Below are 72,089 nucleotides of genomic sequence, written 5' to 3'. Positions count from 1 at the left end.
CCCTAGCACCTCCCCAGGTGATACTAAACAGTAGACAAGGCCCAGAAAGACTCAAAAGTAGATCTAGTCATTACTTAAGGTTGATGATTTAGACATTTATATATTGCAACTTTTAAAAGAATATGAGCTGGGATATATAAGTTAGGGCACAAATAAAACACCTGACATAAAAACAAAGCAAAAATAGTTCTCAAGTGGCTTTCAACTTAGAATCATGTTGGAAGCCTTCTGAAATACATTACCTTTAAATCTGGGCTGGCTCCATGGAAGACGTCAAGTATTTTTGAAACAGAAGAAGAACCTATTGTGTACTAAGGGTTGATAATTACTGAAGCAATAGGAGATATTAAAAGAGAGCAGCAAGTACCTGAAATATATTGCTTGCCTCATTTGGGCATCTGATTGAGCTCAGAATCCCTGGCAGGCAATGCAAAGGGGAGACATGTGAGGTAGTTTTCATTTTCCAAATAAAGCACACAAAAAGTACTCTTCAGAGATGACATATTTTTGGAATGAGATTTGAAATGGAAATTTCCTGGGATGACCCTCACGTAAGGTCTAGAATGCTGACTGATGGTGTCAGTGAAAGGCTTACAAAAGACACTGGCACACTGCTAGAGTGAACGCTTCTTGCAGAGACATGTTGTGAATACAGATGTTACATACTTAAAGTGGGTCAGTGAAGCAGCTGCTGGCTAAAGAACCAAGTCCTGGGAGAAGACCTTTTATTCTTAATGCACTTCAGGTATAAATTAATTACTCCTTACAGTTAGTTTTCACATCTAGTTTGTGGCTCACAGAGCAGTTAGTTGCTCTCTGTATTCCTGAGCCCTGGTTTGCACAGGTATCTTTCTTTTCTACGAAGAGATACTTATTAAGATCTACTTCAACTTTGGCTTAGTTTCTTAGTTATTTGAAGTTTATTTATTGCCTGGAGAAGGCTGATGAAAGTGGGGTGAGAAACTTTAAAGGAACAGGCTACATCAGAGACATAAGAGAAGTGAGGACTTGACTCCTGCTTTAGGGCATGAAGAGAACAGAGCTAAGTTGTCATCAGGAAGTGTGACACTAAACCTTCCTGGGGCATGTGTCTTGGAGCATGGGGTCTGTTGTAACCAATATAGACTATATGCTCTGTAGGGATCAAAAAGAGAATTTATTTATGAAATAACTTCCATCCAGAGCTTGATAAAATGAAAGTAGTAAAAGAATTGAACAGACGATTTTATTTAGGCATTAATTAGTTCCTTCAGTTTTATCCCTAAATAGCCTTCTTGGTAACATTCTGCTATTGTCTTCTGCTGAAGGGTCTCTGTTAATTGGTTCAAGATCCTCTTAAGTTTCTAGGTGCCTTGCCATTCTGGGATTCATGATAAGAAACTGTTAGATCCTTTTCTTAATGAAGAATAAGAAAAACAAATAAATAATTTCCACCACCAAGAGGGGTCATATTGTGAATCCTCAATTTTGTAGATCACAATGTATGACTGGCAAATTGTTTTTTTTTTTTTTTTCTTTTTTTCAAGACAGGGTTTCTCTGTGTAGCTTTGCGCCTTTCCTGGAACTCACTTGGTAGACCAGGCTGGCCTCGAACTCACAGAGATCCACCTGCCTCTGCCTCCCGAGTGCTGGGATTAAAGGCGTGCGCCACCACCGCCCGGCTGGCAAATTGTTTTATATCCTTGTACCTCATGCAGTTCATCTATAAAATGAGGATGCTATTGATACTAACTGGTGATGTTTTAAGAATGAGGTATTGCTTGCCAAAGGTTTTCCATAACTCTTGATACACAGTAATAACTTGGTAAAAACAACCCAGCACTGTAATCCCAGCTATTCAGGAGACTGAGGTAGGAAGATTGAAAGGTCAAGTGTAGCTGGAGTTTTCCCCAGTTCTGCCTGGGGCCCATAGCCATTCAGACCCAAATAAACACACAAAGGCTTATATTAATTAAAACTGTATGGCCTAATGGCTCGGGCTTCTTGTTATCTAGATCTTACATCTTAAATTAACCCATTTCTATAAATCTATACCTTGCCACATGGCTCATGGCTTACCAGTATTTTTGCATCTTGCTTCCTCCATGTCTGACTGGTGACTCCTGACTCTGCCTTCCTATACCCAGAATTCTCCTCTCTCTTTGTCCTGCCTATACTTCCTGTCTGGCTACTGGCCAATCAGCACTTTCTTTATTAACCAATCAGAGCAACACATTCACAGCATACAGAGCGATATCCACAGCAGTCATGGCCTACCTAGGCAACTTAGTAAGACCTTGTTTTAAAAGAAAAAGCACAAAATAGGGTTTAGGGTTTAGATCGGTGTTAGAATGCTTGTTGAAACCCTACGTTCAATCCACAGTGCCAAAAAAATAAAAAGAAAATAAAAGAAAGGAAGACAAGAAAGAAAGATAGGAAGAGAGAGAGAGAGAGAGAGAGAGAGAGAGAGAGAGAGAGAGAATGATTTTGTGTGAGTAGCATAGATGTTTCCTCCTCCTCTTTCTTCAACTTTACCTTAATCTTTGAAGTGATACACAAATGTTTCTTAGGCAGGCAAAATAAAAAATGAACCTGAATCCCTATATTAGCAATGGTATTATTATTACTAAGAGTTTGAAAGGTTAAGGTGGGGAAAGAAGCATTTTTCATCAAGAAAAATACAGATGTATTATTCAATATATTTCACATATCACATAGATTTTTTTAGTTAAACTATGAGACATCAAAGAAATGTTGCTTGCAAAGTTCCCTAAATTTGCACAACTTTATGTTATGTGTCCAAACCTTGAAGGTCATATATCCTTTCTCATCTGCTGTCAGTGGAATTTTTCTGGAAAATTTGGGAAGAGCCATAATACAGCAAGACACTAGGATCAATTATGTCTTAAGTAGATCCATTCTCTAGAAGAGGCTTACACCATTGTAATTTTCACTGTGATATCAGTTGGCAATGGTGGCACTAACAAGGTACTTGAGATGACTTAGGAAATAGCTGAATAGCCAGGACACATACAAAACCTTGCATGTTGACACAAAACGCTGTAAGGAGACAGCTGCTGATACTCTGTGTTCCTCAGAACATCTGGAAGAAACCACCAAGTCTGGTATTAATGTCAAGGCCAGCAGCTGCTGCTCTGAGCTGGCACAGAAGTAGCAAATAGAATGAGTCCTGCAATGTGGTCCTTCGAGGATTCTCAATGACTGTTTCTCTGAATGAATCACTTGGTAGAAAGGCTGTGTGTGGGTATACGTGGTGTGAGGATGTGTGAGTGAGTGGGCTGAGGAAAAGTTAAAATTAGTTTGGGATTTGTGGGAAGTGAGGTTTTGAGGAGAGGGACTAAGGGTGGCTCTGCTGCATGCCACCAGTGCTAGATGCCTGGAAGTGTAGAGTGGAAGCTTGAGCCAAATTAAAGAGACCTAGTGGTAAATAAACAGGGAATGGTGTGGATGTCTAAGGTGAGAGGCTCATAAAAAGCAGCCTAGACTTGGTAGTTGATGCTAGAATCAGCTCTCTGTTTTCTCTCAACTCTGAGATAGTTGGAAATGTTATCACCAGCTTAATGGAACTAAATTATTTCTGATTTTGTAGAGCAGGAACTCTATATTAAAGGACAGCAATACTGAATGGATGCCAAATTCAGTCCTTTAGTTGTGATCCATAGAACTTCTCTTGTGCTTGGGTAAAAGTGGAGCCAACAGTTGAAACTGGAATTTTAATGTAAGGTTTATCCCTCTCAAGCACTTGTACTGATGATGCATGAGTACATGAGGATAGCCTTTTAAAACACTGAAGCAACAGGGGCCTATACATGGCATTCGCGTCCCTCCTTGGAGCCTCCTGAATCTAACCAGGTTGTTTTTCAGTTGCTTAAGGTCTTCGTTATAGGAATATCTGTTAAATGTTCAAGGATAAATATTCAACTTTCATTTTCACTTCTATTCCAGTTAGAGTTTGCTACTGAAGAAAGCAAAATATGCTTTAAAAAAAATAAAACTAAGGTTTTACTAACTTCCTAAAACAGAATCAAAAGGAAATTAAAGTCCACAGCATACCACAGAAACAAATTTTGATTTTTTCATTGAGCTCTTCTAGTTTAGCTCAAAAGAATCCAAGCAATATCCTGTTATAACTGAGGATTCCAATGAATGTCTGAAGTGAATCAGGGGTGATTTGGGCTCACGCACACTTAAGAAGACAAGACAAAATATAAACAGCTACACCCTAAGGCTTAATGTATGGGTCTTTAAATATAAAATGCCCAATTCTTATACTTCTATTAAAATCATCATACACTGACACTTGATAGGAAATGGGGCAAACATCATTTTACAGAGAAGTGGTTGCTGGGAGGGAACTTCTATTTTCTATGTTCTACAGATGCTTACTGGGTCTCTGACAGCAGCAGCCTGCCAAAAGTCTATCCTCCATCTCCTTTCCTACATTTTCTAATCAAACAGAGCCTTGCTTTCTTTATTTGAATTAATGCCATTCTGTCAAGGCTAAGGTGTACAAAGTAATAGAATCTGAATTCTCAAGCCAATGACATTGATATTTTTTACTCCCTATGACAAGTCAACAAATCTCCAGTAACACTTGTTAGAGAACAGAATTAAAATATAAATTCTAGCCGGGTGGTGGTGGCGCACGCCTTTAATCCCAGCACTCGGGAGGCAGAGCCAGGCGGATCTCTGTGAGTTCGAGGCCAGCCTGGGCTACCAAGTGAGTTCCAGGACAGGCGCAAAGCTACACAGAGAAACCCTGTCTCGAAAAACCAAAAAAAAAAAAAAAATAAATAAATTCTAGCTCATGCAAAATCTTCAGTTAATATAAATACATTTTAAAATGTTACCTCTTTTCAACATGTAATTATTTAAAATACCCATATGGGTATACACATCTTTTCTGGAGGCTGGATACACATGGATAACTATGATTACAGCTTTTATTCAGAATGTTGGTAGTTCTCTGTTCTAATATTGTAGAGACTTGACTTCAAGAATTTGCACACAATGCTCTCAGAAGAGCACCTACTCTGTTCTTGTTCTTCGAGTGCTTTAGTGTCTTCTAAATAGTTTTTTTGTAAAATTTTCTCATAGACAAAAGTTTTGTTTCACTGGTGAAATCCAGAGAATTTTGGTTTTTATACAGAAAACATGATGCTAGTCAGTTCCTAGGCTATCATGCATATTCACTGGAAAGGTACAGATCTGAACTTATGTGTGAAAAACAGGTTGTTTATAATTTCTTATATCTAAATTACCAACCTTTTTAGACAACAGTCTTTGTTGTTCATTATGTCAAATTTCAAGTGGAGATGAAGTTGGTGAAGTAGAATTTCATGACTTCTCAAGGGTTCATGCCAGGCATAAGAGAGTTGTCACAAATTTTTGATGATTGATAGCCCAGGAATAGTAAAACTTTAAGGTTTGTGCAAACAAATAAACATGAATAAGAAAAAGGTCTTTCCATATTCACCATCCCAAAAGCAGATTTTAGGATAACCAGGCAATGCTGGGTCACATTCTTTCAGAACGTCATTTCTCTGTCACAGGGAAATTCCATAAGCCCATCTATGGTCACAATCTTCCTATGTGACAGTGTTGCCCTTTAATATGGAAATTCTCAAGGCAATAACTATTCAAAAATATAATATTGCCACAACCTTTTTCCACATCTGTCTTCCCAACATAAAAATATCTCTAGCACTTGGCAAACTAGTAAAGGGACTGGGGTGCTTAAAGTTTCCATAGACCATGTTCTCTCAGATACTATTTGATAACTTAATTGAGTGAATTCTCAGAAGTCCATATAAATGCAAATGATTGTGGTTGTGCAGATGAATTTTTTTCTGATGGGGAAAACAGAGATTTACAGAGGTAAGCCCAATGTTCATTTGGATGAGCTTCAGTATCTAACACTCACTAAGTCTCATCCGTATCCCCTACTGTTACTTGACTTTAGAAAGCTAGACTGAAGCAGTTGAGACCATCCAAGTCAACTATTAGAGGTGGAAGGCAAGACACACTTCTGAGAGGTACCTTATGACCCCCATGACCAGCTGTTGACTTCTCCTGTACCAGTGAGCAGGGTAAAGAGCAAACTTCTGAGGGTAGAGAATAAGACTATCTTCCAGACAGACTCTCGGAGTAAACAATGCATTCCTCTTCACTAAAGTACGTCACACTACTAATTTTTGGATGTAAGAGTTTACCAAAGAAAATCTGGAAGCACTAAAGGCTACTCTCTCAATGAGTACCTTGTTGCTATAACAGTCAGCTTTCTGGAAGACAGATGGATGAGGAAGATTTTTAATTATCCAAAGTACCTCTAACTCACCAGTCATGAGAATAAATGCTGATTGTCCCCCCTGAAAGTCTACATCTCAGTTTCAAATTTTATAAGGAGAAAAGTGTTAGTTTTACTTGTATTTGAGAAGAGGTGTGATTGGTTGCTATAATTTCACTGACCTCTCATTTTGAAGTTTCCTAATGAGAGAATATGGGAGTCAGATAGGACTCTGACAGGCAGATAGGAAAGGGAAAAAGCTATAAACAAACAACAAGATGGCATACCTCCTGCTTCTTTTTAAGCCAGACAAGACTAGGTGTGCTTCTTTTCCTTCACACCTACCAAGAGCTCCCTTCTGGCTCACCTGCCCAGATATGTCCTAGGCAAGCTCTGGTCCTGTGTCTAAGCTTGCATGGGCTGTGAGCAAGTCTACTTTTTAAGAGTTGACTAATCCAAAAGGAGGGGAGGGGGACCTTTCCCAGGTACCTAAAATCCTTAAAGCCCCAGACCGCCAGGAAGAAATGGATTTCAGTCTCCATATTCCCTTTTCACTTGTGGAAAGTTTGACTCTGCGTGTTGTGTATGTTGGGAGCTCCTATACTTTCAATAAAACATCTGCGTACAGTGACTGTGATTTACTTCCTTCCTATTAATTCTTTCAGCAGCAGAGACAGCAAATTAACTCAAGACCCCTGGACAGCAGTACTAGGATATAATAAAATCCTAGCAGCAGTGAATATATGTGTGTGTGTGTGTGTGTGTGTGTGTGTGTGTGTGTGTGTGTGTATTAGAATTTTTCTTGTAGTTTTGAGATTATAATATGATGACATTATTTATTCTCTATCCCCCCTACAAAACCTCCCATATACCCCTCCTTGTTCTCTTTGAAGTTCAGGGTCCCCTTTTTCATTAATTGTTGCTATATACATGTGTATGTATGTGTACATAATATACATTCCTAAATATATTATTTGGAAGTTAATTTTTTATGCTCAATAATTTTTAAAATGCATTTCTAATATGGCTTACTTATCTTGTAACAACTAGTACATTTCAACTGAGCTTTGACTTACAAAATTGTTGTTCTATATTTTGTGTGTGCACATAGTGTAAAGTCTAGCAGTATCTTTCTTGACAATATTTACATTTATTTTATTTTATTTTTGAATTGATTCTCTATGAGCTTCACTTGCATCCCAATCCCATCCATCTCCCCATCCCTTCAATATCTGTCCTCTGCCCTTGCAACCTTTCTCAGAAAACAAAACAAAATTTAAAAGAAAAACAAAAAACAAAGGTAAAAACAACCAAACTACACACCTACACACACACACACACACACACACACACACACACACACACAGTCTCAGTGTGGAAGCTATGTGACAAGTACACAGTACACTCTATTCCATACATCTTTACTTGTCAGTGTTCACTACAATGAGTCATTGTTCTGGTTCGAGGCCTCTGGCTTCTGCTACGCTATTGATACTGGGACTTCTCTTGGATATCCTATTGTTGCCTGTGTCGTGGAGATCTTGCAGCTTTGGATCTGCAGGTCTGGCCCCTTCACATCTTCAGCAGTTCATAGATGATGTGGATGTTAGGGTGGGCCAATTCATATCCCTGGTTCTGGGTCTGAGTGGTAACTGGGCTGGTCAGTCTGCCAGCTTTCCCTCACTGACACTAACAGGGTGAGCTCTCCAACATTGCCCTGGTTGGCTCATCCACTGCAGCAGGTAGTAAGAAGCAGGAATAGTTCTTCTACTCTCGCACCCTCAGGGCCAGCTCACCTGCACCCTAGTCAACAAGGTCAGCTCTACAAGGTTGTCTGGGGGGAGGTGCAGGGCCTGTTCTCCCTAGTGCTACAGCTGGTGGGAGGCAGTGCCCCTCTCCTACTCTTATGACCTCAGGGCCAGCTCTCCCACAAGCCACAGGCTTCAAGGGGTTGGGGGTTAGGAGTGGTAGAAGGCGTCTCTTTTTTGCCCACTCCACCATAAGGCAGATGAGGGGTGGGGTCAGATCACCTCCCCTGTCAACAGGGTGTAAACAGACAAATCTCTTCCACCTGACTCTTCTTGAATAACCAGTCAGAGGCTTAATATTAATTACAAACTGGTCTATGGCCCAGGCTACTGCTAGCTAGCTCTTACATCTTAAATTAACCCATTTCTATTAATCTATGTATTACCATGTGTCTTGTGGCTTTACTTGTGTTCTATTACATCTTGCTCAACTTGGCAGCTTGCAGCATCTCCCCCAATCCTGCCTTTCTTCTCCCTGTATCTTTGCTTGGATTTCTTGTCTGACTGTAATCTGTCTTACCATAGGCCACAGCAGCTTCTTTATTAACCAATGGCAGCAACACATACTTACAACCTACAGAAAGACCATCCCATAGCAACAGGGTCAGCTCTATTGTGCTGTCCAGGCAAGGTACAGGGCTGTTCTCCTGAGTGCTGAAGCTGGTAAGGGGCAAGATCAGCTCTCCTACTCTTGTGACCCCAGGACCAACTTTTCTGCTTGTAGTAGGTGGCAAGGGGTAAGGGAGGCATCTCTCGCTCAGCCACACTATCATGTGACAAACAGACAATGGGACCAACTCTCCCACTCTCATGCCTTCAGGGCAGGCTCACCACACCCCCACCAGTGCTGCCCAGGTGAGGCTCAGGGTCTGCTCTCCTGAATGCTGTAGTGGGTGGGGGGAAAGACCAGCTCTCTTTAGTGCAGCAACCAGGGAGGGGTGGAGCCAACCCTGTGCAGCCCTATCCTCACCGTCTTCAGTGGTAATAGAAGCCACGGACATCAGTACAGACCTAGACTGTGGCATGGCCATGGACCCAGACATGGCCCTTGGCAGCAGCCCAGGCCCAGACATCACTATGGCCCTGGGTGGCAACAAGGCCACCCACCTCAGCCTGTTTCTCATTGCTCTGGCCTCTTCAGATCTGCCTCTTTCTTCAGCACATGTGTGGCAAGTCACAAGAATATATTATAGAGATTCAGCTTTGTATTAAAGCTATACTTTGACCAGACAAGGGTCTGTCAAATGGCAAGCCATTTACTATGAATATTTCGTGTTATCCAGCCTTTAATATTTCAGCTGTCTTCTGCTATGAAATTCTTACGTTCCATTCCCAAATATTCCCAGACCATTTGGCAAACAGTTCAGCTCCTCAGACCTGCTGAACTTCTAGGTCACTAACTCCCTCACCCAGCCTAGGAGACAAGCTGGCTGGAGATGCATAGCTTTGTTTCTTGTGCAAATGAAGCTCAGACCATCCTCTTGCCTTGAGGCCTAGTGGCTCTCCAGAGCAATTGACTGAGAACAAAATGTTTTTGCATATCAAGGTGGAAGGTTGAGTGGAAGCTTGTTGAGAACTGCTTGTTGAGGGGAATAAAGAACAGGCATTTTCTGTAGAGACAGAATGGCAGAGGTGATGTAGATGGTAAGGCAGAACTCTTGAGCCAGGAGTAGAGAACAAGTAGAGATGGAGGGAGAAGGAACAGGATAAAGATGAGGCGGGAAACGTAAGAGCTTAGTTGTTAGCAGGACTTTGAGAGGACAGTAAAAGAGAGGACAAAGAAGAACTGAGTGTCAGAACAGAACTGAAGTTATGTAGACAGGATTTCATTTCAGAGAAATAAAGTAGACAGACAAGGAGCTTGGTGCATCTAGATTTATTCCTGCCCTGACTACCTGATGGAGCTGTAGCTGAAATGATAAAATTTTGTTTTAGCGGAATAAAGTTAACAGACATAAGAGCATAGTGTATGTAGATTTTTTTCCCTCAGATATCCTATGCCAAATGTAGCAGTTTCCCCAGACTCTGGGCAATCCATACACATGAACCTTTCTGACTCTCACTCTCTTCCATTTTTCAACTATATGCTTGATTACCATAATGGTGAGCCACAGGCACCAAGTTACTGGTAGTTGATCTCTGCCTGTCCTGCGTGAGAGTCCTGAGGCAGGACTGTAGTTATCTTCCATGCACCCAGGCCTCATGGCACTGGGCCCTCCCTAAATAATTGTTTTTTCATTAATTGTTGCTATATACATATATGTATATTTATACACATATATAGTCCTAAATACAACTTGCTCATTCTGTATAATGTTACTTGTCTGTATATGTTTTTGGTATTGGTTAACCGATTGGTATGCTCTTCCCTGGGGAAGACGATTTCTTTCATTCTCGACATTCCTTAGTTGCCTGTAGTTCTTTTGTGTAGGGTTGATAAAAAGATATGTTGTCTGTCTCAGCATCAAAATCATCTTCAACCAAAAAATTCTGTGACTATTTGTCTTTTGTCTGAGAATGAACAACCAACAAATAACTTTGGAGCAAATACTTGAATACAATAACATGTGGGAAAAATTGGGGACAGACACTTTGGGGCTAGTTAGACTGGCTTCCCAAAGAACTTAGCACAGAAGAGGCTTGAGTAGCTTATTCCAAAGCCCTACTGATGCAAAGATCCATGAAAGCATCTCCTCCTTCCTCAGCCATCACAATCCTCTCTGTGGCTGTACATGACTTAAGGGTCCTTAGGAAGGTGGGACAAAACACACCAGCGCTTGGATAGATGGAAGAGTTCCTTGCATGTGGGTATAAAGGAGAGAAGGCCAAGGTTGCCACAGAGGGTTCTGTAGCAAATGACTCTGAGGTAGGGAAGGAAACAGCAAGCTGAAATGGTAGGAGGCAGTTTATCTGTGCCAAAGGAGTGTGGATTTCCAGGATTCTGGCTTCCCAACTAATTGACTAATTTGAATACTTTGGGCATAGAGCTGGCTCATAATTCTCTGGTGCTTGGCCCTGAGGCCATTAAGGCTGTTGGGGAGGGAGGGCAGGGAAAGGGAAGATATTGGAGTGTGGTTAGAATTGTCCTCTCATCAGGGCCTGGGAACTAGATCATGGTCATATTAAACAAACAACAACAACAACAAAAAGTTGAAACCCATTATCTATCTGGTCCTAGCATTGTGTCTTGGCTTGTAGGGAGGCCATACAGTAAAGGATGTGGGAAGGTATGCTACTATGATTAAAGAAGCAATATACTAGGTCTGATTCCTCCCAGGACCAAATTCCCATCTATAATAAATTCTCTAGCAAGGTACATGTCTTAGTTAGGGTTTCTATTGTGATAAAACACCATGACCAAAAACAACCTGGGGAGGAAAGGGGTTATATTAGTTTACAGTTCCACATCACAGGCCATCACTGAAGAAAGTCTGGATAGGAATTCAAGCAGGGTAGTAATTAATGCAGAAGTCATGGAGGAAATCTGTTAACTGGCTTGCTCTCCATAACTTGCTCAGCCAGCTTTTTTATAACACGTAGGACCACCAACTCAGGGGTTGAAACCAACCACAGTGAGCTGGACCCTCCCACATAAATCACAGTCAGGAAGATGCAGTTCACTGGGAACCTACAGACCACTCCAGCCAGGAATGCAGGTGGCCTAACTGCAGATCTTCATCTATCCCTCCGCTCTTCCAAATCCAACCCTGAGCCTCACCCCCAGCTCTGTAGCCAACCACAGGCTGCAGCATTCCCTCTTATCTTCACCCATCTGCAGTGCATCACACAGATTTTCTCCTCCAAAATTCTTCCCCATGCATCCTGTTTTCTCAGCTCCCAACTCCAACAGCATTCCCCAGAAACTCATCAGCCAAGCATGCCAGAGAGGCAAGTAAGCCAGCAAAGCAGATAGACCAGCTCCAGATCTCCACTTTCCCTGCTACTATAAAGCCAGTTTCTGGGTCTCATCCCCAGCTCTGCAGACTACCTGCTGTGGTCTCTCCTCACTCTCTGCCTCCATTTCCAGGGACTAAGCAAATGTTGGTTGAACACCTTGCTTTCCTCCTGCCTGTGGACCCTTCAGCCCCTCCCTCCTGGCCCATCCCCATTCCTATGTATCAGCTTCCTACAATGGCCACAGCTATCAGGATCCCAGAAGGATTCTTTGCTTTTCTGTAGGCTGCTAAGAGAGCAGGAGATGTGTGCAGAGAGATCTGGGTAGAAGATGAGTAGCTTTGTAGAAGAAAGAGCTTGTATAGCTATATAGAAAAGAGATGTAGGGGAGAGATGTGTGTGTAGAGAAGAGTGAATGAATAAGAGAGTAAGTGAGTAAAGAGTGATGATCCTAGCAGTGTGTGATGGAATGTAGCAGGGTAGAGAGGAGAAATGTGTATAGAAGAGAGATTTGGAGCTATGTAAAAATAGAGATGTAACTGTATTTAGAAATATTTGGCTGTGCAGGAAGAGATGTGGCTGTATGTATGTAAAGAGAGATATAGAGCTGTCTGTAAAGAGATGTAGCTGTGTGGAGACAGAGAGATTTTTCGAGAAAGAGAATTTTTAAGATGAAGTAAAAAAGAAAGTTACCAGAAAGCATGTGTGTTTCCTTATTTACCTGTCAGGTAGGTAGAAACTTATTTCTAAATACCATAAAAATTCCAGTGGGAGAATGCATAGAGGGTGAAATAACAAGAATAAAATAAAGTTCTGGATCCAAGTGATCCACACATGTGGATGCTGTAATTTCCTTTCTACCCGAGGAGCCAGTTCTCAGCCTTAGCTGAGAATTGTAATTGTACTATTTAAGTCTTTATCACCTTGTAAAGTTTGAAATAAATGACTTAGCTCTTGAGTAGTTAATCCACTTGCAGCTTGTAGTCAGTTAATATCTCCCAGCAATTTTTGAAAATCATTAAGAGTTCATAATTGATCTCTCCTGATTTTTACTTTCTGTGGTTGAATTTTTGTAAATCTGTCCTAGGTAATTAATAGAATATCCTCTTTGTATTTTTTTAATTTTATTTATTTTTACTTTATGTTTATTGATGTTTTGCCATGGGCGTCAGGTCCCCTGGAACTGGAATTACAGATAGTTGTGAGCTGACATGTGGGTGCTGGGAACTGAACCCAGGTCCTCTGGAAAAGCAGTCAGTGCTCTTAACCACTGAGTCATCTCTCCAGCCCATCCTCTTTGTATTTTTTCAGGAGCAATTTGTAATCCCTAACAAGGCAAAATTCTCTTTACTTCATCAAACATTTTTTTCTAAGGAACCTGCCTCTGAATCTGCCCGTAAGATATTATCCATATATAGTCCAGCTGGAACAGGAACAGAGTGGGAGAGCAAGAAAAGAGATACCATGATACCATGATAGAATGAGACATGGAGATAGGGAGAAATAGGGTGCTAGGGAATTTTCCAGGAATCTGCAAGGATGATCCCACCTTAGACTACTAGCAATAGTGGAGAGGGTGCCTGAACTGGCCTACTCCAGTAATTAGATCAGTGGATACCCTGTCATCATAGAGCCTTCATCTAGTAACTGATGGAAGCAGATACAAAGATCCACAGTCAAGCAGCAGGCCAAGCTCCAGTAGTTCAGTCGAAGAGAGAGAAGAGGGATTATATGAGCAAGTGGGTGGGGTCAAGATTATCATGGGGAAACCTACAGAGACAACCAAACAAAACCAGTAGGAACTCATGAACTGTGGACCAATAGCTGTGGAGCTTCCATGGGACTGGACTAGGTTCTCTGCATAAGTGAGACAGTTGTGTAGCTTGACCTGCTTAAGGGGCTCCCTGGCAGTGGGATCAGAATCTGTCCCTGGTGCATGTGTGGGCTTTTTGGAGCCTAGTGCCTATGGTGGGACACCTTACACAGCCTTGGTGCAGGGGGAGAGGCTTGGACCTGCCTCAACTGAAGGTACCAGGCTCTGCTGACTCCCCATGGGACGCCTTGCCTCGGAGGAGGTGGGAATACGGGGTGAGTTGGGGGGGAAGGCTGGGGGCAGAAGGAGGGAGGAGAGGGGGATCTGTGGTTGGTATTTAAAATTAATAGAAAATTTCTTAATAATAAAAAAATAAAAGAGATATCATCCATATCATAGATTGAGGACAATATTTACAAATTATTTCTAATGGCTGTAGTACAAAATATTGACACAAATTGGGTCTGTTTAACATTCCTTGTAATAAAACCCTCCACTGGTACCTTCTAACAGGTTGATAATTATTATAAGTGGGCACTGTGAAGGCAAATTTTTCTCCTGTTCTTATAAAGGTATAGTGAAAAAGCAGTCTTTAAATCAGTTACTATAATAGACCATCCTTTGGTAATAAAGAAGGTAAGTATACTCTAGGATGTAAAGAAATTGGCTGAATCACTTTATTTATGGCTCTTAGATCTGTTAATATTCTTCATCTTCCTGATTTCTTTTTAATGATAAATATAGGAGAATTCCAAGGACTGGTCGATTCTTCAATATATTGAGTATTTAGCTGCTCCTGTACCATCTGTTCCAGTACCTGTAATTGTTCTAATGTCAAAGCCCATTGTTCCACCAACACAGGTTTGTCAGTTGACCATTTAAAGATAGGGCTGTTGGTACCTTTGAAAGACCAACAGCTCTTGTGCCCTGCTTGTATACAACCTATACAGTCTGTGACTGTTCTTGATAATACATTTTAATATTTTTCTCAGAAGTATCCTTTTTTGGTTTGTTTTTGAGTTTAGAAGAATGTTAATCTGTGTTTTCCATTTCTTCAACAATGGAAATCACATCCCTGTAAATACATTGCTATGTCATCCACATATGGCTTTAATTTTCCTATCTGTCCTTCTGGCCCTGTACATTCAACCAATCTTGTACTTTGTTTTACCTGAGAAAAAGGTCCAATCCCTAGAAGTTGAATATTTACTTCTTGAAGAGGCCAATCTGGATGCCAACATTTTGGTGAAATTATTGCTACATCTGTGCCTATGTCTAACAAACCTATAATACAATTTATTTCTATTTTTAGTTTTGGTCTCTGATCATTTGTAGCAGACTGCAAAAATACTTATTTTCTGGTCTTTCCTGAAAATTTTGTTGTATCTACTGAAACTGGTCTGTCTGTAATCACATCTATAGTAGTGTGTTTTTAACAACAGGTATTAAGCCTTTTAGTTGCTCTGTGGATGAATTTCTCTGATACTGGCAGGGAATGATTGAACAAAATTTGATATTGGGGCCTGTGAGAGAACCCCTAAGGTATTTCCTGATGGTTAAGTGTTGTCTTTCCTGTACCTTGTTGATCTGCATTCATTACTCCAATGCCAGCCTTTGCCACACCTTCTGCATACTCCAGAAGGCTAGTGCCTTCTGTTTGGATTATCTCTTGAAAAAACATTGTTTTTGGGAATGTCTTGCCTTCAGTCCCTTTTCTAATGACCTTGTTTACCACAATTGTAACATTTGACATTTTGATTTTTCTTAAAATTTCTAGAAACTACTTCTCCTTTCAAAGAGGCATGACAAACATGAGATTCAATATCAGCTGTGTTTCTGATCCTTTCATCTGTTGGTGTTGATCTTGCCTTTAAGGGCCTCATCACTCTTTTGCATCCTGAATTAACTTTTTTCAAAAGCCAAAGATTCAATTAATATTCATCTGACTTCTGGATCTGATACTATTTTATTTGCAGCTAAAAATGAATCTTTGCAAAAAAATCAGTGATGGCTTCTTTTGGGCCTTGTATAATTTTAGCAAATGACTCAAACCTCTTTCCTGATTCTTCAACCTTGTCCCAAGCATTCAAAGCTGCTAAACAACATAGCGCTAAGGTATGATCATTAAATTCAAACTGTCCTTGCAATTCATCATATTGACCTTCACTGAGAAACTTCTCTTGGGAAATATCAATACCTCTAGCCCTATTTCATTGTTCTGTGGCCCTATCTTCCTCTTTCCACTATGTTCTCCATTGTAACTGAGGATCAGCTTCCAATATTGCCATAGCTAACTCTTTCCAGTATTGGTGGATAATTCTATTTTGAGTTGTCCATGAATTTAACATCTGCTTCACATAGGGTGAATTCATACCATATGAATGAAATGACTGGTTCCTTAAATCTCCTCAAACCTAATATTTCTATAGGATTCAATTTAACTTCTGTATAACTTCAGAGGTGCCTATTGTCTGCTAGTTATTCTTTTTTAGTGACTGGATAAACTTAGGTTGGTTTTCTAATAACCTTGGATTGCCCCTTTTCAGTTTCATCATGCAGTGGTGTGATAGGTTCTTGTCTAAATTCCTCTGTCTGTGTCTGAGTATTTTTCTTATTTTCACTAGAAGGTCTTTCTAAGGCGTGTATCTTGTCAATAGAAAGTCTTTCTAAAGCTTATATTTTATCAATCAAATTTTCATATTTGGCACAGTTATCAAACCAATTTTTAAGGATAAAATGTGAATTACCAAACTGATAGCAATTATAACTGTCATTATGTCAATCCCAGCTAAGTTGGTTATCCCTTCATTGATTTTTTTTTCCATTTTTAAGCCATCCATTGTAGCACTATACAGACTCCTAGCTCCCATTTAATGTGGGAAAAATTTTTATTTTTATTTACTTTTTAAAAATATTACTTAACTCTCTAAGAATTTCCCATGTGTTTCACCAAATCTGCTGACTTCTCAGTTTGTCTGCAACAGTGACATCAGCAGTAAGACCATGGTCCCTTCTGCAATTCCTGAGTGCTAGTCCATCCTTTACTGTCCCTGCAAGCAGCATTGTTGGCCGGAGCCAAGCCTTGCAAGAGTGGCAGCTGACCGAGGTGGGGCCTCAGTGGCTTTTCCATGTGGTTGGGACCTACATTGGAATGCCAAATGTTTTTCTTACAGCTTAGCAGCTGTACCTGAATCTACCAATATTTTAACTACTATCTGTGCCCTGCAGCCCCACAGTCAGCACCCCACTGGTCAGCCCAAGGCCTGGTGGGGTTTCTGGTTCTGCTAGCAGTTGCTTGGTCATGGCCACTAAACGTGGGCTTTAACTAAGTCTCTATTGTTCTATTTACCAATAAAGATTCGGGAGTCAGATGTTGGGATGAAAACTTGCTAGATCAGAGAAGCTGAGATGCAACCAGTTGACTTTCCTTTCTGACTGGAGAACCAGCAAGAGAAGCATCTTTCTACTTGTCCCAAACCAAAAAGACTATGACTTTCTAAGTTCCTCCCTATTCCTTCCTGTGTGTCTCTCTATCCATATTCCTGGCTCTTACATTCTCTCTGTGGTTAATTCCTGTCAACTAGTTGCTGGCTCCACCTCTGAACCTGTCAATTTTATTAGCAGTCTCGAAGTTTCACAGTGTGATCAAATATCCCAGAACAGGCAATGGTGGCACAAAATTTGTGGGAGTAACCAACTAATATCTGTTCAACTTAATGCCTACTCCTTAATATGAACCTATATTCAACACTGCTTGTGTGACCAAGAACCTGAGATTAGATAGCCCAGAGAACTAGGGTAAAACTAGATGTTACTGTTCTTTAAAAAATAAAAGCAATACAATGACTTCTAATGACATTCTGGTATACTCATAGGTCAGTGCCTTGCTCAACCATCATTAGAGAAGCTTCTTTCTGCAGCAGATGAGAACAAATACAGAGAACTACAGCCAGACAATATACAGAGAGTTAGAGACCTCGAAACACTCAACTCTAAAAGGGGTGTCTCCATCAAATCCCTTCTCTTAGGGCTCAGATAACCCTGCTGAAGAGGAGGCAGAAAGAGTGTTAGAGTCAGAGGAGATAGAGGACACCAAGGAAAAAAGACCTTCTGTGCACATATGAACCCACAAAGACGGTGGTAGCATGCACAGGGCTTGCACAGGTCTGCACCAAATAGGGTCCTAGGGCTCAAAGAAGAAGTGGACACATGACCCATCCATAATCCAGATGCCATCTCCTACTGATAGCCACTTGTCAAGGAAAAATTAGTTCTTCCGGGGGAGCGTCATTGAGGAAACAAACCACTCTTAAAGGAAGGCACCAGGTCCAACAATAGATGGCCAACACAAAACGAACTCAATGGCATCTTTGGAGGTTCTTTGATAAAGATTTTTTAAGGACATTTTTTTTAACCTTACAGGTCCTTTGTGTAAATGTTATGTCTTCCAGTTTTGTGTTTTTATGGAATTTCTGTGTGTATGAATATGTGTCTCTGTGTCTATATGTGTTTCTTGTGGTTTTTTTTCTTGGGTTTTTTTCTTTCTCTTTGTTTTGTCCTGTTTCAGTTTCTGCGTTTTTACTTGATTTCATTTCATCATTATTCCTGAGTTACCTGTTTGTTCTCCAAGGAGAAACAGAAAGGGTGTGAATCTCAATAGAGGAGAGAAACTGGGAGGAGCAGGGAGAGGGGAAATCCTTATCAGAATAAATTGTATAAAAAAATCTGTTTTCAATAAAGAAGAATATTTATGATGGCAAAGTTAGTGATAGTGTGCTGCAACAATAAAACAAATCCTAACTAGTCAGCACAGGGCACACTAAGGACAGCGTGAAGGGTTACTGTTACCGTGGGCTCTGATTCAAAGAATCTTCTGGTAGGATAACATTTACTTTGTCCAGCCTAAGTTACCTTAAGTTTTAGTAGACTCTGCTGTGGAGCACTGCTACTCTAGTTTCTGTAAGCTATATCTCTTTGTGCAGGATTTACTGGCATCTTGCAAATGTCTATGCCTTGTTTTTGAGAAAGCAACTGTATTTCCATACAGTTTATATAACAAAATTTATCTGATTTCAATGTAAGCTTAATAATTTTTAGTAATTTGACAAATTTTCAACCATTGCTGCAGTCTGTTCTTGGAAAAGTCTCATCACCAGGAAGCCCCTTGTCATCAGTACCCTTTTCCAGACTCCAGTCTTAGATTATCAGTAGTCTTCTTTCTTGTTCAAGCTTATTTAAGGTACTTCATAAGGTGACTATGTAAGTAGTCTTTGTGTCTGAATTTTGTGTCTGGCTTTACTTAGCATAATTTTTTGAGGCCCATTCATGTCATGACATTTATCAGGTATTTGTTCCTTTCTGTTAATGACAGAATTCCACAATATGGGTATCCTACTCTTTGCTTCTCTACCAATTGTGGATATTTAGGTTGTTTCCAGGTTCAGGATATTGTGAGCAAAACTGATATTAACTAAGAAACAAAACAACACCGCTCTCAGCTCAAAGGGAAGACAAGACTTTTTTTTTCTGGAGCCAAGTATGAGTGACTATGACCTGGGAACAAAGGTTAGGGTTACCCCAAATACCAGGTTCCAACATGGCAACAGTTTTATGATGCTTTTATAGTAATAGAATAAAGAATGTCATAAATGAAGGTATTTTTATAATACATTGGTAGGAACATTAAGTAGATATGTTTTAGTAAAGGAAAGAAATCTCTGCTATAGGCCCAGATGTTACTTGGTGACATTCTCAGTCTTTGGGTTGGTGGAAACTAAGGCTGTGTTTGTATGTTTCATACAACCTGATAGTCACAGAATGTCAGGCCAAACACAGAGGTGGCTAATGAATGGTTATTACTAGGATTAATGTCTTTAATCCAGCACTCGGGAGGCAGAGGCAAACAGATCTTAGTGAGTTTGAGGTCAGTTTACATATTGATTTCCAGGCTTCCAGGCTAGCCAGGTCTCTGTCTTGTCAAAATGAAGGGGAGCGGGTGCAATACTGACTGATGATAGTCCAAGATATTTTGTTTCTGGATCTGCGTGGCCCCAGAAGTTCTAATCTGTCAACCTTATAGAATTCCTACTGGAATGGTGGCTCCCAACACTAGGAACTTGAATCCACACTGCCATCAAGATTTGTGTACAGATCTTTTAAGACTGTATGCATTCATTTCTCTTGGGTAAATATAGAACAGAATTACTTACTAATATTTTATATATGCATGCAACCTTTTATGAAAACACTTGTATGTATGTTTTCAGGCCTGTGATGAAAACAGAAGAGGGAAATTATCACTGCCTGGAAAGCCAGTCTCTGTGCAGCACCCAGGGTATGTAAAAAAAAAATCCACAAATGTGGTGAGAGCAAGACCTTTTCTATTTGGGGAAATAAGAAAGAAATACATGCTTTCTGATGGTAACTTCCTTTTTATTTCATTTTGAAAAAAGTCCTTTTCTGAAAAATCTCTGTCTCTATGCAGTTACATATCTGTTTTCACATTGCTACACCTCTCTCTACACAGCTCTCTCTATACAGCTACACATCTTTCCACACAGCTCTCCTACACAGTTACATGTCTTTCCTCTCTACATCTCTTTCTACACAGCAGCTCTCTCTACACAGCTCTCTCCTTCTCCATTTCCATACAACATACATTTTTCTTTCACTCTTTTCTCTCTTCACAACTACATTTTCCACACACTTCTACACAGCTATACATCTCATCTATAGCTCTTCTCTTCATATATTTCTCTTCTACACATCTTTCTTCTCTCTACCCTGTTACATTTCTTCATTCATAACTTGCATTTCTCTTCTACATCGTTCAGTTATTCTCTATTTCACCCACTCATTCCTCCCTCACTCATTATTCACACACTCACTCTTCTTTTACTCATTCATTCACTACTCATTCACTCACTCACTCTTCACTCATTCATTCTCTACTTCATTCATCTCTCCATTCACTTACTCACTGCTCATATGCTCACTCTTCTTTTACATCACTCACTCATTCACTCACTCCTCACTCATTCACTCCTAACTTCACTCACTTACTCCTTCATTCATTCATTCACTACTCACACACTCATTATTCTTTTACACATTCATTCACTCATTCACACACTCTTCTCTCCAAGAACAAACTCTGAACAATAAATAAGTTGCATATTCAGGGTCACAGAGCATTACTTGAGTAAACAATAAGAGCCATGAGAAATCACAAAGCCTCTCTTAGGCTAGAAATGTTGTTCTGATTGGGCATGGTAAGAAACCAAGGCAGTTGCTATCAGTCAAGCTATCAGTCAAGTTCCCTGATACGTAGACTGTGTAGCAAGCACAGCTCTGAGTGGTTCCCCTACAGAGAGTGACATTGAAAAGCAATGAACAGTTAGTTGGCTGAACCTTGAGCCTTGTATCTTAAAACTGAGATTTAGGAGTACGTGCAGAGAGTCAATTGCTGAGAGAATTATGTCTACTAAAGTTGCTTCATGCCTGACCTTGGTTCCATAAACAGATACCCGATAATCTGTCCTTGAGCATTTCATTTGTAGGGACAACTAGTCTGTTTTGAATTAGTTTTGAGGTCTTAAATCAGCTAAATTTATGTAGCTTGTCTTGTCAGCTTGAGCTAAAGAAATAAAACAGGCTACTAAGTGTCTTACAGTCCTCATGGAACAATAGTTCTAGTTACGAAGTATATCCTAGTATATTTCTATTCATCAAAATTATACTGCTGTGGGATGTTTTGTATGTTAAATGTGTTGCTCTGATTGGTTAATAAATAAAACACTGATTGGCCAGTAGCCAGGCAGGAAGTATAGGAGGGACAAGGAGAGAGGAGAGAGGAGAATTCTGGGAAGTGGAAGGCTGAGTCAGAGAGAGCCGCTGCCAGCTGCTGCTATGAAAAGTGAGATGTAAGGTACCTGTAGGCCACGAGCCACGTGGCAACTTATAGACTAATAGATATGGGTTAATTTAAGATATAAGAACTAGATAACAAGAAGCCTGCTGCGGCCATACAGTTTGTAAGCAATATAAGTCTCTGTGTGTTTACTTGGTTGGGTCTGAGTGGCAGCGGGACTGGCAGGTGAGAGAGATTTGTCCTGACTGTGAGCCAGGCAGGACTGGAGAAAACTTCAGCTACATTATACAGCTTATTGAAGAAATCATCTTTCCAACCATCCACAGAATAAATGCGCAAAAAGCAGAAAACACATCACCAATGGACTGTGGAAAGAACCCCACAGCTGTTCTTTTCAGGGAGGAATTGTGGCAGCACATGAGAAAAATTACAGACAGAAGCAGTCAGTTTCCACAGTCAATGACCCCATGGTCTTTGCTTAGTAGGACTCCCCATCAGAGAGCTATCCATCTGGTGGGTCTGTCTGTTGAATATGAGTTGTCATCTGCTGTATTTATGTCATGGCCTGTGGCAGGAAATATTAAATGAGAGGAGGAGAAAGGGACCATCATTAATAGGTCTGGAGATAGTATAGGTATTAGGAGGGATGTGTAATGATAAATATGCATGACAAGATCACCATGGGGCCCATTCTTATATGTTAACCAAAGTGTGGTAACTGGCAACTGTAATCCCAGCACTCAGGCTGAACAGGAGGATCACTGCAAGTTCAAGGCCAACCTGGTGCATACAAGGCTATATAGTGAGATTTTGTATAAAAATAATATAAAATAAAAAAAACAACAGTAAATACACACACACACACACACACAGATATATATATATAAATACATAGTTTGAAATAAAGTAAATCCAGGTTAATTTGAAGTCATTTAGATGAAAATATGTTCTATTTTTTTGAGATAGGGCTTCTCTGTGTAATAGCCCTAGCTGTCCCAGAACTAGCTCTGGCTGTAGCCTGGCTGGCCTCGGACTCACAGAGATCTGCCTACCTCTGCCTCCTGAATTCTGGGATATCCCTCAGTGAGGAAAACATATTCTCATACAACTATAATTCTAAATTTTCCTAGATTTCCTAGAAATGAATGATCTCAGCTCAAGTGAACATGAAAAAGAAAGTACCTGCAACCTATATGTTAGGGACTTTACAGGGTTTCCAAGATATGGATTTATTTCAGAAAACATGCTGCACCCTGCTAGAAAAAGGTTTTCTGATCTAGTGGTGAGTTGAGAACATGTCTTATGAAGCTGGAGGTGCAGTGTTTCTATATGAGTGTCCACCTGTGTGTGCAGATGTGTTTTTGTATGTGTGCATGTGTTGGGGTGGGATATGGGTTAGAAACTTTATTTTATTACTCACCTTTCAATTGTCACAACTTAATGGCATGATTATGTGCAGATCTGAAAGCAAGTCATCTTTAAGCATGAGGTCAGCTTGCCATGTTTGCACATAAGGTAGAAGGTCTGAGTCCGCATCCTCTTACCACTCCATTTTATGCTGCTTAGTTTTTAGCCATCTGTGCATAGGAAGAAGATACACAGCATTCTGGGGTGGCTTTGCCCATTAATAACTTTTTCCTTCTCTGCCCTAGCTTTTCCATCCTTCCCTCTTCACATTTATAAATGTGCTGGGACTGCACTGAATGCTGTTTCCTAATTTTTCAATTAATTGTAACTATGGACATTCTGTTTTCTTTACTTTTTAAATTGTACATTATACAGAAGAGGGCATGTGTCTTTTTACTTAAGGGAAATAATTAGACGTTTATTGCAGAAATATGTTGTATGATATGTTATAAGCAAAACAACAATGTAAATTTGTAGGTAGCCTCTACAAATACAGATCCAAGGATAGAAGATCCTTACGTATTTTTTTCCAAGTCTCACTTGTCGCCCATCCTCAGAGAATGGCAACTGTTCTTATTTGTTTTATAATTTCCTTTAACTTTTATTGATGATGTATGTGTCTCTGTTCATAGAGCTTCACTGTGCCAGATTTTGAACTTTATATCATCAGAATGATACTATTCCACAGTAGTTTACAGCAGGGTTGATCATCCACCCCCAAGAGATATTTGATGATATTTGGGAATGTGTTGGCTCTCGTAACTGCAGAGGATGTTTAATGGAGAGAGGCTGAGTAGTCTGCCAAACATCTTGCATGCACAGGACAGCACTAATGACAATTTGCTCGATCAAAATTTTAATCATGACAAGCTTGATCAACCTATGGAGAGCATTCTATTTTCCATTTTATTGACATATTATATGGTCTAGTAATTTAAAACATTGCTATTGGAGTTTGAATTGTTTTCATTTGGGGACTGAAACAGTGCTCCCTGTGAACATTCTGGTGTTTGCATCATGATCCCATGAGAAACTCTCTGTAAGTGGAAACGTCTGGTTCTAGGATAAGTATCTCTTTCCTATATTAATTCCCAAGTGCCTCTCAATGTGGACGCATGATTGTTTTACTGCAGCACATTAAGAACGCGTTTCCTACCCCATTACTGTCAAGATACTTTTTAATTTATTCATATCACGGATTAGGTTGAAACTGTTATTTTTACAAGGTAAATTTGCTTTTATCCAAGCTGTGAAGCTATGAATATCTATTTTTTTTTTTAAAATCTAGACAAGAAGTTATAGGGAGAATAACAGTTGCCTTTTTAAAACCAATTTTTAAAGATTTATTGTTATTTTTTATTTTAATTTTTTGTACGTACGGGTGCTTTGCTTGAATTATGTCTGTGCACCACATGCATGCCTGTAGCCTGTGGAGGCCAAAGGATGACATCGGATCCCTTGGAACTGGAGATACAAGATGGTTGTGAGTCATAGTGTGGGTGCTGGGAACTGAACCCGGGTCTCTGCAAGAACAACTACTGCTCTTAACTGCTTAACTCTCTCTCCAACTCTTCACAACCATCTAATATCAGTGTTTTCTTGGAACCATTATTCCTTTATCGTCAGATGATGTCATACAATTATAAACTCCTGTGACTGTCGTTAAACATACCAGGCAGTCTTTCTGCTTTTAATTCTTTTCTCTCTTGAGGCTGTCCTCTGTCCACTCTTCTGCTTCTATCGGACTGACCGCTCCTTACACAGTTGAAGTATTTATCACTTCACCTGCTGACATCAGTTGTTGAGTTTCCTTCGTTGGTTCACCTGTTTCCTGGCCGTCTTCCTTGTTTCCTTCCTGAGTCCAACTTAGTGAGCACAGCTGGGTAGAGTCTCTTCACATTCTATTTGTTGTCAGTTCCGGGTGCTGGAGCTCTTTTCCTTTTGTCTTTCATCTCTTCAAGCATGTTTTCAGCTTTTAAGAACAGTATCTGAATCCCCAAGTGTTCTTTGGGTTGTTAAACACCTTGATTTTGCTTTCTTAGTCTTATTACTCTGGGAAAATTAAGTCTGATTGTGTTGACTTTTTTTTTTTTTTCATTTGCTTCCTCGGCCTCCTCACATTTTATTTTCCCATTAGTGATCAGTTATGTCTTTCACTACAAAGATTCCCCAAACACCTGTAGACTTCTGACACTCATTCATACTTTAAAACGTGGCACCAAGAGTCAGCTTAAAGATTCTATGTCTGTGCACAAAATGGAGAAGACACATAACCCCTTTCAGTGAGAACCTTCTTCCTCCCCATGTTTGTGTCTGAAGGATCCTCCATCTGCAGATTAGTTATCTTCTTCAAGTAGAGACTTCATCCTCCTGCTCAACGATGTACATGGCTCCGAGTTACTATTAAAATTGGTGAGGGCTGGAAATCTCACTATTGATGGAGTGAAGTTGTCCTTAACCCTCAATTCCAGGAAAAGAACAAATCCCTCCTTCTGTTGTCCCTGCTGTGACCATGCCTACAATTCTATATATAATTTGGCACAGTCTTTAAAAAAAAGTAAGCCACCTGTCTGTTAGAAGACTAGGTAGCACTCACCAGCTACACACAGCTGTTTGGGATGCTAGGATCCGGTCCTTTGGACTTACAATTATCTGGTTTTTTTTTTTTTTTTTTTTTTTTTTTTTGGTTTTTCGAGACAGGGTTTCTCTGTGTAGCTTTGCGCCTTTCCTGGAACTCGCTTTGGAGACCAGGCTGGCCTCGAACTCACAGAGATCCGGAGTCCTGGGATTAAGGGCGTGCGCCACCACCGCCCGGCCACAATTATCTGTTTTGTATTTAGGTCATTTTATTTGACATTTTTAGTTTTAACATTTGGATGTTAACTGTATTATATAGCAGGAGATCAAATGTGGAATTTTTCACTTTCAAAAGGTCTGTGGTTTTGGAGTATTTCAGACTTCAGATTTTCTGATGAGGGGTGCTTAGCCTATAATAATTTTATTCTACCATGCACATAGTCAACACTAAAAGGCTGCTTGTGAAATGCATTGAGTAATCCCCAAGTCTCATGTCATCCTTAATGTAGCACAATAAGACTTAAAGATGGGAAGCCTCCAAAAGAAGCTATTCAGACAAAGAAAGGTAGAGATCCCAGTGATTGTCAAGAAGATAATCAGTTGTGAAGGAGGGCTATATATATACAATGAAACATAGCAAAAGTCAGAATCGAGGCATTTTAATTTAGCTTTCATTCCTTGATAATTATATATTTAGCATAAATAATGTTTATTTACAGCATCCTTATTCTTTTAACCATTTAAGAAGTATGAATTGATGAATGTCCACATAGTAAAAGATGAGCTGCTCTTGGAAATGAATTGAATGTTTATTGGTTTGTTCACACAATACAAAGTCACCAATTACACCAGCCGACACTTTAGGTGACCATAGAAAAACAAAACACAATTATTTTACATAGCTATACTACTATTGTATGTTAGATACAACAAACCCAAGTTTCGATGAAAACAGTGTTCCTTGGCCTGTTGTACATTGTCGAGATAAGAAATGTTTGAACACAGGCCAACACTGGTAAGTGAGGAGAAAATAGGTTAAAATCACTTATCAATCTTTTGACCTAAAACATCCTTATTAACACTATTTTTATGCATTGCTAGATTAGGCAGCTTGAATATTAGAAAATATGCTTTAAAGTTAGACGATGGCATGTTTTCTTGATTTTTAATTATGCTGAGATTACGCATGCTTCTTATCACCCTTTATCTGTATGCTAAAATTTTGAATAAAAAAAGCCACTGAATGCAATTGTATTGCAAATACTGTATGAATAGTTTACTTATGCCATTTCATAATTTGGCAAGATGATTTTTGCTCACGAGTCTGACATTTAGAGGGAAAATCATTTGGGTTAAACTAGAAGGACATTAAGATGCAAGAACTTAGTACACAGCAATGAAATCCATCTAAAACATAATGGGAATTAAAAACACGTTCGTTCACACTGGGAAAGGGCTGGAGACCCATAACTAATTTAAAATTGAAAATCTGGGGTGTCTTTTATGATGAAAAGTATTTGTAAAAAATGATGAGATGGAACCGTAAACCAGAACTCTGGGTGACTCCTAAGTACAGTCCTTGTGGCATGCCAGCTCATTATTGTCCTTTCTTTTTTACCTCATTGTCGTATTTGGGTTTATTGTATTGCCACAGTGGATTTTGGCAGAAAACTGCATTCTTAGCTCATTTTCAACATGTGGCCTGGGTTACCAAAAGGAAAAAAAAAAAGGAAATTCTGTTATATTTTAAGACAAAGTTAAAGCTCTCGGGCCTGACTTGTTCCCCAGTCACTCTGAGAACGCTGCACTGTGTTTTGCTGGAGCCAACCCAGGACCTTTCGCTCTGATATGACGCGGCAGTGACGAACGCAGGGCTAAGAATGGGACTCTTCCCCCACAGGCTTCCTCTTACCCCACCTCATTTCCTCTCTCTTGGTTTTCTCTTGGGCATTCTTCACACGCTGCTCATCCGGAGTGAACCTAGGGCATGTCGTGGAAGCAGATTAAGAACGCACACAGTATGGAGCTTTTTGCAGTCTCCCAAAGCAGTTTGGCCTCTAAGTTTTAGAAAAAGCACCATGTCCAGATCACCTTTCTACCGACTTTTTCCAGAAATAACATAAAAAATTAGCAATATAACTCCAACATAGCTGGCTACAGTGACTAATTTCTATGACTCTAAAAGATGGTGTTTTAACTATCATATCGTGCTGTGACCATTTTAACCGTAGCACGGCTGAAAGGATGCGCCTTGCTTCTTTGCCATGTGGACACTGCACCGGGCAATTCACATTCTGTCTTTTACCTGGTTACTGGCATCTCTTCGTCATAAAGCTATGAATGCTGGGACCTGCCCTTTGTTAAATCATCTACATGTAGTGCTTGTAACTAAGTATTTACAGATGATGAAACTAATCAAATGAAAAGATATTTGAAAGAACCATGAAAAATCATAGGTAGTGTTCTGTTCTGTGTTTTTCTTTAGTGTGTGTGAATGGGAAGTTCAGAAGTCTCAGTGAGAGCAGCTCACACATCCCCATTTTTTTCCTCTGTGACATTTGCTTATTTGAATGTAATGAGCATAATGATTTCCAAACATTTCCCCATCTCTCTTTCTTATACCCGCTTCTGATCATCTTGGTGTTTGTAATGACCCAAAGAGTAGACCAACCACATTGCTTTCACACTTCACATACAGTTACAATTTAAATGGCATGACATTATGCATAAAAAGTTTATTAGTGGATTTATTTTAAGTTTCAAATCGAGTACTTGAAACTTCATTTTAAACTTTTTTTTTCCAATGTCACACTTTCCCTGACTCAGATTCATATGACTGGTTGATAAACTCCTTAAGAGAAGTTCTGAGTTAACTCGTTTTTAAATGTAAGTGGCATATGAATATACTGGGAGCTTTTAAGAGCTGTGCTGAAGTGCTGACTAAAAATTTAAGTGCTTTCCCACGGAGGCTTCATCCATTTTCATTGCTTTCTTAGGTTGTAAACAGCTCATGAATATCAGGTGTTAAAAGTCACAACTGTTGAAAATAATCCCTCTTACATCTGTGCATGCCTTTCTGCAAACACTGCTTTCCACTGGATTTGGCGAAGGTTTCATTTTGTTCCAATGATATCTGTCCAAAATGAGGATGATGAGATTAAGCAAATATTCTTTCCTTCAAGACGAGCTGTATTTATTGCTGGAACGGAAGTTGTCATATCCGTGATCATTAGCTTTGAACTTCAAGCAGGACTGCTTTTCCTCCAAGGACTGTTTTTCCTCAAACGTTTGGCACCAGCAGCACAAGCAGGACTGTACGAAACAGAACAACCGTTACATGTTTACTCAGTCAGGAGGCCACCACTCTTCCCGCTCTTGGGGCTCTGACTCTTCCTTGCAAGGGTAGGGTTCTTGGCCCTGCCTTTCCACATCCGCTCATTTTCCCCCTCAAAAATGATGTAATTAAGGTCAGCAAGATGATTCTTTGGGTAAAAGCCCGATGACCTGAGCTTGAGTGCCAGAATGAATGGTGGAAAGAGAACAGACACCTTTGTCTATGTAACACACACGCACACACACACTCACTGCAGACCTTGTGCACCATAGTGTGCACACACCTATGTTCATACACACATTACACTCACACGGCAATAATAAATACAATTTTAAAAACTGAAAAGATGACTGCATTGGTGGCATGTGCTGATTTTTTGCAATTAAAAAGTACGAAAAAGGAAAAAAAAAAAAAGCTTATGTGATTAACATTATCCAAGAAACGTCCACTCAATTTTTTAGTGTGTGTGTGTGTGTGTGTGTGTGTGTGTGTGTGTGTGTGTGTATGTACATACAAATGCATACATAAGAAGCCAAAGGAGGATGTCTCTGTTGTTTTCTCTATTGCACTCGCCCCTGTGCCCTTCAGACATGACCTCTCACTGAATCCCAAGCTCAAGGTCTCTGCCCAGCCGACTGCTCAGGTTGTCTCTAGGCTCTGTCCCCACCCTGTAAAGCCGGTATTACAGGCATAGGCAGTCAAGCCCGGCTTTTTCCATGGTAGGTTTGAACTCAGATCTTCCAGCCTACATAGCGATTGATCTTCCCACTGAATCATCTCTTTAGCCTCCAAAGCCACTCTTAATTTTTGATACTTTTTCTTATTTACTTAAAAAAAAAACTGTGACAACTGTGAAAGCCAAGCATTTCCCTCTGAGAACAGAAATATTACAACTGTGCACCTGCTTGTGTTTTTATGTCTGTGTAACGTGTGCACACGCTCCATGACCTGCTTTTTCTCACTTGACCCTGACATACACCTCTCCACACGTCAGCAAGTTTAATATTGCCTTGCTATTTTAACATACATGCTATTCTCACAGGCCCTTTCAATATTATTATGCAATAAGTATGTCATGAGGCAAACATCTTGATTTTGTTTTTCCACTTTTCACTAGAGTTTTAAATCCTTTAAAACTTTGTTCACTCTGTTTATTTTATGATAGACTATGAGTCTAAGGAAATAGCAGGCTTTCTGTTCTGTACAGAAGGGCCTTGATTTTGATATAAGTTCTCTTCTACCCCTAATGTCAAAGTCATGAATGGACAAAGACATTTTTAGCTTTTTTAGTGTTTACAATGAAATGAATTTTGGTTTTCAAATAATGAGATACCAGGGACTATTGTATCTCATGAGAGGAAGCATGTTTTATTTGGTGTTGGAGTATTGAGAGAATGAATGATGGATAAGTGCTACAGTGCCAACGTCTGAGTAAGGTACTTTGCATGTAGCGACATATTGCCACTATGCATAGAAGGTATAAAAGATGAAGTAGAAATGGTTTAAACTTTTTATATTTGCTATTCATGTGTGTGTGTGTGTGGGGGGGGGCTGTGATGTATGTGCCAGAGAAGGCCATTGAGTGTTCTAATCTGGCCCCTTCCACCATATTCCCTCAAGACATGGTCTCCTACTGAACCTGGAGCTAGGCTAGTGCCTATCAAGCCACAGGCAGCAATCCTCTTGCCTCTCTCATCTCTGCGCTACAACTACAGGCATGTGAGCAGCTTTGTCTGATCTCTCTCTCTCTCTCTCTCTCTCTCTCTCTCTCTCTCTCTCTCTCTCTCTCTCAGTGTTTTGAGATAGGATCTTATTATGTAAAGGAGACTGACCTCAAACTCACAGAGATCCGCCTGCCTCTGCCTCCCAAGTGCTAGGATTAAAGATGTGTGCCACTGTGCCCAGCACAGCACGCCTGACATTTTACATCGGTTCTGGGGACTTCAACTTAGACATTCCTGCAGAGCAAACACTTTTACCTGCTGAGGCATCTCCTAGCCCTTGACTTTATTCCCATAGCACATGAGAAAAGACAATTAACTTATTTATAACAGACATTGTAGCTGAACAATAAAAAAAATCTACCAAAGTCAGAGGAACAGTACATTTCATTATGTTCCATTCTTATTTGACTACATGACACTGATTACCAGTGCATGTAATTTTGTTAATCTGAGAAATTCCAATAGTGTTAATGAGTGGCTACTCACTAATGGGTGATATTGACAAGGATTCACAAGCAAATCTATACTATAGTGCTTTGTATACAAAAGTGATATTTAAACACATCATATATGCTACAAGGCAGGGAAAATTAGCAAGTTGCCAGCTCTCTCTAGATAGAAATATTAGTGGTTTTGAAGGCCTATATTTGATGCCAGATCACAAGAAATGTTTTATTTTAGAGTATTCTCTTACCTTAAAGCAGTTTTTGAATCTTTTGCTCACCAAATACAGAGCAATTGGATTAATGCAGGAATTCAAAGAAGCCATGTTGATGCCAATGTAGTCCAAAACCAGCAAAAAGCTGCAAGAAGCCCAAAATGTGTTTGTAAAAATTATGTGTCTTCAAGTATATAGTTTATGCATGCCTTTATGTTTTCATGAAGAAAACCAAAATCACCCACATCCGACAATTTAAGTTTAACCACTAATTTGCTAGTGAAGGTACCTGTCTTCACCTCTCTGCCTGCCTTTCTCCTCTCAGTCGGTCTTTGTCATCTACACGGCCCTCTCCTATCTTTATCTTCCATATCCAGCTCTATTTTTAAAAATAAAGCTCTCATTTGGAAATGATGAGACTTTCAGAAAAGAAAGGGTTTATGTGTATAGTGAAGACTCAGATCTGGTACGTTTCCTCTTGCCACTCACCCATCATTTTGACAACTCTGTGCCTATATATTTCCAGACTTTTCTTACATCTCTTTTATTTGTCCATCTAAAGCAGGAGTGAAGGTAAAATTGTGAGTCTTAATTGGCCTCTAAGGATAAGAAAATAATATTCTTCCTGCCTGTTAGGAGGACTGATGGAGAAACATCTGAATGACAATTACACAATTATTTCTATTTTTCTATTTTTTAAAATTTAAGTTAGCATTCAGATAAGTTTCATCATAGGGTGTTCACACATGTGGTCACATGCTGCTCTTATTCACCCCTCTCGCTCAGTACCCCCCCCCTCCCTTTGGTCTTCTGCTCATTGGTCTCTGGTCCCCCCAGTAGTCACCACTTCCCCTTTCATGTCACATGTGCCCCAGGCCCACTGTAGTCTTCCTTTCTTACCTCAAAAGTTCACATCTGTGAGGATCGTTCTGGTCATAAAGCGTGAGCTTCAGAATCCTGCTGAGGTGGAGTGGAAGCCAACAGAGGGCGAAAACCAGGACCAGGCAGAACACCGTTTTGGCCACTTCTCGTCTCTGAAATAGGACCACAAGCCTGTGTGAAGCTACCCCTTGGTATTCACAGCACACATTCTCCTCAAACAGGATATTTAACAGTATTTACAAAACCAAAGACCCAGGGCAATGAGCTTTCAATTAGATAGTGTGAATTAGAATTAAAACTGCTAGGGATTCATCTTTAAAAAGTAAGGTTTTTGGAGGATGGACAGACGGCTCAGCAGCTTAGAGCACTTGCTGCTTTTCAAAGGACATAGGTTTAATTCCCAGAACTCACATAGTGGCTCACCACCATCAATCACTCCAGTTCCAGAGGATTTGATGTCCCCTTCTGAGCTCTACGGGCACCAGGCATGTGGTGCACATGCATGTAGGCAAACATTCATCCAAAATAAAATAAGTCTAAAAATTATATAATATAAATACATAGTGTGTGTGTGTGTGTGTGTGTGTGTGTGTGTGTGTGTGTGTGTGTGTGTGTGTGTTTCAAACTGGTGCAGGTCTGTAATCTCGTTTGGGAGACAGAAACAGAAGGATCTGAGGTTCCAGGTCATCCTTAAATTCAAGACTAGTCTGGGCTACCTGAGCTTCTATCTTAAAACAAAACAACAGAAGGTAATAGTTCTCTCTAGATCCTTTTAGATGATATACACAGTCTCTGAATAAGTAACATAAAATGTCCTTTGTTACAAAAATAGCAGAATGAAGGAAGACAGTGAAACTATGTTCTAATGTCTCATGTTAGTTCATCATCCACATCTCCATCATCGTGAATTTCATCTTTGTGACGGTAATTATGGACCCACTAGACCCTTGCTTCCTCTTACCTGCTTTAAGTGATCATTTAAGGCGATTTGCATGCCACTCTTCTTCCTCAGCATTTCACAGGTCATCAAGGTGTAAAAGATAGCAGTAACAGCCAGGGGCAAGCAGAAGTAGAAGCTGAACAGCCACCAGTCCTTGGCTGTCTTGTAGAACTATGGAGAAGGGAGAATTTTTATGATCAATACCTTCTTTAAAAAAAAAACCTTATGGATCAAATGTCAACTAAAAGCAAAATATGTTCATAAAACCGCAATGATTTTGTAACAGACCTTTCATATATTTCATAGAATTTATTGGGTCATATCTACTGAAAACACAACTAAAGGCCTGCATTAAATGAAATGAACATTACAGGACATAATTTCAATTCTTTGGGATAGTATAATAGATTTAAGCAACTGAGCAAAATTCTTATGTGAAGATAAGACATTGAATAACCAAGTATTTCAAATTTTAGGTATTATTAGTGTTCAGTACGTAAATAAATCATGGTGTTTGGGTGAAGTGTCCCCTCTCTACTAAGTGTGTTTAGTGTGAAAAACAGGCGTGAAGAGATCTGTATTAGCCATTCAGGTTCATAGTATATACATGTAAGGTCAATTTAGAAAATGCTTGTGAGTTTTACCTTTCCTGTGTTCTTTTCTGCTGTTACCTTTTCAATAACATTATCAATCCAGATATATCCACCTTAGAAGGGCTTTTATGTTTCCGATGTGGTACTCTCCCTTCAGTAAACAACCTCATTCTCTATTTCACATTGAGGTCATCTTTGTTTTTTGTTTTTTTTTTTTTTAACTTGCTATTGAATGCATAGTTCATAAAGTTTATATAATCTTTGTCCATGTAAAATAGAAAATAGTCTTTGGTGATAATTAGACCAACCCCCTTTGTATTAACCAATTTTGTTGGAAAAAACTCTTATACTTAGGATCTGTCTTTTAGAGACTAATATCCTCATTCTTTCCCTATTTTCTGATCAAGGGTTCTTTAATGAATGGCCAAAATTATGTATGTATGTATACATGAAGGGATGAAGAGACAGGCTGCCATTCCAAACCCATACTATTAGGTATCTTCTATTTAAACATAGTTTAAGCCATCTGCTTCTCTGACAATGTTGGGTTGTCTTCTGTAGGTTATACAATAGTGATCTATCTTCATGGGACTTTAGATACAAGAGCTATAGAGCCACAGTCATTCTTGTAGGAACCTGATTTATCTGGATCCCTGCTATCTAGGGTGTTCTTGGAGAAGTAATTATCCTGATTCTTGTAGGCTGGGTCATTAGTAATGGTTAACCTCACAGTCTTGGGATCCAAACTCTTAATTTATGCCAAAGGTAGTCATAAATCAATAGCTTACCAAGGTGGGGAACTAGGGAAAATAGTTAAATATTTATAAGGAACGTGCAGAAAGAAAAAGCAAAGTAAACTTACCTGCATGAAGGCTGTTTTCTGAACTGGATGAAGCAGGCAGACCCTTAGAGACTTTCCTTTGAAGTCTGTCGTAATCATATCAAAACCTATGGCTTCGGGGACAGCCAGAACCACAGAGACAACCCAAATTAAAACAATTTCTACTGCTGTCCATTTTGGAACCCCAATTCCTTTAATTCGACTCCAAGAAGCAACAGCTCGATATCTGAGGATGTAAACAGAGATATTTTTCAAGTAGGCAGAGCTTGGTTTTATTGAATTGCACAGCTGACCCCCTAAGTCACATAGCAGTTATATGGTATTTAGGATCTCCTTGGCCTTAGAATAGACTCTTACCTGTCAATACTTAGAGCACATAGACTGAGCACAGTGATCCCCACAGAAGCCTTCTGTATAAAGGGCACCAGCTTACACATCTCAGCTCCAAATGGCCAGTCTTCTGCCAGCAGCTGCATAGAGGAGACAGGAAGTTCTGTTAGAGAGGCTTTGTCAAAGCTGCCTCTGAACTGATCTCTTAGCGCAGATGAGTAACAGGCAGAGGGAAGGACTGCCCTTTGAAAAGCACCAGTGTCCATATGTACAACAGGAGACTACATTTGGAACAACATACATGTAGCCAGTTTGTGAGTTCATTGTGTGTAGACGGTGGCTTTGTCAGGTTCTCATCTGCAAGACCAGTGGCTCCAGTTGCTTAATGTCCTTTTAGAAAAATAGAACCTGCATATTTAATAAAGCCTCAAACCTCAGGTCATGACCATGTTAAAACATAAGTTTATTAAACCAAAAGATCAATAGTCTTGTATGGAGAAGACTGGACTGCCCCCATGGGATAGTACTCTGTAGAGAGCATCATGAAGACTTAAGGTCTTGTTCTTCTCAGTAGTGAGTTGACTTAACTAACTCAGCCAGAGTTACTCAGTTCACTGCTCCCTGAACACAGCGTGTGCCTGCTATGGGGTATTTGGTCTATGCCATTCATTATCCCACAGTCTTCTCACTACAGATAGAGATGTCTTCTCTCAGGTCTTGCTCAGATTGCCTCTCCTCATAGGACCTACCTAGATCACATTTCTACTCCAGCCACTGGCCAGGCCTCTCTTCTCATTCCTTTTTATTATGGTTCTTACTCACTCTTACTGCAAATAAAAGTTACTTTATTGCTTGTTTGGTTTTTGCTGTCTGATTCTCTGGAGTGTGAGACCAAGTATGAGGTCCTCAATGGCTTCAAATGGTGTCTGACATACAGCAGGCACTTGGCAAATATTCATGCTGCTAAAACACATAGGTGCTGAGCAAAAGGATGTGTTTTTTTCTCTTTCCATATTTACACATTGTATTTTTCTTTGTCTGGCTTCAACATCTACTACTAAATGTAGCCATTTTCCTTCTGAGACACTGGGTGCCCCCCACTGGTAAATGAATCACTTTAGGTAGACAGCTGGATCTCATATTCATGCTATTTTGAAAATAAAGGAAAAATATTTATAATCTATGTGTTTTGAAAACTCTTTTTTAAAAATAACCTTACAAAAGTGAGAAGTATTCTGAAACACAGTTGGATTTTTCTTCCTTTTACTAGTCATGGAGACTCTGGTGAGTTTGTCAAGCTTGGCTGATTGTTCTGTGATCAGCATGGCACCACAGGCTACAGAGTGTGTCTCATTATGACTGAGATTGGAAGAATGAACACAAGACCAATTTAATTTCTAAATTGGATATGAAAAATTACACAGATATATGGAACAAAGGTTGGGAGAATTTCCACATGTGTACTTAATGTAGGGCTTTGGAAACTTACGGGGCCAGGCACATTAAGAAAGCAGTAAAAGGGTAGCCAGTGCAAGCCAGTCACTGGTGTCAGGAAGGTCACAAGGAGTGACGAGGTCTGGAATAGTCTCTGTCTAATAAGCATCATGTGCTATTTGTTAAGGAACCTCAAATATAAAAATTTCTTAATTTTTCTAAAGAAGTCAGAAATTGCAATTTTCATATAAAATTGTATAATGCATAAAAGGTTTCAGTTAATTCACATTTTAAAAGATAGTATTATGTCTATTAACTAAATAGATTCTACAACATGTATTATAGTTTATGTATTAGTCAATCAACTCCTGATTAGTTAATTCATCCAAGCAATGTTTATTGAGTATTCACTACAAAGATTATTCTAAGTACAAAGCAAACTACTGGTGCTTATAGAGCTTACGTATAATGAGGGAGATAAAAATACATCAGAACGGGCTGGAGAGATGGCTCAGAGGTTAAGAACACTGGCTGTTCTTCCAGAGGTCCTGAGTTCAATTCCCAGCACCCATATGGTGGCTCACAACCATCTGTAATGAGATCTGGCTCCCTCTTCTGGTCTGCAGGGATACATGCAAACAGAACACTGTATACATAATAAATTAATAAATCTTTAAAAAAAAATACATCAGAACTTGATAAATGTCCAACAGAAGTAACCAAATCTTGAGAGTTGATGGGCTGTGTGGTGTGATGGGCTGTGTTATCAATAAGCTTCTCAGGAAGAGCTCTCTGAAGAGATAATACTGAAGTGTGCAGTTGGCTGAAGTAAGAAGCAAACCATCCCAGGGCATACTAGGAAGCAAAAGGAGCAAGCACAAAGGTCCTGTGGTCAGAACAAGCCCAGGGAACTGGAAAGATAGCAGGAAGCCTTCAAAGTTGGAAGTGGGTGACTTAGCCAAATGAACAGGAGTTTAAGGTTTAAGAGTTTCAGTGTTTGCTCAATGGTATCCACTTGCAAGGCTCTGAATAGGAAAATGGTATAATGCTATTTTTAAAAGGCAACTTGCTGCTGAGGTTGTGGTCAAGAAAAGAAGGATTTGTACAAAGTGGTGGTGGGCTGGACAGTGAGGTGCCTCATATTGAAATTAATAACCATTTTTGGTTATATGTGTACCAAAAAATAAGCTAAGCACGTCACAGGGTAATTTACAAGCTTAGTTTTCAGAACTGTACATTGCTAAATAGTATACCAGATGTCCACTGACTTTGAGAATTCTGGAAATCTGGATTCCATTAAAACTTGCGAGGCTATCAGTTCTATTCCTGTGATCTTTCATTTTATATAATCCACAACCATAGCTGGAGGGGGGTTTGAGGCCTTGTCCCTACTCTTCCCAGTTGTTATTTTCCTGCTTGAATTTTCCCCGAGCTTTTATTTCTCTACATTTTTAGTTTGTACTGTATATTAAGCACCTGACTCATATTTGGGTTTTGTATAAAAATACAGTGAGCCAGCCAGGAGTTTTGTGATCAGGGTGAGTTGGTTGGGGCATTCACACCAAGTCAGACACCATAGGAATACCTGAAGCTTCAGAGTATTTTCTTCTTTGGGAGAAAATGTTCCTTTGGCACAAAACCCTTTCGAGTAGTGAAACTTCTAGTCTTCAACGTCCTTTTGATTTGAACCAGTTGTGTGAGCCACCTCAGCACTTACAGAATTCTCTTTCTTTCCATTTGTATTTGGTTTCTTAGGTTGCAAACACAGGTACCTTCAAGGCAGTTTGACCTAAGGACTGTTGCTTTGTGCAACTATGAGGAACTACTGGGATTATTCTTTTGTCCCTCTTCTGCAGGAGTCATTGTTTTGTGTGGTGTGTTTTGTCTATCTCCGTGTCTTAAACAGCTCCAGGTTAGTCCTAAATTGCAGCTTTCAGCTATGGGTTGGACTGCTTTTACTTAGGAGCCTCTGAAAAGAAAGAAAATGATCTTTCTTTGTACCATTGTTTGCTTTCAGTATCCTTCATGTTCTGGAGGAAAATGGCTGAGAAGCAGGATCCTCAGTGATGATCATGCCCTCTAGCTACTAGGATTGTTGTACAAGGTAAAAGAAAAATGGGAAGAAGTGCATTACGTAGATGCCTTCATGTTACTTTATTAGAATGAACCTGATAGGTGCAAATGCACAGCTTTGCTTCAGCAGGCAACAACCCCAGCCTATGCTTCCCACACAAAATAGGAGGAAGAAGGAGGAATAACTTATTTCTAAATTCACCAGTGTTCTGTCACCACAAGTTTTCCAAAGAGTGCTGGCCATTGCTCTGCCCTAATTATCACTCTTTCGGGTTGATATTCAGGTTTTGTGAACATCATATTAGCTAAATAACCCCAGTGGTTCCTGAGAAAGCAAGAAAGAAGAACAGGTATCTCATACATATATCAGATCCAAAAACACTCCTACTAGACCACAGACAGCTGGAGCTCCCTAGGGCAGAGTCCAAATGAGACGTAAATAGTGGTAGTATGCTGTGCCTTTGAAATTATGCAAATGCACATTGATGGGGGACTTCAACAGGAGAAAAATTAAAGCATCTTCAAATATAGGAGATTAAATAAAATTATTGGGAGGACCTTTCAGAATTTTGGAGGTGCAGCTATTGGGCATACCAGTAGTACAGAGATTCCAATCTTGTAGTTCCAGAAAAAGAAAAGATAAATATGATTTCCATCAGCCCAGCTGCTCCTTCGATAAAAAGAAAGTGACAAAAAGTGAATGGTACTTTAAGAACTTGCATCTCACACATAATGGAAGTTGCTCTTAATGCTTATAACAGCAGAGGTCTAGCGGAGGATTTGAAGAATGTCAGAAAATGTAGTAGCACTCACTCAGAATGTTGTATGGAAAATGGAAAGGATTGTGACAAGAACCAAAAGAATGAATAAAAATGACCCTTCCTTGGATAATAATCAGGGCCCTTACAGCAAGGAAGAAGACCTGGGAGGGATGGAAGACTGTCCTAAACTGAAGAAGCCACAAGAGTGGAAAAATAAGGTAAAAGGTTTATCAACAAAAACAGAATTAGAAAGAATTTCCTTTCCTTCCTCCTTCCATTTTATTTAATTTTTAATCTATAGTCTTTCTGTATACTAATTGTAGAAAGTATATATATATATATATATACATATACATATATATGCTTATATATACATACATATATATTGTACATTGTATCTAGACCCTTCTGCTCAGGATCCTCTTCCACCCATCATCACTCTAGTAGCTCAAGTCTCTCTTAATTCTTTCTGCCCTCCACTTCTCTTTCCTGGTCTCTAGTGCCCACTATATCATCCTGTAATTCCACAAGCTTTACTTAGTGGTTTCTATGTGAGTGATAAAGGGATTGCTTTGTGATTAAATAACTCAGGAAGTATTCAAAGTCCTAATGTCACCAGGAAATGACACACTTTAAGGAGAACACAATCTACCAGAAAGCCAGTGAAATGAACCATACTTTAGAAAAAATGATTTCAAGAATCTACCAAGAAGCTAACTTGACATGAAATAAGGTGTTCATACTATTTAGCATCAGGTAAGAGTAGCACTTAGGGACAGGATCCAGTTGCAACCATATTAATGAACATAGGAGAGATTACTCCAGATTCTCCACTAGAGAAAGACCTGATACTAGGGAAAGGAAAGCTCAATCATCAGCTATTTAAATTGTTGTTGTTGTTATGTGTGTGTGTGTGTGTGTGTGTGTGTGTGTGTGTGTGTGTGTGTGTGCATGCACATGTATGTGTATGCCTGTCTCCATATTGGAGGGCATTGGAGTTTCTTGAGCTGGAGTTATAGGTGTCTATGAGCCACTGCAGGTGCTAGAAACTAAACTCAGGTCCTCTGTAAGAGCAGTGTTTTAAACTACTGGGCAATCATTTTAGGCCCTGTTTAAAACTCTTCCATGAGGTCTTATATTCTATTCATGAGTCTGCTTCCAACCAGTTGTTCTTATAGACATGTCTCCTTATCAGTTTGAGGTTGAGACTAAGCCCTCAAGTCCTAAAAAGAACAATGACCTTGGAGCCTTAAAACAGGGCAGAAGCCAGGATGTTCTGCTCACTGCCCACTTGAATTTTAAATATGTAGTGATTAAACCTTAAATATAACACACCCCAATCAAGTTCACCCCATCACAATCTGACTGAGCAACCAACAAGAAGTGGACAAGCAATCTGATCACAGACACTTAAAATTTCTCTTCAAATGAATTTCTTCAACAGATAATGACCAAAGACTATCTTTGATTTCAGGTTGTTTATTACTGTCTCAGTTAGGGTATTTCTTTTTTATTGCTGTGAAGAGACACCATGACCACAGCAACTTTCACAAAGCAAATATTTAATTGGGGTTATGGCTTACAGTTTCAGAGGTTCAGTCCATTATCATCATGATGCAGAGCATGGCAGCATGCAGGCAGATATGGTGCTGGCTACATCTTGATCAGAAGGCAGCAGGAAGTTGACTGACTGTCACATTGAGTTAAACTTGAGAAAAAGACCTCAAAGCCCACACCCAGAGTGACACACTTCCTCCAACAGGGCCACACCTCCTAATAGTGCCACTCCCTTTGGAGACCATTTTCTTTGCAACCACCACAGTTACCAACATAGATGTTTGTCTCCAGATATCTATCTCTATATTCTTGTTTGTTTGTTTTTTTATTCTCCTTAAAACTAATCAACATGATTTCTATTTACATTATTTCTTTCCCAGTCTTGAATTCATTTGCATTAGTAGCTCTTTGATCAGGATCTTCTAAAACCTGGTCTAGGCAGGATATTTTACTGATTGTTAGATATGTCATCCAAAATCTCTCTTGGTTCATGACCATACCAGCTTCTTGGTTTTACCGATAACTTATTTTCCATGGTTCCTAACTTTACTGGAGTGTCTGATAGAATAAAATGGCTATCCAAAGTAACATACCAAGTAAAGACAACTACGCAAGAGGCCATGTATAATCAGTCCATAATTTTTAAAAGACTTAGTCATTTATTTTATGTGTATGTTTGTGTGTGTGTGCTTGAATGTATGTGTGTGCGCAATGGTTCATGTGTAGGTCAGACGATACTTTTGAAATAGAATCAGAGGTGATTGTTAGATGTGGGTACTGGAATAGAACCCCAGTCCTCTGAAAGGGCAAACGTGCTCTTAACTGTCAACTCAACTCTCTAGTTCTAGATGCCCCTTCCCCCTTTTTTAACTCCTCCATGGTGAAGCTTTAGTTCTGTTATAGACCCCGAGGATAGACATATCCTGGATCCTGTTCTATAATAAAAAGTAGCATTGTATTTCCCTTTCTGCTGTGGGATGGTCTGTATGTCAAATTGCTCTGATTGGTCAATAAATAAAACACTGATTGGCCAGTGGCCAGGAAGGAAGTATAGGCGGGACTAACAGAGAGGAGAGTTGAGAGAACAGGAAGGTGGGGGGAGACACTGCCAGCTTCCGCCATGACAAGCAGCATGTGAAGATGCTGGTAAGCCACGAGCCACGTGGCAAGGTATAGATTTATAGAAATGGATTAATTTAAGCTATAAGAACAGTTAGCAAGAAGCCTGCCATGGCCATACAGTTTGTAAGCAATATAAGTCTCTGTGTTTACTTGGTTGGGTCTGAGCAGCTGTCGGACTGGCAGGTGACAGAAATTTGTCCTGACTGTGGGTCAGGCAGGAAAACTCTAGCTACACCTTTCTCAATAGGAGTTCAGCTCAATTTTGTGTAAGGCAAAACCATGTGGCCCTGTCTTCCAGGATTACCTTGGTAAGAAAAGTAACTGCACCCTTCCTCTTTGTTTGGCCTATAGAGGACTCAGTACTTGCTATCTTCAGGGTCCACAGTTCCCCTATTTTAAACCTTTAAAGGTCAGTTCATTGGAAGACATATATTACCATGGTTGTAAAATATAGAATAATTGAGCTGGAACCCTTTTCCTTGCAGACTAGCTTTCAAAGTGCTGGAAGGTGTTGTGTAGGTTGCTGGGGGAGAAGTGGAACACTAGTCTTATCTAACAGTGAAGTCCATGGACTATAAACCAAACTGCCAAGCAAGATGTGCCAATGTGTGCAATAGGGCACCATTGTTATAGTGGTTACCAACCACTCTAGAGGTTTATCTTGGTTAACAGCAAATACAACAAATGAAGCATCGACCAAATGTTCAAAACACAGTGGTTATAGATCCCCTATTTGACCTAATCTGTAAAACCTGTATAAACCTAAATCCTGTATCCCAGAGCCCAATTTAAATAATCTATTGAGGCATCCAGTGCATTCCAGTTGGGTACTTGTTTGTAGGGGTTTTGAAGGAATCTTAGGCTTGAGGACATGTCTGGAGAATAGAAAGAACTTGTTTATTGGGATATCCTAGGATATCCGGCCTCTTTCACTAGTTTCAGAAACTAGGTACTGGGCCATCTCTCTAAGACTGTTCTCAATATGTGAGCCAGGTAGTAGGAATTCCTGATGAGTTTTTGGCATGAGATGCTCAGAATTGGGGTATTCATGAAACTTATCTTGAGAATAGTGAAGCCATGCAGATGGAAAACTCTGGGCACCTTAGTTCTGACCCAGCTGTAAACTTAGTTCTAAAAGAATTGCTACTTGTTCTTGAATAAAAAGACCTCAAATGGCTAGAATGACACTGGTAGCCCCTATCTCCTATAAATAATTCAGGCCATAATATTCTACTTAGTCATTCTCATTGTCCACAGATGAATCAAGAAAATGAAGCAAAATTAACATTTGCATGTTGTCTGCAATGTGCCAGGTGCTTTATGATATACTTCATGGTTTTTTTTTTTTGTATTATTGACTCTTTAAAGGAGTTCTGAGGAACACTATGCCTGCTGTTTCAATTTTGTAGAAGGGGAATCTGAGACACTTAGATATTTATTAGCTTGCTATGATGATTTTATACATACCTACGCAGTATATGGTGTATCTCCCTTCCAAAGATCAAGCTTATTTACCTTCTCTTGGTTGAGGTTAGACTTAACAAATTCCTTTTAATGTATAAAATATGGCAAACAGAAATGTATGTATGTTTCTGAAAAGTTGATAAAAGACATACAATGACCTTGCCAGTCTCTCTGGATTCACTTGAGCTGGAGGGGGCCAGCTGCTGTGTTACAAGAACATTCAAACATTTCTCTGAGTGGTCAACATGGCAGAGATTTGAGGTCTCCTAAAACCAAGGAGCAAGGTGGTGACAAGTGTCTGAGCCAGCAAATGCTTGGTCGAGGATTCTAGGAAGTGCAGGATCATCCAGTCTTTCGGGTGCACCCTGGTGAAAGAATCTACACTGGAGTCTTCCAGCTGAGCTGCTCCTCAATCCCTGCTATAGGTCAAAATAACATGTGCTTCCCTGTCTGAGCCTTGAAACTGTACGATGATTTGTTCTTCTTCATCTTAACCCTGTCTGACTCTAGTTAACAACTTATGTAACAGATACACATCTGCACCCAACTGCATACCTCGAGAGTCTGTGCTTGTATCCAAGGAGATATCTGCCTAACAGTGTTTACAAAAGCTGGCCTTACAGAAAGAACATGTTTAGATTAAATAAAACTGTTTTGAATCCCATAGCTGTGTGCAAAATATCTATCTGCAGCATAAGACTGTGTCCTAATCATCTAATGTGATGGTTAACTTTAAATACCTACTTGACTGGCAGACATTGTGGGGTGGGGGAGGGACTAACACAACCTTATTTTTGAGTGAAATGGTATGTTCAGTATCAGGGATTAAATCCAGTGCTTGGCTCACGTGAGTTAAGCACTTACCACTGAGGTATATTCAAGACTTCAAATCAACATTTGAATCTTTGGATTTAGTAAAGTAGATTACTTTCTGCAATGTGAGTGGGCATCACCCAATTTATTGAGAGTCTGAATAGAAAAAAAAGTGCAAGAAGGAGGAATTTATCACTTTCTTTCCAGCCTGATTGCTACTTCTCTCATTTTATGTGGTGCTTGAACTAGGAATTATACCAGTGACTCTCTTGGTTGACAGACTGTTGGGCTCAGATGGAGATATACTACCATGTTTGAGCTTGTAGGTGGTAGATAGTGGAACTTCTCAGCTTCATAATGCTCTAAGTTTCCCTTTCTTTCTTTCTTTCTTTCTTTCTTTCTTTCTTTCTTTCTTTCCATCTTCATCATCATCATCATCTATCATCAATATCATTATCTACTATCTATCACTTTTTCTATGCACTCATTTGTTTATTCTAGCAATTCGTTTTGTGAAGAGACTTGGTTTAAATCTCAAACTGATTCTTCATATCATATTCAAATATTTGGTTGTTTTAAAATTATTCCTTCTTTCTCAAACTGCATCCAAATATTTTAATATTACCATCTTGTAGGTGGGTACCAGCCATAAGAAGAATCGAGATGTGTGAGTGCTCCGTCCAACAAAGGGGAAGCATGCTGACCAATGAAAATGAGCTTTGTCCTGCATCTAGGATCTGTTTTTAGCTTGATATTATTTTTGGCTCAGCTGAGACATGGGACTATTGCTCTTCATACCACTGGGAGGCCTGCAGCCCAACCTCTGACCCATGTTATCACAGAAGACAGGCAAACATAAACTTGAAACTGTAACAGTGCTGTTCTAGTTCAACAGAGAGACAGTAAGGAGCCTAATCATAGCTGAGTGATTACTGCTCTCCAGTCTACAACTTTGAAGGGAAAGGGGCTCCAAAGAAGAGAGCATTACTTTTCATCAGCCTTCAGTATCTCCCGCTTTCAATTCCGAACTGGCAGCTGCTGTTCTGAGAGGTAAGAGAGGAGAAAGCGTGCACACTGCTGCTCCCGCTATTCTATAGTAATGAAGAGCACTTCAGACCGTCTCTAGTGCTCTTCCTCTACAAAGCCCCAAACTGACTTTTTAAACGACATGCTTGATCCATCTTTGCTATTTAGACACTACCCTTAAGCTATCTAACCAAAAAAAGTAAAGTCAGAAGGTCTGTTGCCCTCTGACAGAATCCATGCCCACTATAGACGATCAGCTCTGTTATTCACATGGTCTCCAGTGGTTATCTCTGGGAAAGTTAGTGTTTGGGGCTTGTTGAAGTTGCAGAGACATCCACTTCTTCAATGCTTGGATCTTTATTGAAAACCTGTCAAGTTTGTCAGACACCTACTCTTTATCAAGACAGAGTTTTTAAAACCTTGTGAGTGGACATTTTCAGACATTTTTAATGATATGTGAAAATTTCTCTCTTCCACTAATCATTGGACACTGACACACTTTAGTGAAAGAAGAAGCAACTTTATTTTAAAGGCAGCAACAACACATTTCTTATTTCCAATTTTTGTTTTTATCTCTAGGTTTACCTCTTTAACTGGATAATTTAAGGGTTTGACCTGATGTTGAATATGAAACAAATGTGATTAAAAAAAAATCAGTCTTGGTCTGAAGCTATTATTGTAGAAGGAATGCAAGCCTAGCATGGTGTGAGATCCTGGGTTAAATCTCCATCACAAAAGAAAAAGAAGAGCATCAGTGTGTCCTTTCTACAGAAATTAAACTTACAGATACTTTTAAAAAATCAAAGTTGGAGCCAGGCAGTGGTGACGCATGCCTTTAATCCCAGCATTCGAGAGGCAGAGGCAGGCAGACCTCTGTGAGTTTGAGGTCAGCCTGGTCTACAGAGTGAGTTCCAAGACAGGCTCCAAAGCTACACAGAGAAACCCTGTCTCGAAAAACAAAACAAAACAACAAAACAAAAAAAGGTAAGATAGATGATATATACTACATAATTGTCACCACGGTTGGCACCAGTTTCTACTTCATTTTATCTTACCTAACTCAATACCTTTTGTTAGTGATGGGTCCCACAGGCACAGCACTGTGGTATTTATTTGACAAAATGGCACGTTGTGTTTGTACTGGCCTATTTCCCCCAAGGCTTGCTTATACTGATTCCACAGCACATTTCCTCTGAGTGATAAAGGCAAACAAATAAACAGTAAATTGAAAATAGACACCATCAGGCCGATTATAAGAATTGTACTCAATATGGCCACTTTCATGTCTTTAATTTATAATCTTTTCTAAGTTTAGAAAGAAAAAGGCATGAGAACCCAAGTAAGTTATTTCAATATCAAACTATAAAATTATTTTTATATTACATAGCTGTAAAATTTTTTCTAAAAGGATAAGTAACATGAGTAGGGAACAAATACTTTCTATAAGGTTATTAAATACAAAATCCCTCCAAAAAGCTTTACATTTTTAATTTCTCTTTTTAATTAAAAATTACATTCTTGAGAATTAAATGGGGGGAAAAACTTGTTAATACTCAGCTCATACCAAAAGGAATCAAGCCCATAAAGCCAGGAAATACCAAAGCTAATCATCATGCACAAAGAAATGCTCACTCACCTCATTAACCACACATACCGTTTTCTTTTTACATTTTTAAAACTAGGAGTGTCCACTGAGTTTTGAGTAAAAATTCCTGTAGAATGTTTTTATGACATCTAGAGTGCCCAGAACTATGCCTGACACACGGCGGTCACTCATTAAATGCATGTTGAATAAAAACGAGTGAACAAGTGACTGAATTTGACTGTAAGACAGAAATTGATGCTGAGCTTTGTCATATTGCTTACGGTCACATACTGTAGATATATTCTTTAGAGAATGGAGAGGCTAGTTTGCGTTTGCCCTTTGTATCTTCTACCTAGCTGATTGGATTCTCTGGACACAGAGCCAGGACCTCTGGGATGAAGGCTCAGCGGTGAGCTGAGGTCTTGTTGAGTTCTGGCTCTCCCAGCTGACAGGAAGAGGTGAAAGGTAATCCCTCTCCCACAGCTGTCTTCCTACTGCAGAGCTGTCAAGGAAGTGACTGACATGAAGCAGACTCTGCTGCTTCTCTCTATGCAGAGAGATCCTGTGTTCTCGGATGGACCTCAGTGCTGGTACACACAGGTGCTAAGAGATGATCTCTAAGAGGGTGGGTGTGCAATGCATAGGAGAAACAGCCAGTTGCTTGTGTCCCGTGAGCTGGGAGCATGTGTTTGAAATGCCTGGCATTGGAGAAGAGCTTTTACATTATAAATGCCATACTAAGGAATAATGGGGTGGTTACATGTCCAAACTTTGGGAAAGAAAATAGTCTTCTTTTTTTTTTTTTTTTTTTTAAATTTCAGTTTCCTCTAGCAGATAAGTTTTATTTTGGTGGGAGATAGTTGAGCTACTGTTTTAATAAGATTGGACAGTTTCACTCATGGACATCCATGTCTGAACTGCTTTTATTTACACTGAAAGAACTTATGCTAACTTTCTGGCTAAGTCCATAGCAATATATATATTGCTGTGCCCATGCCTTCAGGGACAAGCATAAATTACATGCACTTAGCCTGGATCAAAATAGTCTCTTAAACATTAGGCTATGTGGGCTAGAAATATGTGGCCAGAAATTATATCGACTAATGCCCCTCAGGACAGCACTTAAGTAGATCCCAGTGTGCACAGTGACAAGCATAGTTGTACAGGCAGAGGCCCTGGGAACCTGTTTTATCTATTGACACATTGGAGCATTCCCCTCATGACTGAATGGAATGCTGGCTTTGTGGTGTCAAATAGAGTGCTTGTAACAAATCTCTAGGAAAATCAGAAATACAAAAATATTGAAAATGCTTCTTAGGAGAAATTCAAGTTTACCTCAAACTTATTCACTATTACTATCACAATGAAATTTGTTTCTAAGTCAGTGGCAAAGAAAAATAAAGATTATTACTGTCCTATTATCTGAACTTAAAAACATATCCACAATTTGTGGTTAAAAGTTTTCTTGACACATTATATATTCTTAAGAAATCCAGCTAAGAGAAAGAGCAAAACCATTAGGTTCATTTATCTGAGCTGGATCTCTAAGAAGATCCTCCCTAATTCCAAAAGAGACTGGAGAACTGGGGTCCTTCTAGCCACAGGACTCAGAATAAACATAGACGGAATGAATGTAACAATGGTTTTTAAGTCATTTCATACCATAGTTATGCCCAGCAATGTCTGTGTAATAACTTATGGGACACTGATAATCTACGCTCAGATATCTGAGTTCTACAGAACCTGAAAGCCCTTTAAATCGCGGGGTGAGGGAAAGAGGCTGCGTACAGTGTAAACATTCTGAGGTTAGTTTGTCTTCTTCCTGGAATCCACAGTGAAACTGAAGTGGGGAAGTGGAGCAAGAGCCCCCAAAAGAGAGAATAGATTGGAAAAATGCTTCAGTCAACTTGACTGATACATTTTTGCCTCAAGAATGATTGTTACCAGCCTTTTCTACCCCTACTCTCCATTCACCTTCCCACGTTCTCCACCATGTCTTGGTCATTTTCTTGTTCTACATTTTCACTGGAGAGTCTACAGGAAAAGAGTGAGAACTTAATATAAACCACCAAGAGTACAGAAGGCTGGAATCAGTCTTGTTTGGACCAAGGTATACTCAGACACCACAGTGGTATGCATCAAGAAACATAGCCAACTTCTTGAAGACTTTGCAAAGTTCTGAAGGAGACTGTTTCACATCATAAATTACAGCTAAAATCTTATTTCAGCTCAGGCTTTCTCTGTCAGCACACTCTAAATCACTTAATCATTTATTAGCATTTGACATGTTTCTCTAAAAATAATCAACTATAGAATATTAGCTACACAAAGATAACCTTATATGGTTTTCCTTGTGAAATGAAGAACAGAGTGTCTTGGCCTTGACACAAGAGCTTGGCCATGTCATCGTTTTGTACAACTATGAAAATATTTTCAATTTTGAACAACTCACTCTACGTGAATAAGGAAAGAAAATAATGTGAAGCCTTTGATAGATAAACCTTACAATGTTGAAAGAAACTTTACACAGCACTTTTAGAGGCTTCAATTCATGGAGTGTTCAAGTGTCAGATCAAAGGCTAATGTAAGCTTTCACTGTGAAGATCCCAATGTTTGCTAAGTATTTTGTCACAGTAATCTGCAGCCAGCATGTGAAACAGTGCACTGGGGAGGTGACATCTTTAGTTTCTGAGTTACTTGAATCTGCTATTGATCTGTTATTTGGTTTGGCCAACACCCTCAAACAGAAGGGATCAACTTTCCCACTTCTTTCTAGTTAGACGTTTGTAGAAACTCTAAGTGGAAAAGCCCCTTGATCTGACGTCCTTTGTATGACATCACTTGTGCACAGGCATTCCTCTCTTACTGACTGGTTTACTGACTGGTGGAGCCACTATATGGAATGTGCATAGAGCTGTTTGTTAATAGGTTCCAAGTCACCCAGAGACAATAGTTTTCCCATGTATTAGCTTTTTTTCCAAAGAGACTAATTTTCATGTGCTTGCTTGGAGCTTCTTTTTTTCTTTTTTAAATAAATGAATCTCAAAGATCACCTTGGTTTCATTTTTGGCACAAAATGGTTCTGCCATCACTGTGTCTTCATATGGCACTAAGATATAACTGAAATATCTCAGTTACTTGACTGGTAATGAGAGTGTTGTTATTAAATTTGGAGGATGACGATACTCCCTTCCTAGTGACGTTGAGTCCTCTTCTATTGCTGTGTCTACATATTCTTCAGCTTTACTGGGAGAAAAACTGTCACCTCAAAAGTTAACTCTGAGGCTAGTCCCTCAATGTTTACTTTTCCAATTAGTTAATTATACTCAAAATTGTTAAGAACTACAAGGGATCTATGTAGGGTAGTGAGAAAAGTGAATTTGTTCATAATGATAATTGATGGTGTCACAAGAAAAAAAAAATGCCTGACTTCCTGCCATGGTCACCTCATTCAAAACTCATTTGAGGGTTCAGTGAAGGACTCTTACATTTCGACAGGCCAGCAGTTTAATGCTATGTGTGCTCCAACATACCTGAGTAGATGTTAAAGACCAGAAATGTTGCCGGTCAGGACTATGTCTCTATAGTTCTCTCTCTTATGGTGGCATACCCAGTCTTAAAAGCAAGGCCAGCTAACATCACTCCAGTGTGTTCCTAGGTTAATTTTCAGCTCTTGACCACCACTACACACAGATTCCATTTAGATCCTTATCACAGCAGTTAACATAAAAATCCAATATGCCTTCCAGTTTACAAGCAGGGTTTATAAAGTTCAACTTGCTTACACAAAAAGGAAGCAATTATTTGAGAATTATATCTATATCTATATACCTCTCTCTCTCTCTCTCTCTATATATATATATATATATATATATATATATATATTCAGTTATTCTTGTAAGTACAATACAAAAGAGAACCACATTTTAAGTAAAATACAGAATTAATTCAAAAGCTTATTATTTGCTCAAGAACTTAAAAATCTATCCCCATCCATCCATCAGTCTTTTAAAAATATTTTACTGCTAAGCCAAACCAAATCGAAGCAATGAACCAGCCAATCAGTAGAATATTAAAGCACTTTAGCATCCAGAGGCACTCTCAGCTCTTTTGCTCTCTACATAGCTTTGATGCCTGGGCTAATGCAGCTCAGTGGTCAGACAGCATGTTCTTATGTGCAACCGAGTAGATGCCTCCATCATTTTAGTGTCAGTAGGAAGTGCATAGCAAGCAGCTTGTGAATAAGGAGAGATTAAGCCTTATATTGGGTATTTGAACTTCAGCTTTTAGTTCAGGTGTATATACACGCCCTGTCATCATATACACACAAGCATATCACAGATGTTAAGATATGCAGATCAACCTAGAGGTATTATTTAAGGTAGTGGTGGTCAGAACCAAGAGTACAATAATAACACACAATATGACAAAATCTATCAAAATTGCAAATACATACACTTTTTGACTTAGCAATTGAAGTTTTAGAGATTTACCTTTTAGAGGCAATTACACATATGCATGTGTGCAAACTTGTGTGGATGAATTGTGATGTTTATAGTCATGTTTGTAATGACAGAAGATGAAAAAAACCACTCCAAACATCAATTTCCCTTCATATTTTAATATACAAACACAAACATTCTAATAGCTTTTATTATTTGCTTACTATGCACTAGGCCCAGGGCCATATGCTGTCTACTTATTTATCTACAAATTCATATGACATTTGGTATCATATCCTTGTGTCATTTTAAAGTATACACTGTGGATGTTAGGATTTTCCATGTTTTCATCCGTTTTATGTTCTGGAATGTAAGCACAGCCTTGCGCATCCCAGTGTGAAGGATTCAAAGAAGTTATTGTTTCACACATAATTTACGTGAGTGTTTGAAGTGTTTAATAGTTTCAGATTGCTCAGTTTCTTGAAACTCTCCCCTGGCATTCAGCACAGGGTCCTCTTGACAAAGGACACCACAGAGCAGAATGGCTCCAGCTGAACGTTTCTAGGGACCCTGTGCTATCAAGAAGCATGGCATGACCATGGCAGGGCATGGCAAGGCAGGCAGATTTCCCAAGGTTGTCAGCTCCTTGCCAGAATTCATGTAAAACCTTGCCCACATTTTAGAGTGACTTCAAGGATTGAGAGTAGTTGTGACATTCTATGGTTTGTCAGCATTTTGGAACTCTGTATTTATTGGCCTTCAGATGGATGCAATAGATTCAAAAAGATACTTCTGCGCTGCTAGGGCATATCAGAGCTGAGGGACTCTGAATCCCCCCAAATTGCATATATTGGATTTCCAAAGAGAGTTATAACAACCTGTCAAAGAGTTAGAGCTTACTTCTTTAGCAATCCAAAGCTTTCACTTTGGAAGACATTTAAAACAGCAGTCACAGTTCACTAAAGTTATTCTTTAGGAATGATAATGCCAAATGATCTGAAATTCTAAAGACATATTTTAAAAAGTTACTTGCTGCCATAATTTTTTAGGGGAATAAAATGACTTTTAATTAATTTTAGGTGTTTTGGTAAATAGTCTTTAGAATAGCACCCACTAACAATGTATATTATAGATTATCTGAAGAGGACTCCCAGACTTCAATTCTGACATTTCAAATGAATTCTGAAAATATTTACCATGTGTCTTACTTAATGTGATCATGTGTCACAATTCCACCTGTGCACTCAAACTGAGGTCCTAAGGAAGTTCAGGCTGGAGAAGGATGTGCTCTGTTTTAGCATTCTTGGTATAGTGTGATAGGGAAGGTCACAGATTCTAGGACAACATAAACTGGGTTCAAGCCCAGAGTAATCAGTTTCTGATGGTGTGATATCAAGCAAGTTACTTCTTCACCTCTTCAGTGACTTAAATCAGGGTTGATAGCAACACATTCTGAGTCACGTCATCCAAGTAATTTAATTAAATAAAATGAGTACATATTGCCCAATAAACAGTGGCCACTGTTATTGCCCCAAACTAAACCAAAGGCAACAACACAGGATTTGTAGGAATTCATACTGACACTCATAGTTGTGGGACCCTAGTTGATAACTTGGGTTTGTTTCAGACAGATTTAGATGACTAACTGTTTAGTTTTAAATATAATGACTCATCAGTTCGTTTCAGAAGTAAAAACACAGCTTTAGTATATTGAATAGCTTCAGGGCAAAGGATATAACTTCCCAGGGAAACAATAGAGGAACTTTGAAAAGAAATCTACGTGCTCAGTCAGAGATTCTCAAGTTTATCAAAAGTGTCATTTGACCAGACAGAAAGCACAGTGGTCTCAGAAGAGTCATTTTATATCTGGTCTGGTGGCAACACCAGGGAAGAAAATGTTCTCAACCCCATCTTCCACACAACCATTCGATGGCTGGGTGATGTAGGGAGGCTTGTAACTTGGTTAAACGTATAAGTCAATCAAGGCTGCTCCCAACAGAACTTCCATCAACTTTCTGTGCATACCTAGCAAAAGTAGATTCTAATCTCCGCTGTTTTTAAATTTCTCACACTTTCCACTGCAAAGCTTCCCAGTTCAGTTTTGAAGAGCTGAGCTGACATGCTTCCCTCAGCCACCATGGAAAGACCTCACTTACCACTCTATAGGAAGTAAGCGGGTCACTGCTGATCCTCCCAGAGTGGTAACTACACTTAAGGAACTGTTCAGCCTGTATGTCTCCAGACAAACCCATGGAGTTTGTCAAAGCATTTGCTACCTCAGATTTTAGCATTTCCTTTTTTTTTTTTTTTTTTTTTTAAATTTCTGGTGACACTTCCCTCCAGGGTCTGGATCCTAATCTATGTCCCATCTCTAAGCCTCAGAAATGTCTGGAATTCCCTTACAATGTGGCTACTGGGATTAGGATTCCCAGAGACCGACGAAGGGAAATGTCAAGGACTGTCTTGTGATAACGACTCATGTCACTTAGGTTGTAGTACTCCACGTGACCTTCCCCAACCCTTGTACAGAGGCCAGGGTTGGCCTTCAACAGGTCCACAAAGTGCACTCTCATTCCTTTACACTTTGGTTGTTTTTATGTGTGACTTTCTATTGCTAAGAATGGGAAGCAGTGCTACACGTCTGCACAGCTCTAAACGTGTCTGGCTCTCTCAATTGGTCTGTTTTTGTTAACTTCACAAATTCACCATAGGTGGGCACTAGAAACTTTATTGGGGAGTGGAAGAAAATGAGATTCACAGGATGTGTCCCAACTTCCCAAACCACCTGGAGTCAACTTTGTGGATCTTCATGTCCTGCCTTGTTCTCTGAGCCTATTTCTTCTGATAACTGTGGAAATCACAGCAATGTTACTACTGAAAATTTTATAGACTTTATTGCAGAGTTCTCCTCTTGTCTTGTCCATGAAATAAACAGAGACAGTATCAGGAGGCTTACATTTCGGGATCTGACATACTGGAGCCTGATGGCCACCTCTGCCTCAGGGAGGGCCCTTGAGCCTCTGATTAGGCTTCTGTAAAATGACAATAACTGTCTGCTTGTGGGTTGCTGGAATGGATAAAGGAAGTAACACATCTAACCGAACATATTTATTCCATGAAGAATATCCAAGGCTTTTTGCAGCAAGGAGTTACGTTTTACTTACTCACCAGTCTGGGCCTCTTTCTTCCAAGCCATTTTTTTTCCTAAAACTTTACTGGACCCCTACTTTCTGGGTCCTCAAAACAATGCTTTCTAAAATAACCTTGCCCATCTACAGATGTAAAATCTATTTGGGGAAGATTTGCATTCCTAACAAACTCCCAATTAGTGGACCATACTTTTAGAGGCTGTACCTAGAAAGACTGACTTCAGGACTTGTGATCCTCAAACGTTAAATTTTGTCATAGTCACACAGAAAGGATTTTTTAAAATATATAACTGCAATCATCTACTCCAGAGCCCCTGATTCAGGATGCTTGGGTTGGGGAACTCCAATTCTCCTTTCTAACAGGTCTCCAATTATAACAATGTTACTGCTCAAAAAGCTACACTTGTCAGAGGCTGAGAAAAAACCCAGAAGAAAATGTGGTTCAGTGGTCACTAGTAGGAGAGGAGCAGTGTCCTTGAGGAAGCCCTCCCCCATACTTCAAAGGTTGTTTCACTTACCGACTCCCCCCTCCCCATCCCTCTTCCAGCCCCTCACGTCAGGTGCATTACCTTGTAGACGTTAATGGGGATGTCGATGACGATGTGTAGTAGGTCTCCCAGAGCCAGACTGGCAATCAAGATATTGGGACCATTTCGCATGCACTTGTTCTTGTAGATGATTCTCAGCAGCGTGGAGTTCCCGATGATGCCTAGCACGAACACGAGGCAGGACACAATCGTGTTGATGTATTTAAAAGTCTTGCTGATCTCAATATTTCGTTGGCACGGAGGAGGGAAGGATCTTGGCTGGACTCCAGCCACCCTCCCTCCTTTGGGCACCTCCGCAGGTGTTAAGGAACGCGTCAGACTCGAGTTGGAACCTCTTGTCCAGGAGGTCTTAGTGGGTGGCGTCATTACCTCTCTAGTCCCCAGAAGAGACGGTGTAGCTTGGGCAGGTGGGAATCCTCTTTCCTCTCCCCAAACTCCCAACCAGCTGCAGGCCAGCAGCAGCGCCACTAAGGCGCGTCCGCGCTGGCTGGCGGGCGGCTGCATGTTACAGCTTGCTTTAGTGAGAGTCCGGTAGCCGCTCCGCTGTTTTCAGTCTGGAGACCAACAGGGGAATGAAGACAGGACACTTTTGTCAGCTACCCCAGCCAGCCACGCCTCTGCAAGCACTCACACTAGCCCGGCCGCCACTACCCGCGTAACAGTAACTTAAGTTTGCGCGCCAATGGGGGAACTTGGGTGTGCGCCACCCGCCCGCCCGCCCGCCCGCATTCAGTCTCCTTCCTGACCCTGCTCGCTGCGTTTTAATCCCCAGCTCCTGGCCCCTACCATAGACCAGTCGCGATGGGGCGGAGCATTTTGACAAGGGTGTTTCAGACAGGGGAGGCTGGATGTCCCAGGGAAAGAGCACTCGTGTTTGCCGGGAAGAAGCAAGACCGTTTTAGCTAAGCGTGGGGACCCGGCACCTAGCGGCCAAGGGCATGAGTCAATGCACTCAGCACGAACTGAGAGAATATGAGCATCAGCTCTCGTGTTTTCCAAGTGACTTCACTCAGTCGCTTTACAACACAGTCTCAGTTTGAATCGCTGTGACGTGTAAGTTTTACTTACTTCCAAGTCCCCAAACTACTAAGCCAAGCGGGGAGCCTCAGAGCAAGATCCAGTCTCACAGATTTTAATTTCAACACTAAATCAGAGTGGTTAGTTACCTCGCACGCACGAATTGGAAGCCCCAGGCTCAGAGCCACCAGCAGGGAACCTCCTTCCCAGGTCCTCGAACCGCCTGCAACCCCCTGGCTTGCAGCTCGCAGCGGGATCTCAGCTGCTCCCCAGCACGCCTCCTTCAGCTTTAGGCAGCTCTGGCTCTGACGAAAGGCTGAGAGAATGCCAGACAGTGGGTCTTCAGCAGCTCACTGGGGTCTCTGCTGTCCCCAGACAAATACTTTTATTCATTCGTCCCTTCCTCAGCATCAATCACCGCCAGACTCCTCCCGCGTTTTCTGAGCGACCTTGCCACAACCTTTCCCTTTGGGCGATCCCTGGACAGTGTCAGCCCCAGCTGCCCACTGGACGGGGCAGTCCTGGCTCAGAACTGTGTCCCACACGAAGCTGTTTATTTGCCGTTTAACTAAGATCCTAACATACCCCATGGTACTCTGGGAGCTGGAGACTAGGGCAAGGTTCTGTATTAACCTGACTTTGAATACGCTGACTTCTCACAGAAATGTCCCATAGTGGTACTTGAAATCTGGTTGGTTTGGGGGAATTGCCTTTAGTTTTTTGTTTTGCTGTTAAGTTTCAAGTCAACATGACGGGCAGGATCCTTTCTTCTCAGGCGGAGGGATTGCCCAGCCAAAGGATTAAAAGACCTCCTCCGTTGTGTGCTGTGCAGCCCTTCCTGTGTGCTGAAGTGTCATCAAACCCCTACGTGGATTTTCCTACTGTGCCTAAAAGGGACCCGAGACAAGAGACAGGAAAATAATCAGGAAGCAGACTCGCAAATTCAACCTGATGCTTGTTTTACCAGACAGAGCAATGAAACAAATTTTTTCCTGTCAGTTCTTGAGTTCTGTCCTTATGGGAAAGAAGGGAACGCTACTTATGCGCCGTTTTGCTCAAAGCTATGAGGTGTGGGTGCGTTCCTCTGCTGTCAGCAAGATTCTGTAGTGCCTACAAAGTTTAAACAGCAGAAGAAATTATCCCATATGCAGCAGTTTCTCCTAGCGACCAGGGACTTCACAACCAGTTAATTGGAAGCTTTTCCTTCTGACCCTTTTTGTTTCCCAGCTAGTTAATCGCACAGCTAGGACCCAAATCTTGGATTGCTGGCTCCTGTCAAATGTTTTTCAAGGAAGCTGGAAGCAGAACATGAATGTCTATTTGAAAAGGTTAGCTTCAAATGTGGAATAGAGTTAAGAACGTGGTTTAGAGTGAGGCTTAAGGAATGAGAACTATGGTCTGGGTGTGAGTGCGAATCCCAAGTCTGTCTGTTTGGAAGACAAATTTTTATGCTACTGCCTCGGTGAAGACAGGGTTAACGTTGAACTGCTTCCCAGTAGACTCAAGTGACAACATCTAGTATTGTGCAAATAAGGATTCTTTGAGTGCTTTTGGAGTAAGGATGTGCCTAGTTCACTCCACCGAGGGCAATTTTGAACCTGCCCTTCTTAGGCAAGGCTTCATCCCTGGGGTGCACAGGACTCCCTGGTGGCTTTCTGTCCTCCACCTCTCTCTTTCTCAGCATCTCTGTTCACATGCCCATCACATAACAGGAATGTTCCTGCTAGTTCCCAATGAGGTCTACCTTGTCCCTGTTTGTGTAGTATTTTTCTGGACTGCTGACATAATTTAGTACTTGACTATTGCCCTGGATACTTGAGATGTCAGTTTGCCACAACCTAGAATCACTTTGGGAGGAGACCCTGAATGAGAGAGTATCTAGATCAGGTTGGCCTGTGGAAGTGTTAGTGTGTGTGGGGGAGGGGTGCTCATTTTGATATTTATTGAGGTGGGGAGACCCACTCAGAATGTGGGTCCACCTGGTTCATGGGCTGAACTCTGAACTGCACAGAGTGAAGAACGCTGGTTGAGCATAAGCAGCAGGCATGCTGCATGTGGTCGATAAGCCGCTCTGCTTTGGACATGTGGATGTGATGTCATTAGCTGCTTGAGATCGGGTCTTGACTTGCCCTCAGGGATGGGCTTCAGCCTGGAACTGAAAGCCAAATAACCTTTTCCTCCCCTAAATTGTTGTTTCTCAGGGTGTTTTCTTTCTTTTTTTAAATTTTATTTATTAAGATTTATTTTTAATTTATGTTCATTGGTGTTTCTCCTGCCTCTGTGTGTGTGTGTGTGTGTGTGTGTGTGTGTGTGTGTGTGTGTGTGTGTAACGGTGTTGGGTCCCCTGGAACTGGAGTTACAGACAGTTGTGAGCTGCCATGTGGGTGCTGGGAATTGAACCTGGGTCCTCTGGAAGAGCAGCCAGTGCTTTTAACCCCTGAGCCATCTCTCCAGCCCGGTCAGGGTGTTTTATAATCAGAATGAAAACCAACGAATAGATTTGGTGACATTTAATTGAAATTTAACTTTAAATATTTAACCTTATCCTGTAAGGGTAACTGTGTGAAATGCAAAGATTAACTATCATCCCCATGGGTGATCTTCACAAAGTCACATGAAGTTAAGCCTTGATCTCTCAGTTTGTAAAATGGAGGGAGATATTAACTCCAGTGGCTGAAGCTTTTTCTGAGGCTTGTGTTTTAATAATTTGGGAATTATTTTTAAACATCAGAATGAGTAAATTTTATTAAAAAACTACAATCTAAAATGAGATGAGGGTAAAGGAGAGCCACTTGAGTGCCGGAATCCACTGGAAGGAACAAACATCCGCCAAGTGTCTTCCTCCTCCTCCTCCTCCTCCTCCTCCTCCTCCTCCTCCTCACTGTCCCCTCATGGATTGGGCTGCACTGCTTTAGACACCGATTTCTTTCTTTGCATTATATATGAAATCTCTTATTAACTTTATCGATGAATTTACTAGTTCTGTGAAAATTTCATTTGCACATTGGGTGAAATATATCAACGTTTAAGAATAACTTTATTAAAACTTTTGGAGTTGATCTAACTTTGTGTTTATGAAAAACTAATTCTGGGAGAGTACCTCCATGTGGAATATTTTTACAAAGTCCCTTTCATGAAGGCAGTCTTCTAGGCAATTTCTCTAGGCTTCACGTAGGCTAAGGCAACCTCCCAAAGCCAGAAAGGCAGTGGTGGGCAATGTCCCAATATCTCCTTTAAATGCTTTAGCTGGAAGGAGCTGGAGACAAGGTTGAATGCACTTCAGAATATATTCTTCAAAGAGGTTTGCCACAGGGAGCTTGCTCAAGGCAAACATTTTCCCCTGGTGAGAGAAGAAAAGAAAAACCCCTTTAGCCACAAAAAAGCTAATACTTTCATATAATCCTCTTGATATGTACGTACCCTTTGAAACCTATTTTGAACCCTCTAAGTCATGGGTGCTGAGGGACAAGGTGTGTGAAAAGACCAGACAGCATTGGCTCAATTGCTTCTCCACACATTCCCTGAGGACCAGAGCCAGTGATCAAATGGCAGTTGAAGCGAGAGAAGAAAAAAGATTTAAAGTCACCATATGAACCAATAGCAAACAGCACCAATGTTTATTTATTTATCTATTTATTTATTTACTCCTTCCTTTCTTTCTTTTCCATTAAGTTTCTGTAGCTATGTTGGCCTAATGGTTAATTAAGGTACAGTTTGTGAACAGCTAAATGGAGAACAAGTACACAAGTTGAAGAATATTTTATTTCATTTTAATTTTATTTTATGCATGTATGCATCTTAATGTTATTTACATGTGTGGACCTATATGCCTCAATGCATGTGTGACGGTCAGAGGACAAATTTCAGGAGTCATTTTTCTCTTTCCACCATATAGGTCCTGGGGCTTGAGCTTAGTGGTCACCTAGGCTTAGTGGTAAGTGCTTTTATTCACTTAGCCATCTTATAGGCAACTTAAAGACTTTTGAGAAATTTGTACACCCTGCCACCAATATATATGTAACAACCTGTTTTGCGTGGCAGGCCTTGGTATATAGTTCTACTTACATGGAATTCCCTGTGTATACCAGCCTGGTGTCATCTTTCCTCTCGAAGGCTGTGATGATGATAGGTGTGTATACCAGGGCCCATGTTCTCCTGAGTACTGCAATTACAGGAATGTATTCTAGTGTCCCCTTTTCAAACCACATGCATTCTTGCAAAATAGCAGAATTTGAATCCTTGGATTTGGGTATTATTTTTGCTAAAACATTCGTATAACATTGTTTCTGTCTTATTGATTTAGTTTATACACTTGATCAGATTTTGTAGTTGGCATATGGCTTGTAATTAGAGGTATGGTTATAAGAGAATGTAAGATTTGAAATTTTAATAGTGATAGATGGTTGCTAGCTACAGTCTATGCTTCCGATACAATGGATATTTGGTAGGCTTAATAATTGCAAGGAGCAAAGCATAATCAATTCTTTTCTGCTTACAGGAAATAGTAAAATCAGAAGAAGCACACTTCCTTTATAAATTATTTTAAATGAATTGTAATTCAGTTATTTCATAATGATTTATCATGGTATTTAAATAATTATTGTCTTTCTTTACCATGTTTTTGTAAAATTTTAGTAAACAAAACTATGTATGACTTGACTTATAGATTTAAAACTGTTCACAGAACTCTTTGACACAATATTAAAAATATATCCAGAATTCCAGTGTGAGCACACCTTTGCTTTCTGTGTTTGCCAGTGCACAGGACATCTATGAAACTTTATATCATTTAGTCATAGAGAAAACATTGCTGTAATTTGAAGTCCGAACAATTCAATCACATGTAGAGCATCAACGGGGAGGGGGGGGGGGGACATTATTTCACATAGTGGTAGTGTGCAATTTGCAATGAGTTTCTGCAATTGTTTTCTTTTGTTTCTACTTTCCCCATTCCATTCTTCTGATATCAGAAGTGGTCAAAGAGGTGTGAAACATTCAGAGGCTAGAAAGAAGAAACAGAGAAACTTGGCGTAAATCACCAGTGGTGAATAGAAGTCTGTTTCTTTTAAAGACAGGAAGAGGTCTTTGCAGTACAGAATAGAGTATCCTAGGAGACATCAAGTACAATTTCCACAGCAGGCTTATGTTCCTTATTCCAACTGTATTTAACCAACTAGACATTTCAATCTCATTTCTGTGCATTATTAAGCTCTAACAATAGAAACCTTGGGCATCAGTATCTGCTGACAGCCAGAAGTGGTGATGCACACTTGTGATCTTGGCACTCAGAGGACAGAGGCAGGAGGAACGGGAGTTTGAGGCCAGCTTCCCCAACACAGAGGTTTCCAGTCATGCTTTGGAGTTGAGTCGTAGGGGTACAGAACTGCTTGCACCAAAGCTTAAAGGTAAACAAGGATTTTCCTGGATGTTCTATTAACTGTACATTGTATGAACAGTGAGATCTACAGTCCTCTAAAAATGAGGTGCTCAGAGTGATGGCACTCCTTTGTCTCGGTGAAGGAACCACTAGAGCTTTCAGAGCTGCCCCAAAGTCTCTTTAATGTGCATGCACAGGAAATGGCTTTTTCTTTTTGGGGCCATGAAGAAAGAGAACCAGCACTGTCTGCGCAGAAAGTGATTCTGAAGTGGCTTCATTGGCAACTAGGCTATCCAAATGAAACTTCTCACGCCATCTCATGGGATGTACCTAGAGACTCACTTCTTATGCAGACAGCCTGGAGATACAAATCTGGCACTAGAGGAAAGCTGCTGAGGTGGTAGGTACCAAGTGGCCTGTAGAGAGGCAGGCAGGGTTCAACAATGGGGAATCCAGAGGGTGGCTAAACCTTTGCATATCTGCATAGTATATTCTATGTATGAAACTCTCCTTATGTAACCTGGTACTATACACAAGGATTATGTATCAATGAAGAAAAATAATGGCATAATTAATTTTTTAAGTTAAACTGTGTGATGGTTAATCTTCATTATCAAGTTACTTGGATTTAGAGTCACCTAGGAGACATTCTCTGAATGGTCTTCAGAGATGCCAGAAAGGTTTATTTAGGATGGATGTCCAACCCTAAATGTAGGTGGTGCCATTCTATAAGTAAAAAGCATTGAATATAAAAAAAAAAAGTGAGCTGAATATAAATGCCGAGTCCCACCTGATTGTCGAACAGTCCTTGAAGGGAGGAGTGAGAACTGAGAAATAATATATATGAAAAATAGAGAAGTAAATGTAAAAGAAAAAGACAGAGACTCAGGATAATAGCATCGGGAGGGCTCTGGGTCAATACCACAGTCACGCCGAGTTTATTCCTCATGGGCTTTTTATACACCAGCAAGGGGAGAAGCAAAAGACCTCCCTCCCTCTTTCAAGGACAAAGTACAGACAAGTGTAAATACTTCCTTAATTCTCAAAACATCTAGTAGCCATGCCTTATGGCAAAGTATCCTGTAATTAGGCCTTATAGTGTAAGACATTTGGTGACCACATCTTTGGCCTAAACATCCTATTATGCAGCCTTGTGGGGCAAAACAAGCTTGGACTCTCTGACCTTGAGTCAAGATGGAATAAGGCCACACTATGGAGTCTCTGTGGGCCCCACATACAAACATTCATTTTTCTCTCCTTTTGGACGGACTCCTCACATTTCTACCACCATCATTTTCCTCATATGACTGACTGGGCCCCCTCAAAAAATTGTAAGCCAAAATAAATTCATTTTTCAATTAATTTGTCACAGCAATTAGATACATTGCTTATATTTAAGCCACACTATCTTCCAGAAATTAAGTACTTTATAATACCAATAATAGAAAAGTACAAATAGTGGAATCATAAAACTCTCTAAATGTTTTGGGATTGAAGAAACTGATTTATCGCCCTTCCCTCACTTCTGTAATGAAATAGAGAGGACTGATTTCAAATAAATAAATTATAATGTAAACTGCACTACTGAAAATCTTTGTTGTTCTGTCCATTGGAGCTCAAATGGATGAAGACAGGAAGGAGCTAGTGGCTGAATGAGAAAGGACAGTGCAGTGCAGTATCAAGTGTGCTTGCCTTCATAATAGGGTGAGGATGCAGGACATCTATCACTATCACCCATCTCTCCTTCTGGCTTTCTCATGCCTGCAGTTCCACACTTTGAAACAAATGGGCTCATCCTGGCCCCTTTAAGGGCAAGCATTTCCTACTGGGTAGGTGGGGAGAATTGCCAGGGTGGGAAAAGGCCAACAAAAATGGATTCCACTATAGAGACTGACTCTAACAGAGGCTGTCCAAGTGAAGAAAGAATTGTGTATTTGGAGATACCAGAAGGGGTGATATCAGACACCAGGCAGACTGGCAGGAGATTGGTGGCTAGAATCAGAAACAATGTTAAATAAAACCCCCTGGTCAAGAATCCTGGAGTGTTTTTTAGGTGAGTGGTGCTGGTTCTGGATCTTTCTAAGGATACAATCAGATGCCTTCTGAACTACAGACTTCTTGATGTGTGAATGCAGCAGATCTATGAGATGCTTAATGTATCTATTAACTTGACAGAATTGAGTCACCTGGAAAGGGAGGATCAATGAGAAGATTTTTAGATCGAATTGGCCCTTTGGGGATTGTCTTGACTGTGTTAATTGATATTGGAAGACATATTTTATTTGTATGTGAGACCATTTCCCTGAAGGAGATCCTGAGCTGTATAAGATGGGGACTGCAAGCTAAGCACTAGCAAAAATGAATTCATAGTTCTCCTCTGGTGGCAGATGTCATGTGACCAGCTGCTCCAAGCTCGGCTTCTCAGCAGTTATGGACTCTGCCTCCCGAATTGTGAGCTGAAACAAACCATTTCTTCCTTAAGTTTATTTTGTCAGGGTATTTTATCACAGCAACAGGAAAAGAAACCAAAGCAGTCTGCTTGAGCTCCTAAGGTGACTGTTGGAACACTGCTTATCGTCACTACCCGATACCAGGTTCTGACTACGTAGGATACTCTATAGGCAGCTCATGGCTTGTATCCAGTTTCCTTCTGAGTAGGCAAGAGAATGGGAGAGCAATGGTCCTATTGTGTCTTCCATTTTTTTTTTTTTTTTTTTTTTTTTTTTGTGAAATAAGCATGTCAAGTAGATGTAGCTACACACACAGAGACTGTTCTAGGTATGATTCGGAGGACATGAGGATGGCTTGTGCCCATCTACATGCTACAAATACTGAAAAAAGGTGAGAGAGGATCAGCAGGTCTACTGTAGGGCCAAGGGACAGTACTCATGGAAGATGAGGTTTGTAAGTCCCCTGAGGAGGATGAAAGCTCATGGCTGATTTTCAATTGCCAGGTGAAGACAAGTAAGCATGAAGTCTCCTGTTAAGGAGGTGGTGGCCTGAGACTGACAAGTAGGAAATGATAGGCAGGGTCCAGGAAACAGAAATCTTTGGGTGTGTAGCGTCCTTTACTAGAGTGTTGATAAACATTGGTTTGAGGGTGGGAGGCACTAGTCTTGGATGCATGATGCTGGCAGATAGCTTGATGCTGTGCTGCAGTTAGATGGGAAACCACATTGCCTTTTGGTTACTATGGTAAATATGCTAGGCTTTTAAGAGGTAACTCTTTGGAATCTCCATCCTAAGGTGGGGAAAGTTAAAGTGCCCTCACCCATATATGTCCTGAACTCCCATTTGTGTCCCCCTTGGGCAGCAAAACTAAATATATATATATATATATGTATCAATTGTCTTTTCCTAGAATGAAGTTGGGGAATGCCTGGAGCAACAGAAGGGAATTCAGAATGAGAGGCTCCTTTGGGGTATGGACTTGGCCTATACCATTGTTGACTTTTTAAAATGGTAGCTATGCAAATGTAGCTTGATGTTTTGAAGCATATATACATTGTAGAATGACTAAATTGAGCACATTAAAAATTAATTGCTTCATATTATTTTAGATAATCCATTGAAATATATCTGTTCACATGGATTCTTACACACACACACACACACATATATATACCTTTCTACTAATTTATTTATCCTATCTATCTATCTATCTATCTATCTATCTATCTATCTATCCATCATCTATCCATTGTCTGCAGAAGACTGTTCATAACTACTTAGTTTTACACTCCTGAATATAGAAGTCTGAGGTTGAAGAACACTGAGTGATTTGAGTCTCCAGATCCCATTCCATAGTAAAGGTAGGCTGATGGCTAGGCTATAGAACTTTACCCTGCTTTATTCTAGGTTAAGGCCTTGGACCAGGCATTATATAAGAATTTGAGTAAACCCATCTGGAAATTTGAGATTGAGGAAGTCTGTATTTAGTGACAAGGACAAGGACAGACAGAGAAGGAGCGCCCAAGACCAATCTAGGACAAATTCCCTCTTTTAAGAAATTGTTAACACATTTAACAAACAATAATTATTCACCTGGAATTTAGGTGAATCTGGCATCTAGGAACATGATAGAAAAAGTTTTACAACTGTTTTCTATTTTTCTCTAATTTTCTAATTTCAAGTTAGTTGAAAAAGTGAGTGATTATCACTGCTAGCATGTGTTAGATGAAGTTACCCACAGCATGAGTTGTGATATAGAGTGTGGCAGCTTTATTTCTCCCAATCCTTTGATTAATCTTTATGCTTTTAATTAAATATAATAACTATGAAATTTATTTTATAAGTTTGAATATGTAAGATAGAGTTTCTTATTGTCATGTTAAATAGAAAATTTATTTTGGATAATAAGTTCTTAAATAATTATTGAAAGTGTTACTAGTGCATTTTCAATGAATAATCCTTATTTTGTAGTAATACATGTGCTAGAAAAATATTACTATTATTTAGATACATTTAATCATTTTCATGCATGCAATTAGATAAGCAATTAATATTTTATAGAATTCAAATGAATAAATGTTATTCTTACTATATATGTACTATATTATCTTTCTCTATTGTTATTATATTTTCAGTCACATGATCTGATCATTTATTCTATGGGCATATTTAATTCCTTTAGTTTACCACAAGGTGGCTATTACTCTGTGTGTGTGTGTGTGTGTGTGTGAGAGAGAGAGAGAGAGAGAGAGAGAGAGAGAGAGACAGAGAGAGAGACAGAGAGAGAGAGAGAATAGTAGGGTGGGTTCTTATTTCTTATTTTTTATTTTTATTTTTTATTTTTTTGGTGTAGAATTAGTTGAAGCACATGACTTTTTTTAAAAGGAGCTTTTGTTTTCAGGAGGAATGTCTTTCCTGAAGATCTCACTGGAAACATCAACAGTGTTCGATTTAAAATTAGCTCTGAAAAACAACATATTTAAGTTATTTAATCCAAAGTATATAAATGCGAATAGATTTGCCTACAAACCCAAACTGTCCTTTTCCTTTGGAATTCCAGACACAACATAGCTTCTTCCCGTCAATAGAAAACCTTGTCTGAGCACAATGCTATTCTTACCTTTACCCCAGGGAGAAGATGAATTTGTTTCGGGGATAGGAAGGAAAGGCAAAATGTTACTGTCTTAGCAGCATTTTCATCACATTATCTAAGACTCCTGAGTATTTCCTAAGATATTTCTAATGCTCAATTTGACAATAACAGAATCCATCTTCCAAACCGCAACTTAATTTCTATAGTTGTCAAATGTATGTGAAGCCTCCACCATTAGCAAGGCTGAAGTGGGATTGGAAGCAACAATGGTGCTTCAGGAATAGGCAATTGCAGTTGAAAAAGTGATGTTCAAGTACGTGTGTGCTTTAAATTTCAGGACATTGATGAAGGTCAGATGGTCAGTGATTCATTTCCTGTACTTGTCATTATGTTGCTCTTTACAACCAGTTTCTGGAAGTGACTGACAACAGAAATAATCCTGCAGATGTCTTCTTTGTGAAATAGGAAGAAATACATTTCAGACTCAAAACCGACAATTGTTTTGAGTATTAAAAATACTCACAGTGGGGAGGCAAAATGGCTCAGTGGGTAAAGGTGTCTGATGCCAGTCTGACAACTGGAGTTTGATCCTCAGGACCTATATAGTGGAAAGAGATAACTGGTTCCCACAAGTTGTCCTCTGACCTCCACACACATGCATTTACACATGCGCACACACACACACACACACACACACACACACACAATAAACAAGTAAGATATAACAAATATAGAAATATTCATAGCATATGAACAAAGGGACCAAATACAGAGCACCAAACCTTACCTAAGAATCAAAGATATGATGTAGTAGGATGAAGTTAAGGGAATTAATGCAAGGTTTGTTCATAGTAAATGGGTATTTTTGTTTATATAAGTGTGAGAATACTCTTTGATATTAACAATGTTATACTGACTTTATCTAGAACTCGTAATGTCTGTCCTCTTTAGATGGCCTTTATTTTCATAGGATTGCATTCTGTAATAGATTTCCTCTTCTGTGGATAACAGTTGCCTTTAAGTTTTTGGATTAGACTCTTCCTAAACTAGAACAGTGATGTAGTTACTTTAAAAAAGTTTCTATGAGGTCCTAGTCCAAGCTTAGTCCAAGCCTAGTCCAAGCCTAGTCAAAGCCTAGTCCAAGCCTCAAAGACTGACTTGTCATGGCTGGCAAACACTTCCTGATAACAACTTCATTTTAAATCCCTGGATTAGAGCCAAGAGGGTGTCCAGGCCTTCAGGAAGGTAGGGGCTGGAGACAGAGGGGAATGGCTCTGCTCCTCGGCCATTCCCTTCCCTGTGCAGCCCATGTCAGTCATTTCAGCTCACTACATCTCCTGGGTGAAAAGGAGACTAGGGTCACCACTGTAAGATTCAGATAACAGATTTGAAAAACACTAGTATAGTGTCTGGAATAGAGTGGTTGTCTAGAAAACATCAGAGATTTTTGTTGTTGCTGCTGCTGTTTTGTGGATAATTTTTGTTGTTATAGTTCATTTGTTTGATATCAGGTCTCATGTAGCCCAGGTTGTAACTAAGGATGACACTAAACCCTTGGCCCTCTTACTCTGTCTCCCAAGTCCTGGGATTGCCGCTGTGAACCACCATATCCAGCTTTCAGAGACCCATTTTGTGAAAATATTTCCTGGTTCTCTGTAAGGATGATGTGGTGGTGACAGTTTGACTGCAGTTTGGAGTGTCGTTAGCAAGGGTGTCCTCACAGTACACTTGATGGACTCAGGGGACTGTCAATAGCTCAGTCTGCATAACCATCAGCATCTGTGGCTGCCCTGAATTGCTTCCGTGTGATGATCAACTGTGTTGATAATCAGGAATTCTGGGGTGGGGGGGTGGGGGTGGAGAAAGTCAACAATTACTTGGTTCACTGGTCAGAAAGACAAAGAGGAGATCTTTCTGACAGTTTGACAATAACCATTTGAAAACAAGCCAACAAAATAGAAAGCAGTAAAAACAGTTTGGTAGACATCAGGTTCAGAGCTACACCAGCTCAGATGACACGTTGGTTACAGAAATAGAACATGCTCCTGATAAGCTACTTTCATAGATGGTAGTGTAAGGTATAAATACCTTGTTCAGGACAGCAGAAGTCTCAAATTTTACTTTAGAATGCTACTTTCTTGTTCCATTGTGTGTGTGTGTGTGTGTGTGTGTGTGTGTGTGTGTGTGTGTGTGTGTGTGTGTTACAAGACGTGTGTGGATATCAGAGGACAACTTGCTGAAGCTGATTCTTTCTTTCATCGTGTGGACCCTGGCATAGAACTCTGGCTGTCAACATTGTGGCGAGTGCCTTACCTACTGATCCATTTCACCAGCCCCTGAACACTATTTAAAGCTTTATATTTAACATTATTATCCATATAAATTATGGCATTGTGAATTAGTATGATTGATTTCTTTACTGTTCAAAATTCTTTTTTACATAAAGACTATAGTGTTGGGATGGATAAATGGTTTTTGGTACAAAGTTCTAGAGTGTTGGAGATAAACCATCTCTTAGTGATGATCTGTGATCAGCATCATGTCACAAACCTTAATAGTTTGTAACTTACTGGATTTTCAAAAGTACTTTTAAAAAGTTATTTTTAAGAATTCAGCATTTGTTGATACATCTGTTACATGCAAAAATAGAACTGTTAGCAATTCTGAAATGTTCTCAGAAATAATGAGACTTGGCTAAACGCACACAGTGCCTACAAGTTGATCTTTGAGGCGTCTAAGATGCACAGCTGGGTCTTGTTAATGGTGCCAGTGGAATTTGTAGCATTATCTATTTTATGACAGTCCCACACCTACTTTTACCTTATAAGGTAAAGACCCAAACTCTAAATGTGTATTATACATAGTCCTATATTTAGCAACAAAATGTGATTTTTGCAAGCCAAAAAGAAATAAGAATCCAGTCTCCAGATGCTGTTTTTGAAAGGCAGCATCTAAACACTTGCTGGCCAATGTCATGATAATGTTGGAGAAGAGAATTTCAGCCTGTTTTCCTGAAGGCATCACATAAAGCCAGCTTCTTCTTTCTTCTTCTTCTTCTTCTTCTTCTTCTTCTTCTTCTTCTTCTTCTTCTTCTTCTTCTTCTTCTTCTTTCTTCTTCTTCTTCTTCTTCTTCTCCCTCTCCCTCTCCCTCTCCCTCTCCCTCTCCCTCTCCCTCTCCCTCTCCCTCTCCCTCTCCCTCTCCCTCTCCCTCTCCCTCTCCCTCTCCCTCTCCCTCTCCCTCTCCTTCCCCTCTTTCTCCTCCTCCTCCTGCTCCTCCTCCAGTATGAGGACTGAAGGCTCAAATGTATTAACAGGGACTGACACAGATGAAAGTTCAAGTGTTATAAGGACACTGATGAAGCAGTCTTCAGTTTGTATTTAAAATTCTACTCTCAAATCTTCCTTTTCTTATGTTGTAGGTGAATTTTCCTGGAAGTCATTAACATTATCCTTCTACTCAACCTACTTATAATTGACACTTTTGGAAAAGCTTCTTCACTTGTGCATGGTTCTTCTCTGAGAATAACCTTGATAAAGTTGAATGCTCCATTCTATCTTGAGAGACCATTTTTCTGTGCAGTAAGATCCAACTAGCTGTAGCTGATTGGTGAAAGAACCTGACCCTTTCTGGCCTACAAAAGCCTTTTTCTGAGGTTGTCTTTTATAGCTATTCGTGTTTATTCATTTGAAAGTTGAATAAGGCAGAAAATTTTCACAGGAGCTGCTCGTGGCTTCCTTCAATATGATTAGAACAATGTATCCAGCTAGACCGGAGAAGAGGGGGCAGAGTTAACTTCATTCTTCTTATGGACTTATGGAGACCTGATACAGTACTAATATCTTATAGTCTTCCAATACTGGAGTTTATAAAACTCTCCCGCCCCTTTTCCAGATTATTTTCAGTAGGTCATCTTCCCACAGGCATTGCAATCAAAGGAGTTTCTGTTTAGTCCAGAAACCAAGAATGAGCACTTTGTTAATTAAGTACCTAGTTACCTAGTGACCACCTTCTGTCCTATTCAGACAAATTGTAGAGCTTTCTCTTAAATCGTTTTTATTTCACTTTGCTAGGACAGAATTCCCCAGGGACATGGCAGAAACCAGATTTTGGTGATAAGACACTTTACTTCTTCTCTCTTGTCTTTTCTCTCCTCCTTCCCACCCTCTGTCTCTTTTCTTCCTTCTTTTAGCCCACACCATGATCTGAGAGAATTCTTCTGCCCTAGCAGGGCTTTTCCTGAAGAGATGGTATTCCTAGAGACTAACCAAAGCCTATAGCTAAAATCCAATAATGAACTGGCCTATGTTTATGAACGTTAACTTGAAAGTGAATCCTCAAAGCTGAACCAGGCTTCATACGATTAAATTCCTAGGCCACAGTTCAATGAGAACCCCTGATGCAGGTCACTCAGGTACAGGACTTCTGATTATGACCTTAGAGACTATTTCATTTGATAAATACCTGATGTTTTTTAGTTATTGAATTTTGCGTTCATTTTTATGCATAAAATAACTATATAACAATTATCTAAATATTTATTAAAAGACTATCAGAGTTTAATTGGACTTACATATGTACACATAGATGACTGCTCACAGAGAATGAGAAAGCCATTTTAAAAGTAATGGCTTTGTGAGAGCTTTGTGTCATCATGTGTGGTCTCAATATATGATGTGAAAGAAAAACCACTGTTACATCAAAAAGGTTTATGAACTATATTAACATTGTAAGCATTAACATACTCGAAAGAGTTAGAAACATTATTGCAGACCACTGTTTACAAAACTGAATTGATTCAAATTTAGATAGAAGGAAAGGTCATTCCTTTTTGTAACGTGGTTTGCTCTTTATATAATCATGTATAAATATTTATAACATATGTACTCCCATGTATATGCATGTATAAACATAGACTCCTAAATATTTTATATTCTAGTAGGAATTACATAATTAAAAGTAAATGTAAACTAAAGTCTGACTGACCATAAACAATGAAAAAATATTGTGTATTAATGATATTTTGCATTAGGAAGCCATGTTGTTTCATTTTTTAAACAAACACCTATTTACAGCTCAGTGATTATTCGATGAATTGAAAATGAAGTCACTTTCTCTGACAGGGTCACATGGAGAAGTTACTACCAGTGACACTTATTTGGGTCAGTGAAAGAGGCATTAGGTAAATGACAGCAATATATCAATTACTAGAAAATTTTGCACAAAGTTACTTTACAATTCACGAAAAGTTCCACCCTGGCCAACTGATTCTGATATGCAGGAATGAATGTCCAATTTGTTTTGTGATTTTTGAGAGAATTTTCTTAATAACTTTGATTTTTTTTCTCAGAAACTGAATTTCTCTCTTGGGCATATCAAGCCCTGAATCAAAGAAGGTATATTACAGTTGGTTTTTAGTTTACAGAACGTATCTCATATGCTCTATATTATATTTATTTTCCTTGATGCTCAGATTCTTTGTAAAATTATTGTTGGATCCCACATAATTTCATATGCATTCATTTATCAAGAGACATTTGAGAGTTTACCTAACTTGTAAGTATGAAAGTATTCCTAATCCTTTTTCCCATCACATTGTTCTCCAAATCTACTCTAGGAGAGAATATACATAGCGACCTTTTGAAAGCCATTTACTATAGAAAAAACACAAATCGCAAGAAGATTCTACTTAGTTCTAAGTGTTTTGCACAGTAGCATAATA

The 72,089-nt window shown here is 39.8% G+C and overlaps 1 protein-coding gene across 2 annotated transcripts; it reads right to left on the bottom strand.

Annotated features, from left to right (window-relative positions):
• Window positions 1–26,445: 26,445 nt before the first annotated feature.
• On the bottom strand, window positions 26,446–56,371 carry Ednrb (endothelin receptor type B). Of its 2 annotated transcripts, XM_052732532.1 has the most exons (8): window positions 56,098–56,371; window positions 54,953–55,485; window positions 34,985–35,097; window positions 34,649–34,853; window positions 33,215–33,364; window positions 32,272–32,405; window positions 31,408–31,516; window positions 26,446–28,967 (listed from the first exon to the last, which is right to left on the bottom strand). In XM_052732532.1, exons 2-8 carry the CDS (start codon window positions 55,433–55,435, stop codon window positions 28,833–28,835), a joined length of 1,329 nt encoding a protein of 442 aa, XP_052588492.1. In that variant the 5' UTR covers window positions 55,436–55,485; window positions 56,098–56,371; the 3' UTR covers window positions 26,446–28,832. The 2 variants fall into 2 exon arrangements, with proteins under 2 accessions (XP_052588492.1, XP_052588491.1); XM_052732531.1 differs by lacking the exon at window positions 56,098–56,371 and having other exon boundaries at window positions 54,953–55,641.
• Window positions 56,372–72,089: the final 15,718 nt, after the last annotated feature.

The sequence above is a fragment of the Peromyscus californicus genome, unplaced genomic scaffold, assembly GCF_007827085.1.
Source record: "Peromyscus californicus insignis strain IS unplaced genomic scaffold, ASM782708v3 Scaffold_12__1_contigs__length_115047231, whole genome shotgun sequence".
NCBI classification, from domain to species: Eukaryota; Metazoa; Chordata; class Mammalia; order Rodentia; family Cricetidae; genus Peromyscus; species Peromyscus californicus.
Note: the sequence above shows the minus strand (reverse complement) of the source record. Positions and strands in the feature narration are given on the sequence as shown.

Excerpts from the sequence above, each read along its gene's own strand:
- Ednrb (XM_052732532.1), bottom strand. The coding sequence starts at position 55,435 with ATGCAGCCGCCCGCCAGCCAGCGCGGACGCGCCTTAGTGGCGCTGCTG. Across the intron at positions 35,098-54,952 it reads TCCCCATTAACGTCTACAAG|CTGCTGGCAGAAGACTGGCC; the intron begins GTAATGCACCTG and ends TCCTCTATGCAG. Across the intron at positions 31,517-32,271 it reads CACAGATGTGAACTTTTGAG|CTTTTTGCTGGTTTTGGACT; the intron begins GTAAGAAAGGAA and ends GGCTTCTTGCAG.